This window comes from Scomber scombrus, chromosome 15, assembly GCF_963691925.1.
Source record: "Scomber scombrus chromosome 15, fScoSco1.1, whole genome shotgun sequence".
NCBI lineage: Eukaryota > Metazoa > Chordata > Actinopteri > Scombriformes > Scombridae > Scomber > Scomber scombrus.
In genome coordinates, this window is record NC_084984.1 from 19,864,420 (window position 1) to 19,936,349 (window position 71,930).

At 38.2% G+C, this 71,930-nt stretch overlaps 4 protein-coding genes across 6 annotated transcripts; 2 read left to right on the forward strand and 2 right to left on the reverse strand.

Moving 5' to 3' along the window:
• Nucleotides 1-3,829: 3,829 nt before the first annotated feature.
• hdhd2 (haloacid dehalogenase-like hydrolase domain containing 2) lies at nt 3,830-8,853 on the forward strand. 2 transcript variants are annotated; one of them, XM_062434817.1, is made up of 9 exons: nt 3,830-3,898; nt 6,016-6,125; nt 6,301-6,403; nt 6,598-6,703; nt 7,120-7,204; nt 7,541-7,706; nt 7,906-7,956; nt 8,231-8,294; nt 8,475-8,853. In XM_062434817.1, the coding sequence occupies exons 2-9, from the start codon at nt 6,025-6,027 to the stop codon at nt 8,576-8,578; spliced, it is 780 nt and encodes a 259-aa protein (XP_062290801.1). In that variant the 5' UTR covers nt 3,830-3,898; nt 6,016-6,024; the 3' UTR covers nt 8,579-8,853. The 2 variants fall into 2 exon arrangements, with proteins under 2 accessions (XP_062290801.1, XP_062290802.1); XM_062434818.1 differs by having other exon boundaries at nt 3,836-3,850.
• A 418-nt stretch (nt 8,854-9,271) lies between these two features.
• Nucleotides 9,272-16,545, reverse strand: katnal2 (katanin p60 subunit A-like 2). Its single transcript, XM_062434882.1, has 16 exons — nt 16,492-16,545; nt 14,935-15,005; nt 14,664-14,830; nt 14,451-14,487; nt 14,139-14,229; nt 13,937-14,035; nt 13,709-13,756; nt 13,504-13,581; nt 12,987-13,085; nt 12,072-12,135; nt 11,855-11,973; nt 11,565-11,656; nt 11,007-11,117; nt 10,607-10,769; nt 9,535-9,637; nt 9,272-9,411 (listed from the first exon to the last, which is right to left on the reverse strand). Exons 1-16 carry the CDS (start codon nt 16,543-16,545, stop codon nt 9,272-9,274), a joined length of 1,536 nt encoding a protein of 511 aa, XP_062290866.1.
• A 2,114-nt stretch (nt 16,546-18,659) lies between these two features.
• Nucleotides 18,660-22,197, reverse strand: sigmar1 (sigma non-opioid intracellular receptor 1). Of its 2 annotated transcripts, XR_009927162.1 has the most exons (6): nt 21,993-22,197; nt 21,770-21,821; nt 21,014-21,162; nt 20,722-20,814; nt 19,548-20,598; nt 18,660-19,493 (listed from the first exon to the last, which is right to left on the reverse strand). XR_009927162.1 is itself a non-coding variant. In XM_062435239.1 (5 exons), the coding sequence occupies exons 1-5, from the start codon at nt 22,135-22,137 to the stop codon at nt 20,369-20,371; spliced, it is 669 nt and encodes a 222-aa protein (XP_062291223.1). In that variant the 5' UTR covers nt 22,138-22,197; the 3' UTR covers nt 18,660-20,368. The 2 variants fall into 2 exon arrangements, 1 of the variants encoding a protein (XP_062291223.1); XM_062435239.1 differs by having other exon boundaries at nt 18,660-20,598.
• A 369-nt stretch (nt 22,198-22,566) lies between these two features.
• On the forward strand, nt 22,567-59,458 carry galt (galactose-1-phosphate uridylyltransferase). The gene is made up of 11 exons (XM_062434645.1): nt 22,567-22,706; nt 23,582-23,751; nt 24,167-24,242; nt 24,682-24,730; nt 34,386-34,515; nt 35,590-35,646; nt 42,673-42,795; nt 47,227-47,359; nt 49,201-49,284; nt 58,409-58,563; nt 58,995-59,458. The coding sequence occupies exons 1-11, from the start codon at nt 22,670-22,672 to the stop codon at nt 59,052-59,054; spliced, it is 1,074 nt and encodes a 357-aa protein (XP_062290629.1). The 5' UTR covers nt 22,567-22,669; the 3' UTR covers nt 59,055-59,458.
• The last annotated feature ends 12,472 nt before the right edge of the window (nt 59,459-71,930 follow it).

The window sequence follows — 71,930 nt, forward strand, 5'->3', positions numbered from 1 at the left end:
AAAGAGAAATACATGGTATTACATACGATGTTTTTCAAAGCTTAAGTAGTCTTACGTGTGAATAAAAACATTAAAAATGCATATACACATACTGTATGTGGTCTTATTTAGCTCACTGCCAACTCATGTCTGCTTCCTCCTTTCTCTGTTTGTCCTCCCCCTCTCCTTTTCCATTACAATACCCCCCCCCCCCCCCCCCCCCACCCCCACCTCCTCTCTGTGTGTATATATGTGTCCTCTGTCCTTCCATCTCTCCTCCTCTTCTCTCTCTCTCTCTGTCTTCAGTGGGCTGGGGTGTTGAGCAGGGAGTTGGAGGTTTTGGAGATGATCCAGGAGTCAAAGCCCAGATCCTCAACCTCATCCGCTCTGTCCGGACTATCATGAGAGGTCAGGAAGCTTCTGAAATATTGATGCTTTCATCTGAGATCACAGAGAATGTGGAGTGAATATTATATTAAGTAGGGCTGCAGAGCCATTGAAATGCCTCCTCACATGCATATTTCATTTAACACAAAGCGGTTATACAATAACTAAAATCAGCTCACTTGTTGCTTCAATCAGGAAATGTCTAAGTAAAAACAGTAAACCAGAATAATCTGACCACATGTTTTCTTGCGTTGTTCTTACAGTGCTTTAATAATAGTGAACACAGCCTCCATCGTCCTGCTGTTGCTGTTTGGTTGATGCCAGCCGGCAGTTCACCAAGTGCCAAAATGAAGCCAGAGGATCAGACACATGTGGCAAGGAACAACTTCACACACACACACACACACACACCACACACACACACACACACACACACACACACACACTTTCATTGAGAGACTTTTGCCTTTGCTGGTTGTCAGCAGGCTAGGATCATCTTTCCACAATGGCTGGAAGGAGAACAGAATTTTAAAAGATCAATTTCTAAACTGTGGCTGTTCATCATGCAAACAAGAAGGAAAATTCAGCCACCACCTGACTCCAAAACTCCATGAAACCTCCCTATCAGTGACTGTATGAATGACTATTTTAACACCTCTAAGAGATAACTCTATGTTCATCCTATAATTTACTTTTGTCCTGCAGAGTGTGTCATTGCTTGTTGACCACATGATATGTCCAGACCAATTAAGGGGAACCATGTTTTATTGATTTCATCATATGTGTCATATATTTTATTTTACTGTTACCAAGGCAGAGCTGGGCAATATATCGATATTATATCATGATATGAGACTAGATATTGTCCTAGATTTTGGATTTCGCAATATAGTATTAAAGGATGAATAACAGTAAAGTGATGTCATTTTCTGTTCTAGCTGCTATATTATTCACCTTTACCCACTAAGTCATTATATTCACATTACTGATGATTATTTATCAAAAACCTCATTGTGTTAATATTTTGTGAAAGCACCAATAATCATCCCTACAATATTGTCCCAATATTGATATTGAGGTATATCCAGGTCAAAAAATATTGTGATATTTTATTTTGACAATATCGCCCGGCCCTATACCAATGAACAACTTGTTACTCTTGACTGTGACAGTGTTGTGAAATGTGTCTATTTATTGTCTCATTATAATGTTATCCAGGGATTTAGCAGCCATTTAGGACAGAAAAACATGCCTTAAGTGTTTTTTTAATCAGTATGTAGTATTTTAAGCTTTAGATAATTTCGCATTTTCAAATCAGGAACTTTTTGTAAGGCTGTTGTTTTTGTTTTTCTCTTTGTTCTTTTTTTCCCCGAAAATGTTTTAGTCTTAATTTGAAATATAGTGGTTTTCACCCACCGCCAAAAATCAAAAAAGTATAATAGAACTGTTACATTAGCTGTCAAAATGTGGAAAATATGACTTCCCATCATAATATATTAACACATTATTTGGGAAAGAGTGAGGAAACTGTTTTTTGATGTTTGCTTCCATTGGATTTTGGTTCAACATGTACTGTAAATTTAAAGGAAACATGACTCAACAACAATGTGCTGCAAATAGCAATGAGATGGTTTGTTGCCATGAAGTAAATGTATCAATAAACGTTTTTTATCATCTTAATCTTCTCTCTCTACGAGTGTGGTAACAGAGGAATAGACTACATTTGGTGAAGATTTTCTGGTGTTTTGTATTCATCTTTTCCACCTCTGCTCTGTGTGAATATTGACACAGTATCTCTCGGATCCGTGTGTATCCATCTATCCCTGCTCTGCTTCATTAATAATCCCCATATGTTCTGAATTATCATTTCCTCCCTATTTAAGCTCTGTAAACATTTTTATTATTAACAGTAGTTGTGATCCTAAATATGTGGGAGGGGGGAGTAAGAGGGGGTCAAAAGGGGGGGATCTGCTGGAATTAGAAGCATATGTTTATCAGGGGGATTTGCACAGTAAAGCCACGTTGATCTGTGAGTTTAGCTGCTGGTTCACAGTGAAATCTGTAAATGATCATAAGCGACTGTACATGAATATGTATCTGCACTATAGTTGTTTAGATGTTCAGTTTTCTATTTTTCAGCTACTCGTAAACCCAATCATTTTTGTTCAGTTGTTAAGGTTGTGTCAGGGGTTCTTATAGATTAAATCTACTGTATATAATGACCTGATCTACATGATGGAGTACAGATGGGTGTCAAATTAAGGAAAAACCAACATAAAGTGTCTTAGTACAGCTTTGGATCGCTATGTGCCACCTGAACAGCTTCAGTGCTTTTTGGCATTGATTCTACAGTCTGTGAACTCTACTGGAGGGATGAACACCATATTCTAAAAGATATTCCCTCATTTGGTGTTTTGATGATGATGGTGGTGGAAAGTGCTGTCTAACATTTTAGTCCAAAATCTCTCAGAGGTGTTTAATTGGGTTGAGATGTGGTGACTCTGAAGACCATAGCATATGATTCACATCATTTTCAAATGGAGTTGGATGCATTGTCATCCTGGAAGAGACCACTCCCATCAGGATAGAAATTTTTCATCATAGCATAAAGATGATCATACGGAGCAACTTTGTATTAATTTGCAATGACCTTTCCCTCTAAGGGGACAAGTGGACCCAAACTATGCCAGCAAAATGCCCCCCGCAGCACAAGAGAGCCATCGGATCCCCTAACTGTAGGGATCAAGTATTCAGACCTGCACGTTTCTTTTCTTTAAGTTGTTAAATTCAGGACCCAGACATGACATTAATGTCGTAAGGAGGGATTTTATTCTCCAGTATCATGTTTTCGTCAATCATTATCTGAGATAATGTGCATAATATTTATGTCAGCACAAACACAGAAAATTAATAAAAACAGTACTGTTATTCACTATGAAGAGGTAACACGAAAAGAGGATTTGATCTATGCTGTCTGGCATCGTGCAGACAGACGGTTTTTATCATTAATACCACCCACCATATTAAATCTATTTGAATGCCTGTAAAGACCCTCTAATGCGATATATCTGTTGGTTGGTAGTGGGATGGGACACATATGTTTTTTTATTATTGTAATGAGTGATTAAGTGGTTAAGGATAACCCTCTTAACTGATTATGGGGGGAAATTGGGAATGGGAGGGAGTAAAAATAAAGAAAATGAAGAAACTGAAATCAAAAAGAGAATGATTTTTTTTGTACCCCTTAAGAAATAGAGTGGGACACAATGTGAAGAATAATTCATAAAGTGAAGGAGTGGAGACAGTTGTTAAATTGTTTGAGCTGCAGGGGGCAGTAATAACCACCTAGAGAAAAAAACAAGCCCTTTTTACATCGACAAACAACAGGAGGGACGTACTCTCGCGATGCTAGGGTTGAGATATTAAAATGAATCTCGCGAGAACATTGCAAGTCGTCTCACCGGTTTATTCAACCCTGCTAAAGGTTAGCTGTGCAGCTTGCTGACTTTCTAAACATACAAACATTACTCAGGTATTGCGCCGTTTTTACAATTAAAACTGCAGTATGTTGTTACATACAGTGAATTCGCTTTATGTGCTGAAGTTAAAGTCACCAACTAACATTTTACAAGCGTTTACAGTGCGGCTGTTGCTCAGTAATACCAGTTTGAGAGATGTAGCCTGTTAATTAAAGGTACACATTTTTAAAACGTCACTACAAACACTGATAGCTACTAAATCAGTACAAACACACACACAATTATTAAACTGTTTACTTCAATCGTAGGCGAAAGAAAAAAGAGAAATATAATAGGAATATTATAGAAATTCAATGGGACATGAAAGTAAGACTGCCTGTAAAACAGAAGAAAAAGCCAGGTTAACCATATTGATATATCTCCTTGTTTCAATACTTTATTGAAGCTACATGGTGCTTACACTGCGTTAAATAGACCCTTGTTTGCGTTGACATTAAAGGACAGGTTCAAAGTTTTTCAAGTCAGATGCCCAGATAAATAGTGATATAGATGTTTCTTGCTGTAATACTAGTTTATAAGCTACTGGCTATTTAGAAGAGACATACATAATGTGCTTTCATTGTAAGTGGTGGATGCCAAAACCAACAGTCCTCCTCTGCAAAAATGTATTTAAATGTTAATCTGAAGCTAATATGAAGCTTCAGCCATCCATATCAGTAAAATCAAGTAGATTTGAACAGTCTTTTACGGAAGTCTCTGTTTTAGTTACTTTTCTTCCACCACAGGTCAACAAGGAAACACAAAGAGGGAATTTGATGCTACATATACTGTAAATGTGTCAGATATCCACTTGATATGACTAACTCAGACTGCTGAAGCCTCATATAATCTTCACATCAACATTTAAATGCATTTGTTGCAACTAAATGACTGTGTGGACACTGGCTCCCATCACTTACACTGTACGGACATTTGAAGAGGATTTTTTTAACAGCCAGTATGAACAGGAGAAATGTTTACAGCAAGGAAAACCTCTTTCACCTGACTGTTGTTTTAAGAAACATTTTGGGGTCAGTACTATATTAGAGAGTAAATTCAGATACTGATAAATCGATAATTTAATATATAGAGAATATCTACATTAATGCACATTTTATATTTGTAATAATCCCTTAAATGTGGTTATCAGACACTTGTGACAAAGATATGTAATGGGGGCACGATATTTGACATGTTAACAATAAACTTTATTGTATAAATTGACATTAGTGAACTGAAACAGTAAACCTTACTGGGAATGTTATAATTATAAATAACTACAAATAAAACAGAACTACAAAACCATATGTAAGTATATATTAAACTTAAATTAAGAAAAGTATAAAATATACATAAAATGTTGGCTATGTAACTTTAAAAAAGTATAATTAAATCACTTGAAAATTCATTTGAGAAGACTAAACACATGCTTAAACATGTATATAGAGAAATAAGCTCATTATCAGATTGGCTCTTCTCTGAAAGCACAATTTCCTGTTATTAGTTGAGCTAAGTACAAATAATAGATACATAACCTACAGGCTCTGTGTGTGTGTGTGTGTACTGTCACATTGATAACTACATGACAGAAATCCAAGCATGTCTAAATAATAGGGGATCAAGCAGTCAAATACCAATAGAACACAATCCCAAAATCTGAATTCCAGGCAGAGAACCATGAACTCTGCGGACAAACTGGTCAATAATCCTCTCAGTTTGTCCCAACGTAGGTTTGAACAACGAAGTAATCTGCTAAATTCTGCCACTACTGATGTAAATTATGATTATGAGCGTATAAGCTAAAAAAGAATAAATTATTATAAAAGAATAAGCTTTTTTTAAACCCAGCAAAGCTCCATTTACAGTGGACCTTGGTCTTATTTAGCTGTTTAAAAATCATAATCAGAGACTGTCGGCCAAGCAGCTTTTATCTAACAGCAGAGCTACACAGTGTCTCTTAGGACTGAAACCTGTTGAAAAGAACCGCAGTATATTATCTGACTGTTTTGTGCCTATTGAAAGTGAGCAAGGATCATTATTTTGTAGATTTTTATATTAGAGAATTTTTCTCTATAAAAACAAAACACACATATAAGCTACAAATCATGTTCACCATGTCCTTCTCTTGCAGGCCTCCAGAATGGCAGGCAGACGGACTCTGAAGGCCGTGCTCATCGACCTGAGTGGAACTCTACATATAGAAGACACAGCAGTACCTGGAGCGCAGGAAGCTCTCAACAGGTAGGAAACACACTCTGAACCAGGTAGAGGCTCCAAATGTCAAGTCAGGAAGAGTCTGAACTATGAGAGTCACAAAAGCCTCACAGACTGACACATATCTTCTAAAGGTATTGTTGTTATTTATCATACATCAGTATTAATTCTAAGTGTGACATCAAATTCCTGATGCTGTCAGGTTACGGCAGGCGTCTGTATCTGTGAAGTTCGTGACCAACACAACAAAGGAGAGTAAAAGGAACTTACTGGAACGACTGCAACGTCTCAACTTTGACCTCCAGGTGAAACACACCTCCTCTGTCTGTAAGTGTGTGTCTGTTTGTGTGGCTGGACATTATATTTTCATTGCTTCGTTCATTATAACAGGTAGCACCAAAAAGGTATATCTGGGGCCTTATTCTTTACTGTTTCATTTAAACAGAAAGGTAAGGTTATGTCTTGTTCAAAGCCATATTTGCTTAACTTCACTCTGCAGGAAAAAGAGATCTTCACGTCTCTGAGTGCAGCGAGGAGTCTGTTAGAGCAGAAGAAACACAGACCGTTACTGCTGGTGGAGGACAGCGCACTGGAGGACTTCACTGGTACAGAGCGGAGTGTGTGTGTGTGTGTGTGTGTGAGAGAGAGAGAGAGGGAGTTGGAGACCATATTTCAATTGAATTTGATTTGGATTTTTCTTCCATTCTGTTCCATTCCAGTCAGTCTTTTTTTCAGCAGCTTCAAAACCAACCGTGCCTCTGTCTCAGACTCCATTTCTTAGAGGTCATAGCCAATATCTCAATTTACGAATTAACCATTTACCCTTGAGTTGTAAATTGTCAAATAAAGTGGCAAACGCTGAAATTACCAGAGCACAAATTGTTTATGTATTCTAACCAACAGTGGAAATGGGCAAAATATTAAATGACTTAATAAAAGAATAATCACGTCAAAATAAAAATGTATTAATTGACTTATAATTGCAGGACAACTACTGTATCCATGTCTTTCCAATTTGCAGGCATTGACACGTCTGAGCCAAACGCTGTCGTCTTCGGACTCGCTCCTGATCACTTCAACTATCAAACTCTCAACAAGGCTTTCAGGTGATAAAAGAGAAAACCTGAGGAAGTTTATGCAGTAAAAAATGGTTGTGAGAGAAAACATGGGGGAAGATGTCTCATTGCTGTAACAGACAGTAGTTTTTCTGGCTGTTAGGAAAAATGAGAATGAACTAACTATACAATTTAAGTTTTGTTTAAACATTGCCTTATAAAGACCTTTAAAAATATTTTTTGATCAGTACAAATTGCAGAATTACTGATAAAACTGACCTCTTCCAATCAAACTCATACTGTTTGTCATATAAATATTGCAATAACTTTTTCTGCTTGTCATTTTTGATAAATACAGTGCAGTTAATCATGTCTGTTACTCCCCAGGATGATTCTGGATGGTGCTCCTCTCATTGCCATCCATAAGGCTCGGTACTATAAACGGAAGGATGGCTTGGCGCTTGGCCCTGGGCCGTTTGTAACGGGGCTTGAGTACGCCACAGACTGTAAAGCTGCTGTGGTGGGAAAGCCTGAAAAGACATTTTTCACACAGGTTAGAAATAAATGTGTTAACGTTTTTCCACTTTCATTTGAAGTAAGAAAACTGGTCTTTGTATTTATCACCAGTATTTAAATCATTAAAGAATATGTATTTTGGTTGGTATCATTGTGAAAATCTGTAAAAAGCTGCTGTTTGCTTTAATTAACATCTTAATGCAGCTTCTCTTTTTCACCTGTTTCCTTCCTTCCAGGCTCTTGCTGATTTAGGATGTAGCCCCAATGAAGCTGTCATGATAGGAGATGTAAGTATATTTTTATTTCTGATACATTAACAGCAATTAAATTCAGTTAATTTTCATCATTTAGCTGAGAGACTAAGCAGGCAACGGCTCATTGTCATACACCACAGCATGGAGAGTGCTGTTGTTGGGATTGTTGTTGGGATTCAAACCCAACCTTCACTCACGAGTCACTTAAACCCCAAATAAAATAAAACTTGATAAAGTAGAAATCTGTTAAATCTCTTATTTAAAGTCGGTCTGTGGTGTTTTGGGTGTGGTTGCTGTTTTCCTACAGGACGCCAGAGATGATGTGGGAGGAGCTCAGAACGCAGGAATGTTGGGCATTCTGGTAAAAACTGGTAAGTTAAACTCAAACCTCCAACAGCATCGATTCACAAATCAAGAATCGAAATCGCGAGGACAGTGAAGATTCACACCACTAGATCTGATGCCATTGGCTAGCTACTAAACTGACTATTAAGATAAGTTGTTATTTTTGTGCTTGATGACTATCTGTTTTCTCTTGTGTCATCTTTCAGGTAAATACAGAGAAGGAGACGAGAATAAAATCAACCCTCCTCCCCACCTGACATGTGACAGCTTTCCCAATGCTGTTGAACACATCCTGAAGAACCTGCTATAAGAAAGAAGCAGCAGCAGAATTTTTCACGTTTCATTCCCTCTCCATCTTGCACACAGAAAACACTCTCAAATCATCAACACTGTTAACCGTCCCTAACTAAATAATGCATTTAAACAAAAATGTCCAATAGAATGAGGGACTACTTTCTTTAAGTCCAGAACACTGAAAAGTGAAGCCTGTTTCTCAGAAACAACTGTCTGTTGCCACAGTGACAAATGTTTTGTGAAGATATTATCATGTATGAATATATGTTTAAATAAAAAAGCTGATAACTATTATCTAGTATTTTTGAGTCCTCATTATCATTGCACAGATTAACAAAATACAGAAAGACAGCAAAACAAATTGTAGCACTAGCTCAGAACACCAGTTTTCACGTACTTTGTTCAAGATGTTTGTATTTGTGAATGATGCGTGAGAAATGTTAAATGTTTACTGGTATGAGAATTAGTTGAAGTATCAAACATGCCCCAATAAATCATATAATAGTTACACAAACACACAAGTATGATTTTTTTTAAAGATTCTAAGTAATGCAAGTAATGAATTCCATCATGCTAATAGAATATGTTGATAAACACTCTTGCAACTTTTACTTGCTCCTGTTCATTTGTATACAGTAATACGTGTCTTATCCAGATATGATGTAGTGTTAGTGTGTCTCATGTTGAAACATCCCTGCATGTATGAGTATCAGACAGACTCATACTCTCTCTCCCAGGCTGAGTATCTCTCCAACAGGTTTCGGGCTGAGGGTTTCGTGTGTGCTAAGACTTCCAGGAAGTCTGCTGTTGTCACGGTTTCCAGCTGGATGGCAGGCATGTCAGTATCTCCTGTGGAGAAGAGTCACAGTGTGGCTGCAGTGTCTTATTCAGGGAGACAGAAAACATGGATATTGTGGGGGTCAATCCTGCCATGTGGATATATATCAAACCAGCAGTGTGTGTGTTTCCTACCATCCTGATGTGTTTCCAGAGCATCAAAGATCTTGCGAACTGGTCTCATGGCAGCCTCCTTACACACCAGTCTGATGTCAGAGCCGGAGTAACCCCCCATCTCCTAAAACAAGAGAATACATAAATGGCAGTGCATCATGATGGCTGATGAAACACATTTTTTTCATAACACTAAAACTGAGAAATGGGAAATAGATAACATGTTAGATTAAACATGCATATGCAAATAAAATAGAAAAATACATGAAAACCAAAGCAGAATAACTAAAACCGAGACAGTGCTCAATTAAAGGCTTCCATTAGTAACATAGTGAGCAATGCTGTGAGCCTCTGAGTGAGGTAGAAGAGAGCAGGTGAGTGGTTACACCTGTGTTGATTAAACAGGTGGCTGCACCTGTGGGGAATTTAGGAAAGATTAGAATTGAAAAGGAGCAGCTTAAGTGGGCGCTTAGCTCTCTGGAGAGCAGAGCTTGGTGGACATTACAGGGCAGAAGCCTAGCCAAGCAACTCATATTGTACTCATTGCTGGGGGGTGGCTGCTGTTTGCATACCGGTTATGGCTGCCGACAGTGAAGATAGGTAGCGAGCTGAAGGGTGAGGTTCCTGTGTGAGGCAGGGCTGCTGGGGTAAGGTAGTGCTGATCATAGGTAGTGGTGATCATAGGAGTGCTTTTATCTGCTCTCTACATTCTTACATCTGAGAAGAGGTTTATTATAGTAAGTTAAACTGCTCGCAATAAGCAAGGGAGCTAAGATGGACATCACACAAATTACACTCATGGTCCAGAACAGTTTAAAATATAAGTTCAATGAAGATCCCTTCATTATGTACTTTTTAGTGAGTGATGGGAGACAAAATCCAGTCTTCATTATGAGAAAAAAAATTGAGTTTATTTGAAGATAATGAGGACAGGTTTTGTCATTGTTTAGCAGGTTTAAAGGGGATCCTCTGATGGCCAGTATAAACAGGAGGAATGATTGTTAAATGCTCACCCTACAATTTCTTTAAGGCACACTTGAAAAATTGTTAACCTGTCCTTTAAATTATCTTAACAAGTCCTAATGTAACACACCTTAGCCAGAGTTTCATATTCCAGCTCAGTCCGTAGCTCCACCACTCCTGTGGAGCTAAGAGGAGGCAGCCAATGAGACATCATGGCTTGGCGAGCTGGTGAGAAAGGAAGACCAACCAGAATCCTCTTCTCTAACCTCCTCAGCATGGCATGATCCAGTTCCCTAAGAGAGGAGCAGGAACAATTACAAAAGTATTTAGGACTCACGAAAAAAAACTTGTTTATTCGATTTGTTTCACTGCAGATGTTCAGATGATATTGACATCTGATGTTGTTTTAGGAAATTACCCAAACCCAATGGATAAGAGAAATAAAGCGGGAGGGAGTAAAGTATTCATCTCCATTTCTAAATATCAATACCAACATGATGAAGTCTGCGTGTATGTGATGTGTATGTTACCAAGGCAGATTGGAGGCAGCCAGTACAAACACCAGGTCCTCTGATCTCGCCAGTCCGTCCATCTGGACCAGCAACTCTGTCTTCATCCTGCGACTGCCCTCGTGCTCTCCTCTGAAAACACACATCTGTCTGCTGTTCATCAACTTTCTAATCACCTCTGCATCCACATGAGGCATTCAAAGCGGCTTATACTAAGAACATAGTTACTTCGATATAAGGAAAACCTTGTGGGAGTCCAACCATGTCAGTCTTTTTAATTTGTTTTTGTTTCCATTTCATTAAAGCTTAAACAATAATTTAAATGATCTTGCTAGGATAGTAATTATTAATCATGTTTATTAGACATGATTATTTTTGGATCAAAACTAGATACTTTTGGACCCAGTGTCCTGGGTTAACAAATTATAGACATCTCAGAGTGAGTTATCCGTCTTACTCTATAGGACACTTTGGCCGGAGACATGGCTTTAGATGGACAGACACATTGTTGCTATTGTTGGGATTGAACCCCTAACTTTCAGCACATCTACATGTGCCGCACTTTGTGGTTCAGCTCACCCCATGCTGATTCCTCTCTGGCCCATCACTGACTCCAGCTCATCCAGGAAGATGGTGGATGGGGCGTGGTACCTGGCCAGCTCAAACAGGACCTACACACAGATATGAATCAAGGATACAAACTACATCTGACAGTGTCGAATGTTGTACAGGTGTATCCTCTTCTAAGTCCGTGTACATCTTCTAGTTTTGCATTCACAGATTATCAAAACTTTGTTTCTCTTGATACAAATGTATGGCAAGAGGGGTGGAAACCAAAAATATGAAATAGTAATAGTAAAATAACCTACCCTGACCAGTTTCTCAGAGTCTCCTCTCCACTTGCTGACTATGCTTGAGGCTGAGATGTTGAAGAAGGTCGTCTTACATTCTGTAGCCACAGCCTTGGCCAGCAGGGTCTTACCTGTACCTGTGTATGGGAGTGAAACAGGTCATGATGTATAGTGTATAGTGCAAAATATAGGACTTGTAAACCTGACAAAGGTTTAACAGCACAGGAGATCTTACCTGGGGGGCCGTAGAGCAGCAAGCCCTTCCACGGAGACAGGATGCCTGTAAACAGTTGGGGGTACTGTAAAGAGAATAAAAGGAAGGAGGACAAAATTGGGAGAGAAATGGGGGTAGAAACATGAAAACGAGACAAAACAAATCATAGTTCAATATGAGAATACTTTAAAAGTGTTTAAACATGATAAACTTCCTGCTACAAAACATGTATCTACAGGCCAATTAGAAGCTGAACTGTGCACAAAGGACACTGATGAGCCTGATGTGTGGCTGAGTCAGTGCTGCAAACACCACACAACGTTTATCAGCCTGAATTTTGGGTGGTGAATAGAAGCAAATCACCAAACTGACCTAGAGAATGAGTAATAATGGAGACAGAAGTTGGGGATTGTGGGAATGTGGAGGAAAGTTGTTATTCAATAAAACTGTCCGGCAGAATAGGGGATAGACACATCAGTCCTCATCTCCGTCTGTAAATGTCAAGAGGATGCAGACAACCTGATTTGTTGTCATCATATCCATGAGAAAGGTCTGGATGATGATGATTGAAGTGTGTGTGTTTTCTGTGTGTGTGCACGCTTTTCTCATGTTTTTTGTGTGTGCCAGCTTTTATTTGTTCATGCATTTCTGTATGCATCAGCGAAATTCGGTAAATCTGGCTGCATGCATACATTCTACATGGCATTGCACCTGCGTGTATGTGCACCTAATATATGTGTTCCTTCCTCTCTGCCTATCTATCAATCTATGTATGTGTGTTACCATATTATCCCAGATATAGATTTAATGTCAGCTTAACAGACTGGCCTGACCCCACTGCCCTCCTTCTCTTTAAGCCCTTTAAAGGAGATGTATTCAGAATCGAAGACGGGCGACCGGTGCTGAAATACCAGCGTGCTTGCGCAGCGGGCGCACCTTAATGGGATAGACGACGGCCTCTTTGACTAATCGCTTTGCGTCCTCCAGGCCGATGATGTCCTCCCACCGCACGTTGGGGCTGTGCAAATAGATGTCCTTTAGGGATGAACACACACACAAACACACAGAGTGAGGGATGCATGTGGAAGCTATCAGTCAGAAATGGACACGTGTCCTGGTGCGATTAGTGCGTAAATAGGTGTCCTTTAGAGTGAAACATCAGATAAGGGAAATAGATAGAACCTGCGCCTTCATTAATACAACATTTCATTCATTCACAACAAAGCCCTTCGCTGCTCTCTAGTGGACATATTTATCATCACATACATCACTTAAAGGATATTTGCATAAGTTTCTACATCATATTTTGTGCCACAAGTTCAGATAAAACCAGCTCTTCTACATATATTTTTGTGTGTGTGTGTGTGTGTGTGTGTGTGTGTGCGTGTGTGTGTGTGTGTGTGTGTGTGTGTGTGTGTGTGTGTGTGTGTGTGTGTGTGTGTGTGTGTAGTACCCTGCTGATGATTGTAGCCAGTTCTTTCATCTCACCACTCATTCCAGAAAAGCCACTAATAGGCTTCAGCAGCCTTTCCTGCAACACAACATAAAACCATTACTGTAGGTAGTGGTGTAAAACATTTAGCATGTTTTACACACTTTGGTTAAAGTGGTTGGTTTTATATTCCCTCAGTGTTGCTTAGAGGCTTCACTGTCGTTACCATATGGTCTGATTCACTGCCCGCTCCTCTGCCGTCAGTCATGGGGCCCTACGACAGACAATGAAACATTTTTTACACATCAAGGGAAACAGAGGCATAATGAGACAGCTGTAATTAACTAATGTACAATCATAGCAGACTATTTTCATTTGGATGCATCACATTCCTAATAACTCTGCATGAGGATTAATGTTTAAAATATAAATAAATAAAAAACTTCCCCAGTACCTTCTTGTTCATGACTGCCTCTCCAGCTGGTCCGTTCCTGATGGAGGAAACATTGAGCCCAAACTCTGATGACTCTGAAGGAACAGAGGAGCCATCCTCCTGGGAAATGAAACACAGACATCAAGTTGCAAGAATCATTGCTTTTAAATGTAATATACTGATTTGGGTTGTTCTATGTTTAATGCGGTATATTTGAATGTACGTTAGCAGCTGTCTTCCTGGTTGCGCCTCCAGAGTTCGGCCTCTGGGATGGGTTGATTTTGGGAAGAGGCTTCACAGCTGAACAGGGACTCCTGGGAGAGAAAAAGCGGCCGAGCAGAGAACAACAGGAGACATTTAAACTAACCCCCAACCACATTGGGCATTCTACATCAGGGTCAAGTCTATTTAATGCTTCTTTACTTGTTACCATGTTGTTCTTGTTATGTTTTTACTCTTTTTGATCATAGTGTGAGTGTACTGTATGTAGAGTGTTGTGCCCTGAACATGAAATAAGACACAGAGACACACTCACCTCTTTATTCCACTATTTCTTGCAGATCTGCTTTCGCCTTGACACAGAAAAACAACAACAAATGCAACAAAAAATATACTATAATCAATATTTTATAAATACATTGCAGTAATTCAGAACTTAGCAACAAATACAGTATATCCAACTCTGCGTGGTGTTCCTGCTCTCACAGTTTGGGATATTTTTATTTATTTATTTGGCTCAATTTATCACCTGGTTCTGCTGTTTTTCTGATGAGTTTGGGATACTTCTGAAACTTGACGTAGTGATAGCTCTCATACTCCATTAGTACCATCTCCAGATCGATGTTATCACACACCTCAAACTTCCTCACACCAGCGTTAGTCTCCTGGTCCAAGGCCACTGCTGCAGCTACGTAGCTGTTGCATGGACACACACGTGAACTCACACACACGCACGCACAGTGTAAAGATAAAAGAAGTTACACAACCCAGGTCAACCATGTCTGCTGTCTTGTACTGACCCTTGCCCCAGCAGGTGGTGGTAGATGAGGATGAGAAGGCTCTTCTTCCTCATCTCAGTCCTCAGCTCATCCTATTGCCCACCAAAAAATAGTCAGTACTGATGTAAAAATATTCAATTACAAGTAAAAGTAATGCGTGAAAAATATGAGTAAAATGTGGTTAAAGTATTACAGTAAGTAGTGGTTTGGTCCTGAATGATATATTATTATATATGACATCATTAAATTATTAATAGTGCAGCATCAGTGTTAGAGCAGCATGTTACTGTTGTAGCTGCTGGAGGTGGAGCTAGTTTACACTACTTTATATACAGTTAGCTAATTTAGTCCAGTGATTCCCAACCTAGGGGTCAGGCACTTCTCTAATCTTTGATTTTTTAAATTTTGGATCATTTGAATTATTAAAATGAAATCATGTGAGAAGTTTAAAGGGAAAAATCACTATTTGCTTGGGCTGTTAACAACTCAGACATCTGAAATGTGACCCCAACTACACACTGCTTTTTGTAAGATATCAAAAGCCAAAAAGTTTTCATCTTTAATAATGTGTTATAGTTTATTATTCCCCCCTGTAATGTAGTGGAGTGGAACTATGGAGTAAATGGAAATACTCAAGTACAAGTACAAGTAACTCCAAATTATATTTAAGTACAGAATGTGAGTAAATGTGGATACTTTTCACCACTGGTATGGTTAAATCAATATATGTACTATATTTCTTTTGATTATATGTGGAAAATGTGTCCCAGTAAGCCACGACAGTGTGACACTAATTTACATTCATTCATTCAATTAATTCAGAATGTTCCAGTTGAAAAGGCCTATCGATTTGCGTTTTTCTTGTACTTTTTTTTGTACTTTAGTTGAGTGAGTTTCTGGTCTGCTGCTGTGTTGTGAGCCATCCAGACCTCTCAGATCATTTGGGACAAGTCTGCTTTCTGAGTCAAAACTAAACATGGAGTAGCAACATTCAGTTTTAATGCTCCACATATCTGGAGGACTATTCGGTTTTCTGCTGCCTTTCATTGGATCAATTTGAGGCTTTTGATTCATACCTTACACTGCACTTTATGTTTTATGTAAAGCACTTTGAATTGCCCTGTTATTGAAATGTGCTACATATAAACAAACTTGCCTCGTAGGGATCAGTAATTACATCTGTTGGCTATGTAAAGGTCTAAAAATCTGATTTAAACTCTGGATTAAGAAGACAGATATATAGATAGCCAGTAGAGGGGGACAAATTACCACACATTACAACCAGCTGATTTGGTATCTAGGCAACCAGTGGACGCCGACTAAAAGCTAGCCTGGTTAGCTTGACCACTTGCGTTAAAGCGCTTAATTACTATTTGTGACAATTCATTTGAAAGTGGCATAAAATACACCGAGCTTACCTGAGCCAGGATACATGCAGGAGACACATAGTGTTAGTGCAGTAACACATTGTGCCATTAACGATGAGCACAGGCAGAAGTTTATCTCTCAAGCATCAGTGCCAACAATTATTCCTTAAATCAGAGAACACACTAGAAAACAAAAGACTCATTAACTCACCGCTTCCCGGGCCTGATGAGCAACTTTCATAGACTGATATGAGAGCTCCATCATGATTTAAAGAGATTTATGAGACACTTTTTGCTGCTCGTCAGTTGTTCTTGAAGCCTGCAGTTCCAGGTGTGGGGTCTTTTTGTGGGTTTTCCCCTCGGGGCTTGCCGTACACAGGGATGAATACAATACTGCCAAATACTGCCAATGACACAGAGCAAAAGTTACAAAAACATGTGTGTGGCTTATATATATATATATATATATATATATATATATACACACACATATATATATATATATATATATATATATATATATATACACACACATGTTTTTGTAACTGTATATATATATATATATATATATATATAAGCCACACACATGTTTTATATATGTTATATATATATATATATATATATATATATATAACATATATAAAACATGTGTGTGGCTTATATATACATATATTCAAATAAATGCGTTTTAACAAAATTCAAATTGTACATGTTCTTAAATGGTATAATGAATTAAATAAAATAGCACTCAAATCCCTAATTACAAAGTAAGACACTTTATTTGTTAAAGAAAATATGAGCATGAGATGAGATTATTTTTTGTTTTTGTCAAATAAAAATAAAAAGTATATGAAACCAGTAATTAAAACATTCTTAATACCCTGCAATTAAAATCACTATAACCTCAGTGGGTGTGTTGTATTTGGAAGGACATTACAGAATTACGACAGCTATAACAGTATGTAGCGCTCTTTGAGTGATAATATTTCACCTTTAGTTCCTTTTGCTTGCAAATATTGCTGTGATTTAACCTCAGCCTCATTCAAGGCTCACATGTTCTCCCTATTGAGATGCAAATGGTATTTTAAATCACATGTGATACAAAATATTTCCACTGGAGAGCAGGGAAGAGCTTTGATGTGAGTGGGCTGATGGTGTGTATTAATGAAGACCCAGGGGTTCTATCTGTTTCCATTATCTCATGTTTTATTGTAAAGGATACCTTTTTATGCTAGCCTAATTGCACAAGGGTGTGTGTGTGTGTGTGTGTGTGTGTGTGTGTGTGTGTGTGTGTGTGTGTGTGTGTGTGTCCATATCCTTTATCATATTTTCTACTTGGATCGCTACCTCTGTGTTTGTGTGTGTTGACTCCTAAATGACATCTATTTGCACAATTTCAACATGCGGTGGGAGGACATCATTGGCCTGGAGGACGCAAAGCGATTAGTCAAAGAGGCCGTTGTCTATCCCATTAAGGTGCGCCCGCTGCCCAAGCACGCTGGTATTTCAGCAACGGTCGCCTGTCTTCGATTCTGAATACATCTCCTTTAAAGGGCTTAAAGAGAAGGAGGGCAGTGGGGTCAGGCCATTCTGTTAGGCTGACATTAAATCTATATCTGGGATAATATGGTAACACACATACATAGATGGATAGATAGGCAGAGAGCAAGGAACATCACAGACTACACTTATATGTATAAACACAAATAAACAACAACCTACACTATGTGTGTAATGTACAGTATAACATTACACATGTGGACACTCTCGCCCTTTATGCACCATAGACACACACAAACACACATCCACATGAAATACACACACTTCTATCATCATCACTCAGACCTCAGCCTCATGGATACGATGACAACAAATCAGGTTGTCTGCATCCTTTTGACATTTACAGACAGAGATGAGGACTGATGTGTCTATCCTCTATTCTGCCAGCCTATTTTATTGAATAATACCATCTGTTCATACGCCACATACACACACCCGCAATCCCTGCGCTCATCTCGATATTTATTAACTCCCCTGAGTATGTAAGGTAATAGTTTTGTGAATTCACTCATCTTCTGTTTACCGGCTAAAATCGTCCCTTACGTTTATTCTGCAGGACAAAGGCATCTGTGATGGATTACATACTGGGGTAATAGCTCACTGCACTGCAATGCAATATATACTCTGACTATAGGTCTCTCTGAAGAATAAACTAGTCCTTAATCCAGCATAATTTACAGCACTATGGTGAACTATTAAAAAATGAATGGCTCCATAGTAGGAGTTGGCCTCTAAGATGAGCAGAGCTTTAACTTTGTGTTACTTGAGTCTAATTTGGATTCAGTGTGTATGTAAGGAAACAGGCTTGGGTCATTTTTATTCCAAAAACATTTATTTCTTTTGGCACTGTCAGTTTTCATCATTACCTTACAGTACATTGCACATCCACTCATCAATGTTCAAGTTACAGTATCATTTGCTTTTCCATCCAACCTGAGACCACATGATGCTGATGCTGCTTCATTTCAACCAAATAACTCCAGTTTTGGGTAGCTACAGTATGATTTCACCCCCACAGAAGCACTAATATGGTGCTTGACGGGTTCAAGCATCAATCTGAAAATAAGGCTTATATTTGATCTGAAAAGGTAGAAACTGGGGGCAACAGTGATTTGCTTTTAGAGTACAATTCAAAGTGTAATATTTTCAAAAGGCTTTGACTTTTCTACTGCTTCTGCTCAGTAGTTTATTACAGTATGGAGATGTGAACGATGAGACCCGCAGATAGTGTTGTTTAGATAGTGCAAAATTCCAGAGCCAAGTTGATAGTTGTAGTTACATTTAAAAAAATATTGTAACAAGTCTATTTCAACTCATAAAACTTTCCAAAATATGTCAGATACATTACATAATGTATTAGGATTAAATCCTAAAAATGTTGGGTTTTGAGGAGAGAAAAAAAAGGAGAAATCTGAAAATTGCTCCAATATCATTGTTTGAAATCAGCTGTTGCACGGTAGCTCTGGAGTCAACACACAATAAGACACAATCTATGATCATTTAAACATTGCTGCCTCTGAGCTGGCGAGGATCTGAGTACGACTCTCATTGGGGCAACATGGGACCTTCCTCACACCATCCTTGCACTTTTCTTCAAAATAATCTCTTTGATTGACAGATCGACTCTGAGCGAGTGCCAAAACACAACAGAGGCTTAATCTTTGGAGATAACACACTTCTTGGCTTTTTGGTGTCGGGTTCTGTGACATATGTTTTAAAGAGTCAGATATTCAGAAAAATGGATTAACACAAGACCCACATTCACTGAGAATCCACATGCATATAAATATGAGATGGGTATCTAGAAAATGCTGTTTGTTTTACAAGCCAAATTAAGCTTTGCACATTTTTTTTAAGAAGGACTCCTTGGTCTAGAGATGCAGGACAATCAATAACTAATTTGAACTTCAGCATTAAATTATATACATTTCACTGGTTGCTGAAAAAGTGCATACTCCACCTTGTTACAAACGTGTCTGTATTATTCACAGAACAATCTCAAATTTGGCAAGAGTAGTTTTAAGGTCTTTGAGACTATTTCTTTAAACTGGATCTTAAAAATATAATAGTTTGTATATTTTTAAACTTACAGTAAGATCTCACTGACTAGGGAGGCAGTAGCAGAGCTCTCAGAGGAATGATCATTGTGTAAAGGATACTAAGGAGGGACTTGAGGTGAGGGTTGATTCAGAATGACATGTTGCTGCATGTACAGCCTTAATTTCTTAAAAGTCAGTGGTTTAAAAAAAAGATTCACTGTTGTTGATGCAGTTTGATGTCAGGATGTCAGTTTGTGTTACAAGTCGGGGTGAAGTCAAACATTTAGTTTTTTGTATAGCCTTCATGGAGAGCCACACACTTGAATGTAGATGGAATCAACTCTACTGATGCTTGATTGTCTACAATTTCCGTTAAAAATGGTTGAACAGACTTTCCCCCCATGCTAGATGTAAGTGGTCAGGGGACAAAAAGGGGCTTCGGACGACATGGCAAACATTTGATTTTACTGTCCCTGTGCAGGCCGCGCCTCAGAAAACTCCGGCGTCTGCGAGTAGTGTACCAGCCTCGAGCAGCAGACATTTGACGTAAACTCGTACAGTGTAGAACATTGTAAGGAAGTCCTGGGTGCTGAACAGGGTGTCTGCCAGAGCGAAGCCCAGCGTGGAGGGGATGAAACCTCGGCCGTACTCCACCATCCACGTCCCGGCGCTCCACTGGACAGATGTAGCCTCGCCTACGCTGTGTACGATGGTGTCACCTGCAGGATACAAGCAGTCAGACATGGAAACTACTGAACTGGATTCGTACACATGAAGGAAAATGACATGACTTGTTCATATAAGTTCATAACATTGCAAATTAAAATGTGTTAAGGTGTTACCAGGGTAGTAAAGTTCACTCTTAGTTGTTCCCTCCTTCCACTGTCTGAAAGTGCCAGAGATGATAGTGTCTGAAATCTCAGCCCAGTAGCGACCTGACAGAAGGAAAGAGCAAACATGGTGTCAAAATTAGATGAGGTTTTCTTCATAGTTTGGTCACAAAAAGAAAATACATCACAAACTCCAAGAAAAAGGCTCCCAAGTATGTGAAAATATGTTTGCCCCAGAAAGAGGAAAGTGTGTATTGTCCATATTGCAAAAAGACTGACTTTTTTTAACCCCCTCCTTCCTCACCTGAGTGTCCTCCTGTGTCCACCGCGGTACCAAACAGCAGCAGGTACTCTGTGAGCGAAGCGTGGAGGAGACACATGGAGCCCATCCAGCCTCCAGCGTTCACAAACACCCACTGCAGGTCCTCGTCTGGCAGGATGTGGCCAGGATATCTATTAAAGTTGAGTTACACTATATTAGTCGGCTCTTAAACACACAGTACAGCTACTCATCTGATAATGATTCTATTTTTTAGTCTTTAACTAGTAGCACTGAAAACATTTGTTGTTCCTGGTTCCAGTCTCTCAAATGTGGGAATTGTTCACAATTTTGGTCACCTGAAATAGGTTCTGTCGGGCCACTACCCCATATAAAGGGCAGAAGGTGTTATTTGACACTGGAAAGCTTTTAAAGTGAATAAAATAAAATCTGCTGCCTCACAGCAAGCTTTCCTCCCTACTTTACCTCAGCTGACCACTGAATGGCCTTTTAACCTTCTCAGCTTCACTTAACTGGAATGTAACATCTCCTCAAGTTACCATAGAGTGAGCTAGACTGAAACCAGTCTGCAAGTGCTGAAATAGTTAGTTTGAAATCTGATAATTGACCTATTAAGTTAAAAAGAAAAAAACTCAATTCCTTGGTTGCAGTTGCTCAAACCAGTTAGTGAAAACAAATAACACACATAAACAGAATATTGGTTGGAGTCCTAAATGTGTACATGTCAGTCCAATGTTCAATGTTTTAATATGATCTGGTGTGAAATAGTGACATTGTTACCTCTTCCTGAGCTCCACCACCACTTTGGAGAAGGCCTGCTCATGGTCCTGTCCTGAGAATACACACATTAACAGCATGTTGAGTAAACATGAAAGGCAGGGAGTAGTAGCTGTTTAAGCTAACTGCATTAATATATTTATACTTTAAACAGCATTCCAGTTGAATTCAGGTTGCTCTACTCTTGACTTGCTTTGAGCTCCAAAGTCCTCATGACCAAACTCACCTGCGTACTGTTTGGCCAGTTTGGCGACGTCTTCTTTGTTGAAAACGTATTGCTTAGTGGCCATCCAGTGCCGCAGCAGCAGCACGGCCAGGACGGTGACTACGGAGAACAGGAACAGTCTTAAACTCGTTTTAATTAAAGACATGATGGAAACAAAAGCCAACAGACAGACACACAGCGACAGGTCTCAGGCTACATGTGTACACAGAGGCAGACAGGTTGCTTCAAAAGACTGACAGCTTCTTCCTGATCAGGTGGGGGCGGGATATGCTCGCTCGACCAATCATGGACTGAGTTGGTCGCGTAGGCAACACATCCCCCTGGTTGCCAGCATGTTATAAAAGCCCCCATTTAAAGAGTTTTGAGATTATTTTTTTATACAGTATTGTGGTCCCCTCCACATATATAAATACACTGTAATAAAATGCAATTAGTTGGTACATTTTTTGTAATTATTATTGGTTATTCCTGCCTTCATTTTGGGGCTTTTTTCTTTTGTCCACACACACGTGCTGATAGGTCACAAGAGCACGGCTGTGTTTCGCCGGTCAACAACAGGAAGTAGGCCGCGGAGTATTGTGGACGAGGTAGAATGAGCTAGCTGTCAACCAAAGTTCAGAAAGAGTTAATAATTCGATATATTAACACCACAGAAGTGGAAAACAGCGCTGAAGGCCATGAGTGTGAAAGAAGAAGTCAGCTTTGACCCGAAAGGTACGGAGCTTTTATCCAGGAGCTGTAGCTGTAGGAGAAAGTAAATCCAGACTCCATTTAAAATCTGATCATTTTATCTTAATGTTATCTTGCCTAACGCCAAAATCCACAATACCAGAATGTTTACAGATACATGGGACACATTATTGGACTCCTTATGGATACACTGCAGAGCAATATCAGCTTTTAAACCTGCTGTTTTACATTTTAACGCATCACAAGGAATGTCGACCAATTATTAAAACAGTACATTTATTAAACCAAAGTGATGCTTTGCTGATTTTTTTTACATGCCGATTTAATTAACAGGTCATACCCATTCATAAAATGTATTTTTTGATGTATTTTTACACTGAACCTGATTTATTCTGTAGAGGAACCGAAAGATTAACACATTTCTCAATGGAGTTCGGTCATATTGAATCTCCCTGTAAAGTGTAAACAGTGCTTGTGGTTGATAATTGTATGCTGAAAACAATATAAGTGATATTAATCCAGTCAGCCCTGTGCAGCGACATAATTTACTGAGGAAGCAGGCTTGTCAAGTCTTTATTCATGGTTTCATACAGAGTTTATTGCTCCACAGTCTCGTGACTTAGTTCCTGTTGCTTCTGCTTCAGGTTTGTGCTGGATTTGGTTACAATAACAATGAGTAGATTAGCAAACAGGCATCCCTATTTATAATCCAAAGATATCATCTGCGTCAGAATGTCAGTAGTTTCTTTTTGTGTGATCTCCTTTTGATAACTAATCTAATGTTTTTCACTCCATTCACTGAGCCTCCCCCTGAAACTGTTTGGCCTGCCTCCCACTTTGAAAACCTTTGTGTTATACTATTGTTTTGTCTGACTGCATGTCTCTCGTGTACCCCTCAGAGCACCAGCACCTGCGTTACAACCCTCTGAGAGACAGCTGGGTCCTGGTGTCGGCCCACCGCATGAAGAGACCCTGGGCTGGTCAGGTAGAAAAACCTCCAGAGGAACACGTAACCAGACACGACCCCTGCAATCCGCTCTGTCCTGGGAACACACGTGCAAATGGAGAGGTAAGAACAGGTAATACAGTAGATGGATGGATACATACAGTAGGTCTGTATTATGGGCAAGGGAGCAACATTTCCTTTATGGCATATATGAAGGGAGTCACAGATGTCACATCCAAACTTTTCTGAAGTTTAGAGGTTTCTCTGCTGTCACGCCCTATTGATCTCTTTCTGAAAGTGCCCTGTTCACACATAGTACAATCTGATGATCTATTGGCCACTCAGCATTTCCACTGTTGATCACATGCATTTGTAGATGCTGCGGACACTAAACATTACATTAAAAGCTTAATTAACCAAAACATTGTCAGACTTTGGGATTTTATTATAGAACGTATTTTTGCTAAATTTGGGGGAAAAAACTAACAATTTTTCACCCACTTTTGTCTACTCTATTTGTCTGTCTCTGTTTGTCCAGGTGAATCCAAACTATGACAGCACGTTTGTTTTTGATAATGACTTCCCTGCTCTTCAGCCAGATGCTCCAGATCCTGGTGAGTGTCATATCTGATGCTGTAAAAGTGTTAATAATAAAAAAAAACATTGGAGTTATTAAAGAAGATAAGCGTGGTTGCAATATGTTTGTATAAAGATTGTTGGGTTTTTTGCATACTGTGCTTTCTCTTCATTCTCCAGTTGTATAGATTTTTATGTTTGACAGAGTAATATATGTTTAATATATGTAATATATTATTCTTTTTAGCCATTAGCACACAAATGCAGTCTTTATACTTATTCAGTGTCCCAATCTTATATATTTTTTTATTTAAAAAAAAAAAAAAATTTCATAGCACAGTAGCAATGTGTTCATTCAGGGCTGATAGGTGGAGGTGGGTCAGAATACCCTGGTGCACATTTACAAAACAAATGAATTGTTTGAAAGCGCATCACATTATTAAAATTTTACTTTACATTTACCGTTGTCTTCCTCAGGCTCGGATCAACATACACTGTTCCAGTCTAAAGCTGCCAGGGGCGTCTGGTAAGAACAAAACTTGATGTTGCAGTCAGACAGTAACTATGTAAAAGTTTAATGTGTATTTGTATCTGTCTTATTTACTTGGATTGAAACTGAGTGTGTGTTATTTATTGAAAACATACCAAGAGACTGAGGCTGAAAGTTTACTCTAAATCTTTTATGGTACGTCAATCAGCAGCATTTATGTTTGATTAGTATCTACTCTGGCCCTTTATCAATAAGCAAAAACATGAGTTGTTATAATGAGGTAAATATTAAACACATACATCGTAAATGAATCTGTTGTTTAAAGGTTAGATTTCCTTTTTAATATTACATCTTAATCAGCATTCCTTTTAATAGTGATAATACATTAAAATCTATGACTTATTAAATCTAAACTGATGAGTGTAATCAGATCAGTTATGTTGGATCATCATCATCATACTCAACTGTTAGATGGAGCCAAGTGTTTTAATCACTGTGCTGCATTCCACCTGTTTTCATGACATCTTAAAGTGTGCAAAACAAAATCATAAATCTACACCAAGCTTGTATGATATATTTGTCCTCTGTGTAACCAGCAGATGGGGATGTTTCCTCACCACTTCATTTTATACACTGAGAGCCAGATGCTTGAATGCGTTAAAATGAAGTAGATTTCAGTAGAACTGCGATGATTAGTTGATTAATCGATTAGTCAGTTGAAAGAAAATGAATCAGCAACTATTTTGATGAGCGAATAGGAAAATGCCAAACATTTGCTGGTTGTAGCTTCTGAAATGTGTGTTATACATTGTAGTAAACTGAATATATTTTGATTTTGAACTGTTGATCAGACCAAACAGGATATTTGAAGACATCATGTTGAGCTCTAAGAAACTATTAGGCATTTTTCATTATTTTCTAATATTTTATAGACACACTAATTAGAGAAAATAATTGGCAGATTACTTGATAATTAAAATGATTGTTTGCATTTGTCAGAGTTTGTAGATTTTGAGATTACCCAACAGGATAGCTAATCCTTTCTTATTTCTCACTCACAGCACCATACACAGACACATAATTACAGCACCCGCAGAGAGATGAGTTGCACCAAGCCTTTGCAAATAACTTTGTAATTATATTGATCCCTGACGTCACAATGGTGATAAGTGATGATTCATGACTGCATTCATATACAGAATCTACTCACATTTCATATCATATGAGCAATATATGGTGTTCAGGCAATTTTTCTAACTTTAAAGATGTTCCTGAACAATCCTGCCATTTCAGGAATATCATACCAGTATGATTCTGCCTGACAGCACAGTTACACAACAACTGAATAATAGATTAAATCAAAACACTGTACTGTATGTGGTGGTTGAAAAGTGAGCTCGGGGTTGAAATCTCATATATTGGCAGAAGCAGAGTCTGTCAGTTATTACTCGCCACGCACACACTCTCATAGTAATGAAGAGCAGAAACAGTACGGATTGACTTGTTAGGATGTTTTTGAATTGACGTTAACTTTCCGGGTGTTTTTATCTTCCTTGCAGATTCAGTCTTTTTGTGTTTCAAGTGTGTGTTTCTCTTCTCGTGATGTAGTGGCTGCATTTTTTTAACACCTACTGCGCAGTACTGTTTTTGTTGAAGTGTGTTTCCAATCTGCTCATTCCACTCAGCGTTGAGGCTAAGATGGAGGAAATTGAACCAGAGCGTGTTGCCTTGCAGCAACATTCAGAGAGCCAATTAGAGTGCAAAATAAAAAAGTAGAAAGTGTGATTTTGGAGATTTGGGTCTCAGGAGACAAAAGAGATAGGATGATGGAAGAATTGGGAAATTCCTGATGACTTATGGCATCGCCTTTTCTCAGTTATACATGCAATCTCAGGAGAATGTTGCTGAATCCCAAAAGAAACAATTTGGTAACACTTTATTTTACAGGTCTGATTATTTCCTAATTTCATAGAAAGCAAATCATGTTTCCTGAAAACTACTTCATAATTTAGTACAATTTAGCACACTTCCAATAAATTAATAACATTTATTTTCCAGCATAATGGAAAAAGTGTTTTATTGAGTGCATAGCTGAACAAAATGTAAATGCATGTACTCACAGCACACATAGTTGTATATGAATAATTTGCTGTTGCCTTTAGGGGAAAAGAGAGACGGCTTTACCTATGCCGTTTCCCTGGCGTCACAGACTGTTCACACACTTGTGTTGGTTTCAGTAAATTTAGGTTAACATATAAATGAAGACAGAAGATAAACCAAAAATGACTTAGTTACTGGGATGAGGGTTATTACTCATTGTTCTGCACAGTCTCAACAAAAGTAGTTACTTGCTATATGTGTGTTTCCTTCCTCCACTTGATGGGTCATATTTGATACAGTATGAGCCACATTCTTGGCATTCAATGAATAAATGATAAAAATGCAAGATTGTGTGGACTTAAATTACAGACAAGCATACAATTCAACACTTTATTATTAGAAATATACTTTGGTTTAAATTGATTTCTCTTTTAAAAACTTGAATAAATGAAAACTATACTGTTTGAGTTTGAGTTTGAGTTTATTTTATTTCGATCAGCAAAAAAAATATATAAATAAAACCACAAAAAAGAAAGCAGTAACACATCCCTCTAACAACAGGGCTGCATGGCTGATCGAAAGGGTCAGGGCTGAAGCTACAAGCTTATTAATGCCCTAACCTTTAAACCATACATGTAAATATACGTATATACATTACCTATACATAAACAAACAACAAACATACACACATATACATACACCTACATGTACTACATGTACTCAGCAAATATCAAGCAAAATAAATATTTAACATTAATCCCAAAAATCATTCCCCACCGTCAAGACTGTATCTTTCCAAAATGAATTTTTTAAACTTATTTTTAAATTGCACCAGATTTTTCCTTTTTTTGATCTCATCAGTTGACTTGTTCCACAGCTTCACCCCACAGACAGATACACACATGCTTTTCAGAGTAGTGTGAACAATTGGTTGTTTAAAATTCCATCTCCCTCTTAGATCGTATCCCCCTTCTCTATCACTAAAGTTTTTTTGTATATGGCCAGGAAGTAATTTATGATGTGCTTTATACAGAATTTGTGCAGTTTTGAACTCTACTAGATCCCAAAATTTCAGTGTCTGTGATTTTATGAACATTGCATTGGTGTGATCATAATAACCTGCTTTGTTCACTATTCTTATTGCTCTCTTTTGCATATTGTATATTGGCTGTAGGTTGCTTCTGTAGGTGTTTCCCCATACTTCAACACAATAAGTCAGATATGGTAACACAAGTGTACAATACAGTGTTTGTAATGATTTATTATTTAATATATACCTTGTTTTGCCGAGAATCCCTACCAAGCGCATTAATTTAGACCTAATATATTTGATATGTGGTTTCCAGCTAAAGTTATGGTCGATAATTACTCCTAAAAATGTGCTCTCATTTACTCTTTCCAGTTTAACACTATCAATCATTAAATCAATCGAAGTATTCAGTTGTTTATTCGTATTCCCAAACACCATGAATTAGTTTTTTTTTATATTTAATGATAATTTATTTGCATCGAACCACAACTTTAGCTTCCCCAATTCTGCTGCGGCAGTCTCTAACAGCTGCTGAAGATTCTCACCTATACAAAAAATATTTGTATCATCAGCAAACATTACATATTTAAATATTTTGGAAAGATTGCATATGTCATTTATGTACAATATGAAAAGTTTTGGTCCCAAAATCGACCCCTGTGGTACCCCACAAGTGATACTTAAAAGAGACAATTTTGTATCCTGCACCTGCACAAACTGTTTTCTGTTTTCAATGTAACTTCTTAACCACTGTAGCCCTACCCCTCTGATCCCATACCTTTCCAGTTTTTGTATTAGGATATCATGATTAATTGTGTCGAACGCTTTTTTCAAATCGATAAAAACACCTACCGCATAATTCTTATTGTCAATTGAGCTCGTTAACTCTTCTACTAGATTCATTAAGGCCATGGAAGTTGATCTGTTCGATCTGAAGCCGTACTGATCATCTATAAGCAGCCCATGTTTTTCAATGAAGTTGTCCAACCTTGCGACAAAGAGTTTCTCCAGAATTTTAGAAAACTGGGAGAGCAGAGAAACTGGCCTATAGTTAGTAAAAATGTTTTTCTCTCCTGCTTTATATAGTGGTATCACTTTGGCAGTTTTCATATTACAGGGAAAGTCACCCAGGTTGAATGACAAATTGCAGATATAAGTTAAGGGATCTACAATAGTGTCTATTGTTAGCTTTATCAGAGTCATATCTAAACCGTTCCAGTCCAAAGATGTTTTGTTCTTAAACTTGTGAACAATATTAATAATTTCATTTGTATCTGTCTCTATCAAAAAGATTGTGGCTGGATTCCTATCTCCATTGAATTTTTCAGCACCTCCCCCTTGAGGAGGATGTATTTCCTTTGCCAATTGTGACCCCACATTCACAAAGAAATTGTTAAAGCCATCTACCAGATCATTTTTATCAGTGATTAATTTACCATTTTCTATAAAGTGATCAGGGAAGTTGAAACTGGGTTTATTATTTCTAATCATTGAATTTAATATATTCCATGTGCCCCTGGTATTGTCTTTATTATTTTCCAACACTTTATTATAATAATCCCTCCTACATTTCCTGAGAATACCAGTTAATTTATTTTTGTATCTTTTATATTTAATTTCCTTTTCTTTCGTTCTATGTTTTATGAATTCCCTGTATAGGGTGTTCTTTTTTTTTTTTTTTTACATGCATTCATCAATCCCTTTGTGATCCAAGGTTTATCAGAAGTTTTAGGTGTGTCCTTGCTTTGTTGCAATGGACAGCACCTATCGTATATGGATAAAAAGATGTTCAAAAAAGAGTCATATGCAGAGTCAACATCCATTTCTTCATATACGTTTCTCCAATCCTGTCTAAGCAGTTAAGATCTCAGTGCCTCAATATTATCCTTCGTTCTTACTCTCCTCTGTCTTGTTGCATTTTCTTTCTTAATCAGTTTATGTTTACAGTCAAAAATAACAAACACTGGCAGATGGTCACTGATATTGTTTATAAGTAATCCACTGATTATATTGTCCTCCAGGTTATTAGTAAATACATTGTCTATAATTGTGGCTGAATTGGATGCTATTCTACTTGGTTTGGTGATTATCGGATGAAGTCCCATACTATACATTGCAGCAATAAATTCATCAATTGATGATAGATTTTTCTGGTTTAATAGATCTATATTGTAATCGCCACAGATAAAAGTGTGTTTCTGCTCAGTGTTTGCAAACATGCTTTCCATCACTTCCTTGAACTTTTCCACACTAGAGCTGGGAGCTCTGTAAACACAGCTGACCATGATATTTTTCTTTTTCTCCATAATAATCTCAATAGAAATACATTCACATACATCATCAATAGCAGCAGTCATGTGGTTAATTATCCTATATTTTAATCTTTCATCCACGTACAGAGCTACTCCCCTCCCTTTTTGTTTGTTCTGTTCATGAAATTTAATACATACCCGTCCAGTTCAAAGTCTACCCCTTTCTCCAGGTTCAGCCAAGTTTCAGAGATTGCGACCGCACTGAAAGGTGTAGTAAATTGACCTAAATAATCTTTTATACTTTGAAAATTTGCGTAGAGACTTCTGCTATTAAAGTGTATGATCGACACTCCTTGTGTTTGATTGAATTTTTTATTAAATTGATCATCAGTATAGTAATTGCAATTAATCACCCTATTATAGAAATTACACTCTGGGTCAATGTCTGTGTTTAGGTCCTGCATATTTATTAAGAGAGATATGATCAACTATGAAATATAAATACATCCATCTTAAAATTGAACTATACTCCCACATACACACATCACGCACCCACACACGCACACGTCCATTTGCATCCGACTGACCAAATGATCCAATGTTCCAAGAAAAAAGAAGAAAAGAAAAGAACAAGTCCCTCCAAGGAAGAAATACATAGATAAATAAATAAATGACGTCTTCTGTCCAAAACTGTCTATATACTATACTGTCTAACGATAAACAAAAAGGCAATAAAATGGAATAGATGGAAAGAAAACACAATCAATAACCCCTATCACATATTTGATGGTAATTGTCAAACCTTTAATTAACTAATCACCAAACCAAAGTCTCTATATTCCCTATTGTGACACCAAACACCAAGAAACTTTAAAAATAGATTTTGAAACATGATTTAAATCACTCAGATAAAGCTAATAAAGCAGAGTCCACATATGCACAGGCATTTCTTTAATTTTAGTGTCACTAGCATGCTTTTAAGGAAATGTTGGAGACATTAAATTTAGGTACAGTTTTTTATCCATCATTTATTCATCATCATAATAGTTTAACAGTATTTGGTCAAACAAAATGATTTGATGCATCATGTTCAGTCAATGCTGCTACAGTAGAAAATACAGGCTTGTGACTTAAATGTATCCAAATACATAAATAAACATGAATTGGATATAGAGACATTGTTGTTGACATTTCTCTGGAACATTGTTTTAAAGTGAGTTTGGCTGTCTTAACACACACACACACACACACACACACACGCACACACACACTGCTGGAAACTCCTAATATACTCATAAACGATTCATAAATACGACCATTCAATTTTGCTCAGAGCGTAAACACCAAAGTCATGTTCAATAATTGCTCGTGTACTAGCTGCTTGGGCCCAAGAAGAGCCTGATCGAAATTTCATTTTTCCTGACTGTAACAGTCGAGGTGTTATCCCTGGGTACCTGAGGATAGGGAGAGAGCAAACATACACATGGATGTTATATTATCTCTCACACACACACACACACACACACACACTGAGGACATGAGTTGAGTACACACATCTCTAACCCCTATACAAAGTTGTTCAAATGTATTTACACCCTGAAACCATGTTGTTTTTTTTTCACTTGGTCCTGCTCACTTTTTGCTTGAACAGAATTCTGTTATAAATGTTCACATGTCATGGTGGATATCAGGAGTAAAGCTATGATGTTGTAGCTTCAAATCTGGCCCAAGACGTGTTGCATCTTATCAAATCAGTCAATCCCGATCATGCCTGTCTTTTGTGATCTTTCTAACTAATGTAGAAAAACATCATATCATTCTGTAGCACATATTTGCTCAGTAAATCACTTGTCCTTCCTTTTTTGTCATGGTTATGCCCCCTGGTTTTACATTATTTATATGAAATACCATTTCATCATTCACTTATGTAGCTGGAGACCTTATTTTGATACAGCAAATAAAATCTTGAATCGAGAAATAATGTGGTTTTCCATCATAGGCAGAGCAGACAGTCACACTGAGCCTGACAGCATCCTGCTACATAACACATGAGCCACAGACTCTGAATGACAAACATTATTATTGGGGAAAAGTGCACTGCTAATGCCAGTTGGAAGGCTAGGTAACTAATTAGCTGCTTAATATAAATGTAACTTTGGTCCAATTAGATGGTAATTTGGTCATTGGTCTTCAAAATGCCTGTTAGCGACACACTGTTTATCAATGAATTGTAGCTGCAACTGTTCAACCCCATTCTGTACAGTTTAACACTAGTAGCCTGCCAGCTAACGTCAGTCATACTGAGACCTTGACAAAAAGAAGCATTTATGATATTTCTTCATTCTAATAATGCAGAACAACGTGTTAATTTTATTTTCGACTGCAAAGAAGGATGATCAAATGTGATTTCAGTTGGACTTCTGTACCTTTGTTTGTAGTTTAAACCTTGACTGTTTTAATCCCAGTTGAGATAGTTAACTGTTGAAATGGCTGCAGTTTGAGCTCTAATGAGAAAATAACTGAGTCCCTGTTTAGATTTGTTCCTCTGGAGTTTTATTGAAAGCATCTTCACTTTATTTTCATTTTCCATTCAGCAACATTTGAATCTGATCTTCTGGGTCTATTTTTTGTCTGTTTGTTCACCATGTTGATGTATGCTTTTCTCCACAACATTGCACTAAGTATATATATAATCTTTTAAAACATTAACAAGAGTATTATTCCCACTTAAATCTGTGTTTCCACTGACAATTTGTGTTCACTTCTCATAAGTCCAGGAGAGGTAATTTTAGTATTCTAGTGCATCTTTTTGATTTGGCTGCCCTTCCAAAATGTAAACATTTTAAAAGCATTTCACAGGATGAAGATGATGATTTCATAAGGCAAAATGCAACCTATTAATTTAATCAGGGTTTGTATTGGAGCGTCATCACATTTGCTTGTGATTTGTGTATATGAGCAGAAACATTCATTTTAATCTTCAAGGAGCAATTTTTCAGGCTTGTTGTGTATTAAGTGTATCCATTTTTCATTTTTGGATCCAAAGTGCACCACCAACAAGAACTTCAATGAAAAATATGTCAAAGAAGATATGTAGCTTTTTTTTAAAGGTGGTCCACTTCCACCGGAGTGTTCAGCGCTTTGTGTTCAGCACTTTGCACCAGAGATATTAACAAACAGCCTTACAGATTATCACTTTTATTAACCAGGTCATTCCCAAATAGACCAAGGATCTTTTTTTACTTATTTGAAGGAAAACCCAGGCAAGACAGCAGCAACACGTGTATTACTTATTAATCAGACCCAGAAAAACAACAAAACATCATAATAAATAATAGACACAGACACTAAAAAATTAAAACCGTGACAGAACAAAGACAGTAACAAAAGTGAAGGTTTCAACACCTCAGATTAGTGAAAAGGGTGTTTGTGCTTTGCTGAGTGCCTCTTGTTTTTCCGCTCTATGCACTCTCTGCACCAGTTTTTGCAGGAGCACCTTGAGCGCTTCAAGCTGAAAAACTTCAGCTCAAAGCGGAAAAGTGCTTAACGTCATTTGCTATTTTTCCCGTTGTCCAATCGGATGTATTGAGAGACAGGCCCTCTGTGGTGGTGACGAACAAACCGGTCTGGGACAAAGTGGTGGCTGGTGGTATGACTTTACCAACTGTAGTTACCATGATCTTTTTAAATTGTAGGCTTCAACAAAAAAGGCAGTGTGGTTACGCCTCGCGTTCAAGCAAGTTATCTAATCTGGGCCTACTTTTCCACACTTTCTGGCAAAATGCCTCATCTTTTGCCAGTGTGTTGATGATCCAGTCTACCTTAAACATGTCCATCTTGAAATAAAAATCACAATGCTCACCTGGTTGCAAAAATTCAAAGGTGGACGAACAAGCACTGCGAGAACTTGTGGAGCATTTGCGTTCAAAACGAAAGACGAGATGACTTCATTTTGGCATGCGCACCCTCGTGCCAGGGAGACTGCGTTAAGCATAAACATAGCTTTAGACGCTACTGTCAAAATACTAAGGGGCAAAGAACTGAATCCACAATCGCTTCAAAATTAAAAACAAAACATAAAAAAGATGACATAGACGCATACATTTTTGAGTTTTAGCCAGCCACCATGGAGGTGCACCTCTATGGTTTTGAGTCTTGACAAAAACTGGATAAATGGGCATGATAATTGGTTCAGGCATTCATGTCTGCTTCAGGATGAATTGTAATAACGGGTGACTCCTGTATTGCCATCACGTAATTAATCTAACGTCTTAACCTGCCACCCTCTCTTTTTTCATCTCTCTCTCAGTAAGGTCATGTGTTTCCATCCTTGGTCTGACATCACCCTCCCACTCATGAAAAAAGAAGACATTGTCAAGGTGATTGACAAGTGGGCAGAGCTTGTTGAAGAGCTAGGAGCCACCTATCCTTGGGTTCAGGTATAAGATGCACAAACACATATATGCAGATGCAGTTATTGGTATTCATACATCATCATACATCATTAGATTTAATGTCTTCCTGGATATCTGAAAAATCTGATAGATGAACTTTTCACCTTGTGCTCCATTGTCACTGACCAGTAAATTATCTGCTCTTCCCAGTTTTATATTTAATTAGTATATTTAATTAGATATGTGTAAGATGTCAGTATTTATACAACTAGTAATTACATTCTTCCTATATTACACACTGGGAATATTATAGCAAAATGAAGATACTGTGTTTTTGTTGATGAATTTAGAGGTTAGAAGTTGTAATACATATTTGCTGCTTATGATATTGGGTAGAGTATATGGACAGAAGTATGCACTCACTGAATCTGGAGAAACACCTTTTTTTTGTGCAGTGTGTTGAATTTCTGCAAATACTATTGTACTCATGACCCTTATAAGCCATTACTGTGGAAGTTATAACTGCATAATCAGTTTTAGCAATCATGAACAAATCATTTTGCTACAGTTGCTGAATCCATCTTAAATCCAAAATGAAACTGATTCATATTATTGTAAGTATCCATCTGTTCCCTTAAAGATCAGCCTCTAAATTCTGTACACAGCACTTAATTACTTGAGATCCCTAAAAATTCTCTCCAAATAGACCAATGCATACACAGCCACAGAGGGGTTGAAACACTATTAATTACCAAAATCAGCACCATGGACAGCACCTTTCTCCCAGTTTACCCACTTAAGTGTTCCCTTTGAGACACTAGTGTTGTTGCCGTCCCTTTCATCAGTAAACAGTTACTTTGCTCAAGAGTCTTCAAGGGATGACATCTAGTGAACCATCAAAGAGCTATAATTTGTCACCGCAATATCTACTGTGGCCAAAAAGGTTGTGCAATGGCTGGGTAATTTTTGAAATAATAATTATATAAATGAGCGTGTCTCTTCCTCTATTTCTGTCTTCGCTTCATTTCAATTTTCTTGGCCTTAGATTTGTAGGTCCGCATACAAGCAAAAAAGCTCAGTTATGTTCTTGACTAACTTGGGTTTTGTTTTGTTTTTCAGATCTTTGAGAATAAAGGAGCTACGATGGGTTGTTCAAATCCACATCCTCACTGTCAGGTAGGAAATGGACACATATTGCACTGAACACATACTGCTTTGACTTACACCGACAGTGGTGCTTGAAAGTTTGTGAACCCTTTAGAATTTTCTCCATTTCTGCAGAAATTACCTAAAACATCACACAAATCCTAAAATGAGATAAAGGGAACCCAATTAAATTTTACTGAGGAAAATTATCCCATCTTACATATTTGTGTGAGGCAAAAGTGAACCTTGCTTTTGTTAACTGTAGGGGGTACTGTGACCCCCCTTTGCCACAATAACTTCAGCTAAACATTTCTGGTAACTGTTTATCAGCCCAGCACATCAGGTTGGAGGAATTATAGCCCATTCCTCCTAACAGAAGAGTCTCAACTCAGGTGGGTTGGCTGGCTTCCTTGCATGAATTGCTCCTTCCAAAACATTTCCTTTGGATTAAGGTCATGAGTTTGACTTGGCCATTCCAAAACATTAACTTTCTTCTGCTGCAACCATCCTTTGTGTTTAAGGTCATTGTCTTGCTGCAAGACCCACTTTCTGTTGAGCGTTTGTTCACAGATGGATACCTTGACATTTCCCTGTAGAATCTGCTGATATAACTCAGAATGCATAGTTCAATCTATGCTTGCAGGTTGTCCTGGTCCAGAGGCAGCAAACCAGGCTGAAGTGTTTGCACTTTGCAAAACATAACTCTTCTTATTCAAGACAATTTTTTGGTCTCATCCATTCACAGAACATTTTTCCAATCAACTTCTAGCTAATCCATGTGGTCTTTAGAAAATCAAAGATGGGCAGCAATGTTCTTTTTGGAGAAATGGCTTTCTGCTTGCAGCACAGCCATGCGCACCTTTGATGTTCAATGTTCTCCTGATGGTGGACACATGAACACTTATATTAGCCATTGCATGAGAGGCCTTTAGGTTCCTTGACGTTACCATGGGGTCTCTTGTCACCTCCTGGACTATAACACTTGTTGATTTTGGTCTGATATTTGTTGGTTGACTGCTGCTGGGGAGTGTAACAATGGTGTTGAATGTCCTCCTTTTGTCAGTCAACCGATTGAGTCCAAATTCTTTAGAAATGGTTTTGAATTCCTTTCCAGCCTGGTGAACATCAACAGGTCCTCTTCTAAGGTCCTCAGAAATCTCATTTGTTCAAGCTATGACACACTTCCATGAACGTGCGTTGTGAAGCTCAGACTTTGATGGTCAAGACTCAGATTTCTCTTCTTAAATAAGGCAGGGCTCACACCTCCCAGACTCACACCTCAGTGTCATCTCATTGAAACACCTAGCTCCAATTTCCCCTCAGTAAAATAACAATAATGATAACAATAACAATAACAATAATAATAATAATAATAATAATAATAATAATAATAATGAATTGCCACTCACAAATATGTAACATTGGATTATTTTCCTCAGTACATAAAGTGAATGTAAGATTTTTGTAATTTGTTTAATTGCTGTCTCTTTAGTGGTGACTTTGTAGTTTTAGGAATTGTGTGAAAGTCTGATCGCAAATTCTAAATTCTTTTAAGTACCACTGTATGCTCAAATACATAAACATTACAGCTTATTTGCTCTGTTTTGTCTGACTTTTGATGTGAGCCATTTTAACCAAGAACAAAGAAAACATACACACATCAACATACATACACTCACCATGTCTCCCAATCCTTCTGCTTTCAAAATGCAGCGTTAAAAAATAATCACTTTCATCACATATGCACAATACAATCTGAATCTGTCGCACTGGCCCAATTTGCACGTCTGAGCTGCTGTCGCTGAGTGAAGTTAAGATGTGTTAAGAAGAACTTAAAAGTTTTGAGCTTGACAAGTCTCAACATTGAAACTGGTAATTGACTCTTCATTCATAAATCTCCAGTGACTGCTTGTCACATTTTGTTTAAGTGCATGTTTGTGTGTTTGTTATTTCTTCCTTTATTGTTTGTTTTTTAAATGAATAGTCACACCTATATTACTGTTTGGTCATTTTCTTGTCTTGTGATGTTTGCCAATTTTATTGAGGTGATTCAGGCAAGACTAACGACTCAGAGAAGAGAGAAAAAGAGAGAAGCATTTCCTGTCAAACTGTCACCCTGACATGTAATGCTGAGGAAGAGCATAATCAGAAAGGAGAATGACAAAAACAGAAGGATGTATAGTTGGGGCAGACAGAGTGATATGTTGAATTTTAAACAGAGAGTTATGTCAGCTATCCAGGCAATGTAGGAAATAAATAAAGCTGCATGAAGAACCCAAAATGAAAAAACCACTGGACTGTAACCGATGGGAAGTCAGACAAACAAAGGAAGACAGGACCGTCAGAAACAAAAAGCAGGTGTTCAGTTTGAAAGTCCAGGCAGGAATTATGTCTTCAGCCTGCCTCAGTATGTACACTATGAGATGGCTCTCTGATTGGAACCGGGAGCCACTTTGAATGAAGCCATTATACCTAGTTAAATTATGAAGATAATGAACTAAGATGAGAATGCAGATGAGATTATTACTTGTAAAACAAATAAATTGCAGATAAAGACAAAAGAAATAAACAGATGAAAAGGCTGAAATCATGTAAGTATAACTAGAAAATACAGTATGTTCCCATGGCAGTAGAGTATCATATTTTCACATTACAAAAAAATATAGAAATATTAAATGGAGAAAAGTCACCCAAGTGTACACTCTCTAAGGCAAGGAGCCCACTAAAGGTCTGATTTGACAAAATACTACACCACCTCTCTGTTTGATCAATGAAACTTCAAATCAAGGAAAACCTCAGGCTTGTGAAGTAAAATAAATATTTTACACCCTACAGGATGAGGAGAAACAAAAGGGCTGAATCATGTGCTGTGAGGTTTTCTAAGGGTAGAATACAGAATATAAACACTAACAGCAGAGGGCAGTACGTAACCTCAGAATAACATGATTTGAACACACTGTTCCTTTGGTGAAGAGTGTTTGTTCTTTCAAAATGTTGCCTCAAAAAAGCAGAAAGTGATAGAAGTACTCCTAAAGAGAGAAACTCTCTGATTCAGATGTTTGAAAAATCACTGTTGTTATATATGTATTCAAGTGCAATCAAAATCTTTTCTGTACTTTTACCAGATCAAAAAAATAAATGTTTTGTATTCATGTGATCCAGTGTGAAAGACTTTCAATTGGATCCAAAATCAAACTTAGATCTGGGCTTTGATGGAACTTTTTTTAATTTAACTTTATTTTTTTAAGTTTTAGCAGTTTTGTCTCTTTTTTTGTTTCTTCTTTCCTGCAGTCCAGATTTCCCTTTCTAAAGACATAAAAGTCCAAAAAATGAGTGGTGTAAATGTTTGCCTGTGTAGTGTGTTGTGTGTGTGTGTGTGTGTCTGTATGTATGTGTCTGTGTACAACCCCTTCAGGCCAAAATGTAAGAAGCAAAGATCTAAAACTTTAAAGAATAACGAACAGCAAATGTTAATCATGGTCTGGAGGCAGCATTGCTTCTGATAACTTTGGTCTCAGAGGAACAAACTGTATGTATTTCTATGTAAGTGGAGGAAAGAAACTGTATGCCTCTGGAATAGTAATATTCTTTTATTTTATGTAGGTGTCCTAAACTATATAAAGTATTAATTCTGTGAAGTGCTCAGAAAGTGCAAAGTGTTACTGAGTTCACTTTTCTCCATAAGTGTGTATTTGAAGAACAACACTTGGACTGATTGTGTCATAATAGTTGAGAATGATACCTTTTTATTTGCAGATCTTGTCCTGTGCGAATAGGAGTATATCCTTTGGTTTTTCACTTGTGCATCATCTGCACTTTTCTCTGAGAATCAACAGTCTGCTGGAGATAGATCCGTGTATACAAAAACACAGGTGTACAAATAGACCCACAGCTACAGATGTTGGCAGGCGTGCAGATATAACCACACATGCCCGGAGGCATGCAGATGTAATATTTTCACATAATTTCACACACCAACCACATCTTTTTCCTTTTCTCTTTCAGACTGGTGCAGCCTTTAGCCATTATTCAAAAATGCCTAATATTAACATCATGCTCAGCTGGTTTGTACTCCCAGTACAGTCATTGTGTACAGAGTCATGCAAAGGCTCAGGGCAAAAATTCCAAGAAACATAAAAAATATGCAGCTGTTTTTTTTTTTTTTTTTTTAAGATCACTTTATTGCATTTGCTTTATTACGTATAAAATATTATTCATGAATCTAAACCCAGGATGATGAAGCCACATGTCACGTACCCTAGAGGCAAGACTAGCAGGGTATCCATAAAATGCCTCAAAACTAAGCTCCTGATAATCAAGAAGACCCTTTTTTTTTTTACATTTCACACATTAAGTTAATGCTACTTATTTTCTCTTGTTGTAAAGGGGTAAAAATGAGGAGCCTATTACAGTGTGAATCCTACACCGCATTCTGGATGAAAATGTGGAGGAGGAGTGTTAAATCAGAAAACAATTTGCTGTACAGCCTGAAGCAGAGCGGCGTTACATACAGAAACAGCAGAATGCCGAGGATTATTACTCTGTTCAGGCAATGGGATATTATAATTGAAAAACTACCACTTGTGACACAAATATGTGACTTTCTGTAAAACTGCACAGTTAAAAGCCTAAAATCTCTCAAAATACCCCATAAAAGCTATTGAACCTGAACAACATGCACAAATACTGAAAAGAAACCCTGTCAGCTTTGCAATGCAGCAATACTGTAGCTAATCAATATTCTTACTGTATGCTTTTTTGTAATGTAAATACTTCCTATTCAAAACCCCAGTAATGGTTTTCTCCGATTCTGGTTTGCCAGGCGGAGTCATTTGGCAGTCTTTGCCTTACAGTCATTTAAACACCATAAGGTACAAACATAAGTAATCAGAATGTGGGTTAGGGTGTTCACTTTTACTCTTAAATAGCTTTCTGATATGCAATAATAGTACATCATTAGGCAGTTTTTGAGGTGTGATAGAAAATGTTTTGCGGTGTTGTTTTTGAGCATGTGGATAAAAGTTTTCCGTGGAAGTTAACATTTGGTGGCATCAAACTTTTTGTTTTCTCCAGGGACTTTTTCAATTACAACTTAATACCAACGTGTCATTTTGAGCAAATACTGTATGGTACAGAATGGCAGCTGGTGGCTGATGAGAGGATGAGCGGTATGAACATTGTTTGTCCCAGTTTGATATCGAAACAGCTGCTTTAAACCTGTATATGCTTTTGTTTGTTTTGTTCTTTTAAGATGGGCAATTAATCACAATCAGGAAGCTAATTTTGTTGGTGGGCATGTGTGTCTGTATATGCGCACCTATTAACAGCATGTTAACTAGTATGTGTGCATCAGCTAAAATGTTATTGCAAATTTGTATTAGAAGTACTTTTTCCTCTCGTTTTCATATATTTTACATTGTATGTAATAACACCCTGCAAATATTGTTGCATATCATTAATTTCCAAACAGTATAAACTCATTTTCCTGAGAGTACAAACATCACATCTGTTTTTACTTTAGGTAATGTTACATTATTGTAGGATGGTGCACACCACAGAACAATATCATGACTCTATCACAAGTAAAAGCACAGATGTATGGTCAGAGTTCAGGTATTGGGTAGCAGGGATGAGGACCTGAATGAACACACAGGCAGGATTTCTTGATTTAAAGACACTTTACTGAGACGGAGATCAAATAAATGGTTTTACAGTTCGACAAGAGGTGGGAAGCGAGTGAGTGCTGGCAAGCAAGTCTAAAAGGACAGGTCATAGACCGGCAGTAGGTCATAATATGTATGTCTGATAACAGAAAGGTGACTTGCAAAGGGTGGAAAACTCTGAAGGAATCGGCAGAAAAGTGCAGGAGCAAAGAGAACTGAGAGGTAGTAAAGCTGAAGAGGGAGACAGGGAGGCAGAGCAGGTGTCGCTATGACAGACATGGGTCCTGTTTCCTAGACATTAAACCCAGGCTTAGACTACTTTTAATATGAAACTTTAATTTCATTTTTTATTGAGGACATATCGTGTCAAGGTCCTGAAAGCTTGGTTTCAATGTTTAAAGATCCCCAGGACATAATGTAAGATGCATAAAAGTACTCTGCATTGACTTATAATTTGTGTCTGATATGGTTTTTCCTCATAAATTCCTTCCTTAGAAATCCTTGAAACGACACATGCTCCTTCTCCTTCATTAAAAATCCAGACTCTACTAATATGCAAAAATGATTCATTTCAAAAGTGTAACAAAAGTGTCATAAAATATCACCTACTTAAGTTTAAAATCTGTTCTTGGTATATGTGCACTGAATGCTTCAAGTTTCTATATAAGACTTATGAAAGTTCTATACTGGACCACAGTTGGCTGCAAAATTGTTGTGATGTCACAAATCTTGCTTGTAGTCACTGAGAAACAGAGAAACCTTTCTCCAGCCATCGAGTGTCAAACTCTGCACATGCATCATTCTGCACAGTGAAGCTCAAACATCCAACTGAAGTAACAAGAAGAAAAACATATTTTTGACTGGAGGGGGACTTGTAAGAATTTAAAGTGTAAGCACAGACATAACAAAAAAACTGCAGACAATTTCTCAGGTTAAAATAACCAAAAACTGTTCTGACCCCGGCAGAAAATGTTGTGTTCATGTACTGCAGGACCCTGAAGTTCACAGTAAGAAGCTGATAGAGAGGCCTTTGTTGCCTGGTTTAATGGAACCCGACTGAGTGTGTTCACTGTGATGAAGTACCTATCTCAATCACAGTCTCAGTCTCTTCAAGCTGATTTTCTCACTGTTGAAATAAATGAAAGCCAGTGGCTGTCAGGTAAAACCCATTGATCAAGTGATACTGATGAATAACCCCATTAAATGTGGTCATGTGGAGTCATGGCAGCAGGATAAAGCAGACTGGTCGCTTTAATTTTCTAAACATGGTGTCCTACACGCAGACACATACACGCAAACCTACATACATACTGTAATTATATGGTCTCTAGATTCATATCATGTTTGATCATCATCTGTCTCCATCTTCTTCTTGCTTCCTCTGACATCATAGGTGTGGGCCAGCAACTTCCTGCCTAATGAGCCGGCTCTGTCGGACCGCTGTCAGAGAGAGTACTATCAGAAACACGAAGAACCGCTGCTGCTGCAATACGCCAAGCAAGAGGCTGAGAAAAAGGTACGGCTAACACACAAGTAAACACAAAGCACATTTCAAGCCTAATTTTACTAGAACACTTTTAAATCATAGTTTACTTTTCCTCTAGTCTCAGTTTTGGCTGTCATACATTTCCCAGAATACCCTGCAACAGTCTGTCAAAGGAGCTTTTGAACAGGAAGAGAAAACAGACAATGAGAGGTGTGCAGTTTATTATTAATGTCAGGGATTTTAAGTATGTGCTGGAAATTAAAATGAAATACAGCTTTGAAGAGCCAGTTATGGTTTGATTTTCTAAAATGATTAGATTTAAAATTAATACAGAAGCAGTGGCAAACACTTGGATTTCTTATTAAATAGCCTGGGAAATGCATCACGCAGAGATATGCCACAAATCTAACATCCCAGGCAATAGACAGAGAAAATCGAACCATTATACATGGCTTAAAAGACATGTTTGATTAAATTAAGTGCTTTAGAATTGTGCCATGGATTACCTCCACTAAAAATTTGAATTTGATGATTATGAGCAATTTCATAAATGTTAATGGAAACACCAGTCATTATAGCTAACTGCGTGATAATGGCTTACAATAATCATCAGGGTAATTCTTTTTTTTTTTTTTAAGTTTCTAAATATATAGTGTATGCATCACAGAGGCATCTTTTTTTTTTCTCTCTACGACCATCCTCATTACTACTTCTCCCTTCATCCATCTACTTTCACCCTCCCCACACACACTTTTCTATTACTTCATCTTTCTCTTTTTTTCCCCATCAGTATCTTCTGCCTGTCTTTCAGTCAGTGAGGCGTGTGATTGGACGGCAGACATGCTCATTAGCATAATGCTGTGACATCCATCTTCAACCTGCATGGACATTAGGAAGACTAACTTAATGTGTGTGTATGTGTGTGTTTTAGTGATTCTCCACTCATGTGTGTAAAGCATTCGCAGCTGTAACCAACCGAGACACTTTAGGCATTAAGCATGTTGGCAAACGTCTTATTAGTAAGCAGACACTTGGTGGAAATAGTGAACAAACTGTCTACAGAATTATACTTGACAGAGCCGTGACTTTTTTACCTCACTACTTCAAGCTGTAGCATACTAATGCTAGATTATTATTTAATATGCTTAATCACAGGTTATATTCACAGCTAAAACCCGTCTTGAAACAGGCTCCACTGATGTTTATCCAGTGATAAGGCAGTCAAATGTGCTGCCAGTTTAACTTGCCCCAATGAGATTAACTGGCAGCACCTTATATCCTTCTTCCTTCCCTCTCTCTTAGGCTTCCACCTGCAAGTCTGAGTTTAAGTGGTAATTAACAGACCTTCCCATGTTTCTTGTGCTGGTGTGATCCAGTGTTGTGCGTGTGGAATGCATAAATAGAAAGCAGAGCCAATACATTTTATTATTTCATTGAAAGAAACAGAAATATGCTTCAATTTTCTACATTTTCTTCATCCAGATTATTCAGTGATTGTTCAGATTGCTTATAAGGATGCATGATGCTGTCTTGACCAAATAAATGCAGAAATCACACTTTCTCTGCCTTCACTTTTCAAAGTTGATTAGCCACTTCACACATGAGGCTGAAATCCACTCGGGTTCAGTTTCGATAGGAGCATTTTACTCCTCTTGAATTAAAGCAGATTCTTTTTAAGTATCTAAAAGAGAAATTATTTATTTATCTTCGAGAACAGCGGGAGAATGGACTTGAGGATAAAGTATGACATTAACTGAAATTTGCTGAAGTAGGATTACAGATGAGGAGTGAGGAGTAGGAGGAGAAAGGAGGTAAAAACGTGTGTGAAGACAGAAATAGAGACACAAACTGAGAGAGAGAAAGAGATGTGCAGGTAGGAAGGAAACGAGGAGTCAGTCACTGATTCATTCAGGGAATGAGCTGATACCTGTCCTACTGGGAGCGTGTGTGTGTGTGTGTGTAAGAGGTGATAACATTAAGGTTTCGAGAAAAGCAGAGTAGACACTTGAAACTCTTAGACAGCCGCTCATGGGGGCTGACCTTTATAAAATCAGAGTGGAAGCAGATGTGTGTGTGAGCGTTTGAAAGCATGCCTTAAACTACTTGTTCTTATCCATTTTGTGTGTGTGTGTGTGTGTGTGTGTGTGTTTGTGTGTGTGTGTGTGTGTGTGTGTGTGTGTGTGTGTGTGTGTGTGTGTGTGTGTGTGTGTGTGTGTGTGTGTGTGTGTGTGTGTGTGTGTGTGTGTGTGTGTGTGTGTGTGTGTGTGTGTGTGTGTGTGTGTGTGTGTGTGTGTGTGTGTGTGTGTGTGTGTGTGTGTGTGTGTGTGTGTGTGTGTGTGTGTGTGTGTGTCTCTCTTTTTGCTCCTGTCTCTCTGACCCGAGGTTAGGACCGTAAATTGGCACAGTGCAGTGTTTGGAGGAGTTTGAATTGGGGTTCGGGTCCCAGGTGACACTCTCGACTTTGAAACAAAAACTTTCTAAGCTAATTGAATAAAACTCTTTGGGATTTGCGTTCTGTAAGGTTTCCATTTTAGGACATCCTTCACTTCTTCTCCCCCCCCTCTCTCTCTTTCTCTGTCTCTCTTTCTCTCTTTCTTCAGTCCACGCCGCCACCTCAATCTTCCCTCTCCGTCCTGGTACCTATTCACTTATTTTTCTATCTTCATTCTGCTCCTATATAATCCTGTTAGAGGGAGAGTGCAGTGGAAAAGAAGTGTGAGCAGGGGCTGAGAAGGAACATTGAAGATGAGGAAAAAAAGGCTGGAAATCGTGACCAGAAAAAAAATAGTAGGAAGAATATAGTTAGAGAGTAAGAAGTGTGAAATCAGCATTTTTAAGTTGAAGTATGGCTCCTTTCAATAATGGATAACCACTTAAGATTTTGATTATAATCGTTCCACTAATACATTACAAATATTATAGATGCACATGATGATGCATTTCAGTTCATTAAGAGAACAGAACTCTGTTAGAATAGTCTGTGTTTTCCTTCACAGTTATTAAACACCACAGTATTCCCTGTAGATACTGTAATTATGCACTAATGCCTTGCTGGACAAGTTCGTGCAAACCTGTGGGAAGCTAACGATGCCCTAACACTCTCTAGCTTGGTGTCTGATTACTGATAATCAGGGTTTAGTAGAGACTTATCTTTAACCCTAGATTACATTGCAAATTAAATATGTAAAATTAAATAACATTTAAAAAAATCTGTTGATGTGGTGGATGATTGGAATGTGAGGAGGAACCTGTAGGATGAATATGTAAAATCAGTGTAGGGGGTTGCATATTGATTCCAGGAATTACCACAATATACAGTATATTTAAGGCTCAGCTTTTCTGCCTTTGCTTATATGGCGCTATGCTAAAATTACATGTACCAATAACAGTGATGGAGCTATGATTGGTCACAGTAAAAGCAGAAGAAGCTAGTAGGAGAGTCAGAGTGGGCAATGCTTAAAAGGCTGCAATCATATAGGGTTTTTGTCCAAACTTGTTTTTTCTGCTGCTCACACTCACACACTGATGCCAGAAAGCTTCCATGCAAGGTGCTGGCGCAACCGGGAGCAATTTGTGGTTCAGTATCTTGCCCAAGGACACTTTGATATGCGGACAGGATGAGTCAGGGATTGAACCACCAACCTCCTGAGCCACACCTGCCCAGATTATTTCATCAGGCAGTCGAGAGGTCTAATCAGGCAGGTGGTTTAAAATGACCTGTGTGGGTTTACCATGAGTATGTTTAACTTGACGTAACTGTGCTCAGGCTAGTTAAGGAACCCCTTGACCCTGGTTTGTGTTGTGTTGGGTGGAATGATGGCCCTGGTGCCTGCACCATGTATCTGTGCTGCTGTTTATTTTAGGCCCACAATGGGCTCTGTGACCAACAAACAATGTTATATTGCACTGTATCCACTCATTGAAACCTATTTACTCCATTTGTGTGGAGAATCTCAAACAAATCTCTCATGATCCGGTAAGGTCGCACAGCTAGCAGCAGCATTTCCTGACTGAGAGGGCACCTACAAGCTACTTTTAGCTGATTGTTTCTGGTTTTATGGCACATTTATTGTGTGGTTCAGTCTCAGCTCACTCACTTCTTATGTTTTCAGCAGCAGCAGGTAGCTCTTTTCAGGAAGCATGCGCCATAGTAACAACATCCACCCATGCCCTCTTCTAATGTCCAACTTTAACGTGTAAAGTTGAAATTGTCCAAAAAAAATATCAATGCAGTTCAACCCTCCCTGCCTATTAAAAATGTTCCACCTGATAGGCATCACTTTGTCAAACTGGTGAACATGCAGTGGCCATTGGATTTGTGTTAATTTGCATGATTACAATGTTGAGGTGATTTTGAACAATGTTTTCCTTTTATCTGCACCAAAATCTAACACTTCACAGGCACAGTTTCACTTCACCCTGCACATCCAAAAAACATCAGATATGTGTCTCTCCTCTCAGGTCCGTGTGGTGGTGGAGAGTTCTGATTGGTTGGCGGTCGTTCCATACTGGGCAACGTGGCCCTACCAGTTACTGCTGTTGCCACGACGACATGTCCTCAGAATCAATGACCTGAACGCAGAGGAGAGGGCGGGTGAGTGTGTTTGTGAAGATTCCAACAGAGTGAGTGACAGAGAGAGCGATAAGGTAATTTAAAGAGGGGGGGGGGGGCTCAGAGGGGAGCCTGCAGGTTCAATTCCCACCCACAGCCCCTCCTGTTTGTCATCTTCCATGTTGCAGTCACAGCATGGTCAGGCTTGGAGGAAACCTTTTATTTAAGATATAATCTTTCAGGTTGTAGGGTGGAGTTTATGGTGCTGAAATTCAGTTTTTAAATGTTAGTAATTGTTAATTAGTGAGCTAACACTATGCCAATTAAATGTAGTACATTGATGTTTATGGTGACTACATGTCATTTCCCCTTCAGCCCTCCCAGTAATAGAGTTTATTAAAAAAAAAAAACCTTCAGCAATAGTTGAATCAGTTGTTTAATTAATGCAGTTCCCTTCCTTTCTAACATCATCATTTTTAAATGACTCTGGCAGATGTTGTTGTCAGAGAACAGATTCTGGTAAGATCTTGGGGATCAGGTACCCCCTCATAGACAAACATTGCAGCATCTGTAAATTAACCGAAGGCTCATTTGGAGGAATTATGCTGCCGTCTCTCAGCTGGTGGAGGAAGAGTCTGTTTAGCTGATTGAGTTTGTTTAATATAGTTATGAATCTCAAGGCACATAAACAAGAGATAGGCCGTGTCGTCTGAGTCACAGAAAACTGAACATCGACAGGGAGAAGCTTCATCACAAAATAACAAATCAAAATCATCTCCTGCAATTAGCTGATTCCAGCAATTGTGGTAATTGTGGTCCAATGAACTTCTGATTTGATGCTTGGAGTCACATTCAACTGTTTTAAATTCACTGCTTTATGCCTGTAGTTTTCCTGCTGCCATTAGAACAACAGGTAGATGTGGCGATACTAGTTTCTGATGTACAAATGTTAATGATTATTCACTGAATCCTCATTGAATATTTTATCAATCAATATGGTATTAACAGAGTTGGCCCAAAAGTATTTTTATATCACTGAGACATTGTTCCTCACAGTGTTTTTAGCTCTATTTCAACGCATACTTGTTTTCCAAATGACAAAAGTGGCACAGTGAAAGCTGCCGGTTACGTTTGCGACTTGTTGGATGTGTGAATGCAGCTTCTCATCAATCCACTTTACTGTTATTGATTTTTCTTTTACCATTTGTCCCTGGTTATACTATGAACTGACCTGCCAATAGAAAAGCACAAAAAGAAGTTTATGTGTACATGTGCCCTGCATGTTATGCTCTACAATAAAGACAATTTAATTATTGTATTTAGTCTAGTGTAATCTGAATTTTTTTTTTTTCAAGTGATTTTATTTGATATATGACATAAATCATTGTCATGTGTTTTTTAAAATATATAATTCGAATAACCGATATGGTACTCAATTAAAAATTCCCAGTTAATTTGGATTGTGCTGCAAAAACATCACATATCAGGTATGATTCAATAAAGGAACATACATTTTATTCTTAATAAGCTTTTAGTAATTAGCCCATTATTATTAATAATGGCCTTTGATTGGTATTTTCCAGTGCTCTCTAATAGGGCAGAGCTTGAATGTAATAAAGATACTTTTATGTATTTTTTATGTAACTATACACTCAGTTTTTTGTCTTTCTGTTCCGTTCTGTTCTTTCTGTTCACAGCTTATTTAGTCTTTTTTTTTCAGTTGCTATTTATCCATTTTTACGCTTACAATAGCCTCTCTTCAGCTTCACTCTCTCACGTCATTCATAATTAAAAAACACACTCAAACAACTCTTTCTCCTACCCACCTTCCTCATGCTTGCTCACGTTATTCCCTCTCCTCTGCCCGTCTCTCTGTTTATCAGGTTTGGCTGACATTATGAAGCGGCTGCTGACCAAGTATGACAATCTGTTTGAAGTCTCGTTTCCCTACTCCATGGGCTGGCACGGTAAGTCAAAAAGCGGGAGAGTGGGAGGGTTAAAAAGCTTTGGTATAAATGTGATAACCTGTTTGAAGTCTCTTCACGGGAGCGACAGAAGGGGCGAGGCACAGATGGTAGAAAAGATTTAAGATAATTTGAGTCTAAACGCATGACAATCTGCGGTTGGATCTGTGGATTGGAACACAAGGTTACTGCAACAAACTGGAGGCTGTTCACTTATCAGGTCAGCTATAAGCTAATTCACTTTGTGGGTGTGATATATAAACAAGCTCCACTGACAGTCGGTAGTCTGAAGGCTCGTCCGCGGCGTAAACTGCAAAATGAAATATGTGATGTTGAGTCTTTTCACAGTCGGGATTTTAAAGACTTCTGCTGTTGTATCAAATTAAGCAAGAATGACGAGAGATAAAGAAAGGAAGAGATGCATTAAAACGCTTTCACACCTCACCCAAAGTTCTTGTGACAGCCCCAACACCCCACAGATTTTTAAATCACTTCCACTTCTCCATGTGTCTCATATCCTGGCATCTATTCTGTTTCTCACACCACAAGCAACAGAAAAGAATCTCACCTCTCACATTTCCCTTCACACCTTCCTCACTCTATGTCGTCACACTGTGTGCTTTATTTGGAGAAAAAAAGGAAAAATGGGTTCTCCATACCTCCATTTTTTGTTTGCAGGCCACAAATTAGTCAGTGTTCTTCTTTCTCACAGATATAAATGTACATAAGCTCACATCACGCAGCAGCAACACCACATAGGGACATCCATTAGCCTGCCTAATGAGAAAGATGAACTGTATGTAAGTTAAGGCACGGCTTGTGTTCCCTACTCTTGTTTCGTTCCAGTCATCTCAGCAGTAAAACTCCCACTTACTACCACTTCAATGGACACTCGGTGTCAGACACATCAGCATATTTAACGTTTTTTGTCTTTTACGTCACTGGGGGAGGAAAACAGGGGTTCTCTCAGCTAAAGAGCACTCGTGGTGTAATTCCGAGCTTTTACCATCAGTTTAAAGTAGCATGGTGGTGACAGAAATCTGTATCATCTGGTCTGTTTAATAGCATGACGGGAGGGTCTTTTTTTGTGATGACAGGAGAAAAGCAACTGATTTTTTTAGATTGTTAAATTAGAGAGCAGAGTTGACTGTTTTTAGAGAGCTGCACTGACTGAAAAGGCAGCAGGAAATCGTAGCTTATTAAATATATAACAGCAGTATTTAAAGGCACTGAACACTTTCTTAATCAGCATCTTGTTGTGAGTAATTGACTCTTACAGTACATGAACACTACAGTTTTACTAATTTCAAATTTGAGACTTATATTTTTTCCTTTTTGTGTTTTTCTCACTGTTTTTTTATTTTTTTTATTTTTTTATAATAGATATGACTCAGTTAGAAACAGTGATGTCATCTACCTGCGTGCACCAATCAGGATTTAATAACAGTCGCCGGGTTGTTTGATCAAAACACACCCACGCAGTCCTAATGAGTTAAACAAGCATTAACTCTGTATTTTTATTCTTTTCTTGTGATTGTTGCTTATTAATTCATGAATTTTTAATGTTGCTCAGAAACACTAAACATTTGAATAGTCGGGGGCTTTAAACCCTAAGATTACACACGTGAATGCAAAATAATTGTTAAAAACCTGCATTAACAGATTTTCTTTTGGCCACTTGGGATGTAGCACAACAGGCTGTAAACATAACAATGAAAGACAGTACACAATGGGCTGCATTAGTATTCATTTGGAGTCGTGTTTATTTTCAGTCTTTTTAGCTCTATTAGGAGAAAATCTGTGGGGAGACTCTGGCAGTGAGAGTGAAAGTAAAAAATTATGTTGTGACCATGAAACCAAAACAATGAGTTGAAAAACACTAAGGTCCATCATACAGTTTAGGGGAACTTGATCATTCTCTGTGGCTTCTTCATTATGACACAAGATCTATTATTAACATTAAAAACCCATTGATCAGAGCAGTGTTAATAAAACCCATTACTTATCTTTTGCTATAGAGTTCAGATATAAAAGTTTCCCAGATTTGTCTGATGGACGTCACTCAGCCTCTACTGTTTAAAAAGAAGCTGTGACCATGTTGCTTGAGCTTGAGAAATAAATGGAACACTAGAAATGTGCCATCACATATTATTTTTAGCTTTACAGTATACTAATACAAAAATAAACAAGTTTATTCCGAGAGATGTTTTTTCAACCTTATCGCACTTATACACACGCGTCTATGCTGTACGCCACCAAATCATTCATTGTAATGCGCCTCTGTCTCCACGTGTGTTATCAGCCCTGTATCAAATGAACAATCATCTCTCCAAAGAGCAAGTCAGTCACATACACTGGCTTTTAGTGCTTCAAAGACATAATAGCTTATCTTGAGAGAATGTTATACAGTGATTGTAATGAGATTATAGTGTCAGCGTTTTCCTTTGAACCCACATCATTTAAAGAGAAAATCAGATCTTATAGGGCATCACTTGAGTGAACATAACTGATGGAGTGACTCAGCGAGAGGGAGGTTAATTGCTGGCAATAATTTCCATGACTGACTCTGGATTACATTTATTTTAGCATTGTAAGTGAAAGAGATACCTTCACTCTAAGCCACTTTCTGTGCTGTATGTATCATCTATGTTATACTGAAGTTTCCCATTTTACTGACCGTCCATGGGTCTGGAGCCTGCACCTGTTTTCCTGTTGCTCCCATTCATTTTGCATCACGGCAAAACACCACAGTCAGAGGAAATGAAAGAAGTAGTCACAAGTAAAGGCAAGTGAATAAGCAATGCAAACCTTCAACAATGCTGTCAAGTTTCTTTAGAGAATAAACTCTGCAATGAGGAAATTGCCATATTATTATTATTATTATTATTACAGAATAAGCTGAGTCATAAATACATTTGCATAGATTTCAGACAAGAAAATCCCCAAATAAATGTATTCTTAAAAGAACTTGCATCACAACCGCCCTGATGTGTGTATGAATCTTATTTCAAATACAGCCAGGCATGCTGTGAAAGAGCAGTTTGCACAAATATGGAAAAGTTTAAGCTTTGTAAAGGTGTTTTACAGTCTAGACAGCTGTTCCTCTTGTGAATCAAAAGCTCAGCTCAGGCTTCCCGGTTGATATTTATGTGTAGTGAAACAAACAGTGAGGAGGAAAAACCTGTCGTGAACGGCTGTCAGAGGAACACCTTGCAGCAGGGTTCAACCTGGAATGGAGGTTAGGAGAGCGCAGCGATGCGATGAGTGATGTGTGACAGAGAGGATAGCGGTGTCGGCACGGCTGAGCGCTCGGAGTGATCCTCGTGCAAGATAAAGGTTACAGGTTCAGTCCCTGCAGCAGCTACATCCTGCGGAGTTGTTTTAGAGGAAATAAATCTCACTGCTCACTGGCTGTACATCATTCTGAATAAATATGAAAAATTCAAAAGCACGTCAGATATGGAAATATATGCCACAGCATGGATGTGGATGCACTTTTGTATACAGAAAGTGCCGGTTTCTCTGATAGAAAATAAAATGATTTCTGTATTCAGAAAGTATGGAGTTATGTTTTGAATGAACTGAACTCAAGTTGGTGAGTTAAACACAAGATAAATGCCATCTGTCAGCAGAGAGACTATATCAACAAATCCCAACGAGCACCACCTGCAAGACAGATGGTCAACAGCAAAGCAGAAAAAACCCACTCAATAGTTTTGATGACCAAAAAAAAAAGAAAACAATGAAAATCAGTGAGGAAAATTTCACAGCTGGAGCCTGGATTTGTTTTCAAAAATATGAACTCTTTTCACATTCTATAATTTTGAATTATGGATTTTCTGTGATCTGTTTCATCTTTCATGAGCAGCCTCAGGCCAATGACTTGTGCACATGGACCTTATTAGACAGACTAACAATGAGAGTGAAATTAATCTTTAATTCAGCCCACAGCTCGGTTGTCAGGAAGTAACTAATCCCAACGTTAAATGTTTCAGTGAGACAGTTTCTGAAGGCATGAGTGCATCGTCTCTGATCTATTTCACAGTATTATCACTTATAGGTGCCCCTCAAATGCTGCTGTCAGTCTGTTGGCCAGCAGTAAGATGCTCAGAGCAAGGCAGCCCACTATAAAAAGGATAGATGATACACTCCCACCCAAGCTGCAGTGTAGAGAAAAGGGATGAAAGGACACAATCATCATCTCAGTCTCTTTAGAGAAAAAAAATTGTCAGATATGAAATCTTTGAAGTAAAATCGCAGCAACGCACGCTTTGGCTTTAATCTTGTAGTCTGTTTTATTTCTTACCATGGATGGAGATTAAAGCTCATGTTACAGTGATGCATTGAAGGTTATAAGCACATAGCCCAGCAGGTTCACCTATTCACATTTTCTGTTGCAAACACACGTTTCACTACAATCTCTTTCAAGTTCATGAGTCTAGTAATGAATTTTAAATCCCAGTTTACATTAAAACAAATGGAAAAAACCTTGCCAATGAGATAAATCATTTAGTGTCAAGTAAATATGTTGGTCTGATCTCTAGCATCAGGATTATGTCATTAGGAAGAAGAAGAAAAAAGACCCAGAAAAAAGTTTGTTGCGCTGGAACTGGAACTGACTGCCAATACCACCAAAAAATGGGGTAATATTAAACACATTTTCAGACTACATGTACCTAATTACCTGTCAAATGTTACAGTTTGGTTTATTAGCACCTTCGTGTTTCTGGTTAGTCAAAACAGTGAAGACAGCAGGGAAGAGGAAGGTGTAATGAGAGCGAGAGATGAAGGTGAGGATGCTGTAAGAAAAGATACAGAAAGAAATGCAGCAGCAAAGTTAATATTGGTTGGAGTTCAATTATTATGAACTGCGGGATCACGTGTTAAATGTAAACTTAATCAATTAGTTAGATAATTATTAAAGCATAGTTTGGTAAACAAGTTCCACAGATTGTCGAATTTAGAATTTTAGACTTTTCATTTTAAAATGATTAGAAATTTGTATTTTATTTAGATTTTTTAAAAAAGAGTGTAACTGTTTGTGTAAATGCAACAGACAGGTGGGAGGTGTTGACAATTGTCCGCTGTGCAGCAGGTCAAATCCATTTTCATTTTCAATTTGTTAGATGTTTTGAATTTTGGATTTGAATTTATTTGAATTAAATATCGCTTGCTTAAACGGAAAATCAGGTTACATTGTTTATATTGCTCTTTCATTTTCAATTTTCAATTTGAATATTGTCCACTGGACAGTGCGGTAACACTTTGAAAATTAAATGTTAAATAGCTTTTCCATTTTCATTTTATAAGTATGTGAGTATGAAAAGGAAAATTGGATTATTTCATTTTAATTTTTACTCAAATAACAAATACAAATAAAGAATGTTATGACGCTATCGTGGAATTACATTTTCATTTTCAAGTTTACACTTTCATTTTAATTTTGTCCCCTGTAGGCCTCCATAGTTTTCTGTTCTTTTTAATAGAATTAGAGCTGTTTTTATAATTAGACGCAGACAAACTTACAAGTCCAAAAATAATGGCGTTATTTTAACCTTATTAAGGGGGATTAAGCCGAAGAGAGTGCAGTGATTATAATGGATGTGCTCTTAGTGAGCTAGAAAGCACACTGTGTCTGTCACACATACTGCACACTCTGACAGCCCTAATTTTAGAAAAATTCTTATTCACATGCACACACACACACACATGCACCTGGCTCACATAATGAGTTGTGTTATCTCCCCATCTGTGTTTGTGCTTTATTTTAACTCGTTTAGAAACAACCAGCTTTTATTCAGGGCAAAGCTTATTAGCGGGAGTGTGGTGAGGGAGAAGTTGGTTGGATGGTGTTGAAGCCACCTGGGAAATCACGGATTAGATAAAGCTACTCGCTTATTCCCTCAGGAGGAAAACACAACACATTAAAAAAAGTATTAAGAGGCTGGATGAAGGACGAAGACACAGGACGGGCTACATACTTAAAGATCCCCAACAGACATGTTTTAAGACATATAAAAACCCCTCTGCTTGGAATAATGAATTGTATCATGTATGTATGGCACATTTTTTTTGACAACTTCAGTTAACTTGCTAAAAATCCTTCAAATGACATCTTCTCCTTCTACCTCATTAAAAATCCTGAATCTAATATAAAAATACTTTCATTTCAAAGGTTTAACCGCTGGAAACAACATGTCTGCTACTTCACCATAAAGTCTGTTCTCAGTGTGTGTGCACTGGAGGCTTCAGGGTCTCCACATCACACACTGCAAACTGTCGTGATGTCACAGATTCTGCTCGTAGGCTACACCACTTATAACTCAGATCATTTCGGTGAGCACGGAGAAACAAAACTTTCCACTTTCAGCAGATGAATGTCAAAAAAAAAAAGCCTTCAAGTGTCAAACTCTGCACATACATCATTCTGCAGAGTGAAGCTCAAATATCCAACTGAAGGAACAATAAGCAATAGAAATTTTGAGTGGAGTGGGACTTTAAGCAGCATGAATGCAACATCTTGGATATATGGAAGTTTCAGGAAATGTGTCAGATTAATAGATTCATGATTTCTCTCTGAATATGAATGAAACCAGTCACTTAATTGGTGTAAGATCTCTCAAATTATGCTATTAACACTGCCTGGGAGCCTGGACATAACATGCAGCATTGAGACTTCCCAACTCTTCCCACTCCCAAGAATGGTCAGAAAATGTTGGCAGTCAGTGTATAGAAAGCGTTATAATCATGCAGGAGAACCCCCCCCCCCCCCCCCCCCCCCCCCCCCCCCCCCCCCCACACACACACACACACACACACACACACACACACACATACACACACATTGACTCTGAATTCAACATACATACACTATATTTAACACACAGACATGTTAATTCTAAAATACACACACACGCACACCCAAAGACAATTTTAAACTGGGTAATTGTCTACTAATAGGAGCATCCGTCTCTGTTCATTCCTTATCCGGACTCCTCAGTCTTCTCTTTGTTCTTCTTTATTCTACTCGCAACCATTAGTTTCCTTTATGTCACCCCCCTGTCGTCTCTGTCTGTGTCTGATCGGCCCCTATTGTCAGGAAATGTCTTCAGGGATCTTTTTTTTCTTTTTAATTATTATTTCTTTTGTGTTTATGTAAGAGAGATTTGTCTTGTGTTTAACCTCCCTGATCACCTCATTACCTCCCACTAAGATCAGAAAGCAATGCAATGTAACAAAGAAGGTAATTAAATGTTAAATACAGTCACTAATCACCAGGAATGTGTCTTTGGTGATGCCTCTCTTTTGAGAAGCAGTGGTTTACAGACGTGCAATAATGCAATTTTTCATGCAGTTACGTACAAGTTTTGTCAATGGTAACAAATGAAAGGAAACATCTGAATAATATACATGATGAATGAAGATGCTTCCATTCAGAGTAAGAACAGCACTTAATGGTGACCAGATCTCAACAGCTATGTAAGATTTTAGTAAATTTCAACTCACTTTTCTCCTGCTGCTGCTGCTGCTGCTTCTAGATTATCTATACAATCTAAAGTCACAATGTTTTCTACAGTTCTATACAGTGTACAATGCTTTCTATCCTTAGACCTTCTATTTGCAAAAAAAGAAAGTACACAAACAAACAAACACAACAAAGTACAGGTAACAAGAGGAAATATACAATAAAGCATTTAACATTATTTTAAAAGTCTTCTGTGTTTCTCCTCTCAGAGTTAATATATTTTGACAGGTTTGAAATTTGCACCATTCTTCCTTTGGCCATTTATCAAATTTTCACCACCTAAACAGCACAAGGAGTTCAAGCTCAAGTTCGAGTTGAAGCCTAAACTCTGGCTGTCATTACCTAAAGTTTAATATGGTGCAATTATTTAAAATGGCAAATAAACACCTGCATCACCACCTGCAGCCTTGTCCAGTCATTCTTTTTTTTTTTACTAGACATCAATGGACACCTGCCAGCCAATCAAAACTTTTTTTTGATGTATTTTTTCCTCCAGTTGGTGTGATATAAAACAAACTAAATGAAAGAATAGATCCACTGAACCTCCACAAAAAGCACATCATTGTTACAAGATATCGGTTTCATTACACTTGTATGATTATTGCTCTATTGCCCACAAAGTCAACACTGGCTGCTTCTTTAATTTACCTTGTTAGGTAACTGATGGGTAGGGGTGGGGGGTGGGGGAGTGTCTGGTCTGCATCTTAAAAGAGCAAAAGGCTTTGTTCACGCTGTGTGGATGGCAGAGAGATAAATGGGCTCGTTGTGTTCTGGCTATGAATATTCTCAATTAGCCTTTAGCATTTCATTGTGCTGTGTGTGTGTGTGTGTGTGTGTGTGTGTGTGTGTGTGTGTGTGTGTGTGTGCATGTGTAGAGAGAGAAAAAGGACATTCTGCCATGTGTAGCTTTGGACAAAAGCTTAAATGAATGTCATTGTGATACACTAATTGTGTTAAATTTCAATACCCCCACCCCCTCAGTCACTCATTAAAAACATGTCCTACAGTTGAAAGTTTGAGCTTCACTGTGCAGAATGATATAGGTATGTGCAGAGTTTGAAGGTTATAACATGGTAAAAAAAAACATATCAGACACACATTATTATTCCAAGCAGAGTATTTTTGTGTGTTTTAATAAATGTCAGGAGGGGATCTTTAAACTAGACTATCAGGAAATGACAGGGTATTACCCACATGAACAGTTAACTAAATTAAACTAAGTTGCTAAATGTTGAAACATCCCTTTATCTGTGTCACTTATCTAACTGAAACTGACCTGAATTAATGTGACTCAACCACAAAAAAACTGTTGAAGTTAGCATCCAGACTCCTCTCTCCTCCTGTCGTTGTAAACTCAGCAGGAATTAAGTGTTAGCAGAGGGGGGTTTTTGCGGGGGGCTATGCAGATGTCAAGCTGGAACTTTAATGTGATGGTAGAGCTCACTCTGCATGATGATTGTTGCGGTCAAGCCCATAGACCCCTCATTTTATCTAGAGGATCAATCAGCCATCAGTGTGAATTAATCCTCCAATTGATCTCTATTTAACTATGAATAAAACTACCCCATGTCTCCAGACTAATTTCACCCTCTTTTTATTCAGGAGCCCCTACTGGGCCCCATTTAAGGGAAGATAACTCCCATTGGCAGCTGCATGCTCACTACTACCCTCCTCTGCTGCGATCAGCCACAGTGAAGAAGTTCATGGTGGGTTATGAGATGCTCGCCCAGGAGCAGAGAGACCTCACCCCTGAACAGGTGACTAATGTAACATGCACATGTCCAACTTAATACAATGCTGAGGTTAACGTGTATGGTCTGGAATCATACAGTATATACCGTAGATACTACAATGTTGTGTAATTATACCATGTAATTTTATTGTTCTTTCTGTACTGTCACTGCTTGTTTGTTTGTTTGTTTGTTTGGCGCATTTAGCCTGTGGAGATTACAGTTACATTTCATGCATCAAGTTTGATCAGGGGAAGATTCACAGTAATAACTTAAATAGATTAAACTTGTGAGCTGTTGTTTGTTTTTCTTTTTAGTGTTTTAAATCAGCAAGATTTGACATATGTAGTATTTATATTGATAATGCAAAACCAAGATTTTAGTGGATTCACTCTGTCCGTGCATCTGTCTTGAAAACTGTATACAAGCTTTGCATTGGTGTGTTTTTGTTTTGTTAGGCTGCCGAGAAGCTGCGGAATCTATCAGAAGAACATTATAAAGACAGACAGAACCAGTAGTAAAAAGAGGAAGAGAAAAAGAAGATGAATTAAATTAAAAGGGAAATCGACTTTCAATGGGTGAAGTGGAGGAGGAGAAGCTTCACCCAGTGTGCACAGCCCCAGAGACATTGTTGATGCATTGCTTTTGTTTTGGGCGAATAAGTGTGAAAATACAAATTCAAACTTGATGATATAAATATTTTTACTCTTTAAAAAAAACTGAATTCAATTTTATATCATATGAAGTTAGCTTCTGATTATGAAAACATCCAGCTGCCACATCATTGTGCCTTTTTCAACAGATGGATTAAACATATTCTTACCTGCTGAATATACCTTATGTTTATTTTTCTCCTATGTTTTCACATTTGTCTGTATGCAAAGCAGAAACTGGGCTCCTTCCTATGATTATGAAAGGCACTTCAAACTAAATGTGACATGAATCCCTACCCCCTATGTTTTCGAGAGATAATGAGAGAACATTATTATTTTCTTCCTCGCTGTCCCTTCTGGTGAATTTAAACAAACTTTGTTTGTTGTTCAGTAATGTTGGAAAGCTTTCAAGCTCAAAGCATTTCTTCCAACAACACAATGAGTTATTTGTGATTCAAATGGCTGTCTTTTTTTTCTTTAAATGTTTCCGAATGGGACGTAACCCTTGAATCGGTTAACTGTTTAATAGATTCCAGCCACAAAGGTGTGAGAAACTGTGCAATTCTCCATATTATATAGATAATAGATGCCACTTCTCCAGTTTGCATTATTATACTAAGTATTTTGCTGAATTAACTCTAAATTGACTGCATGGTATTCCTAATAGGCTGCTCCAACAGTGTTTTTGAGCATGAATCAGAGTTTTAAGGGCTTGAAACATATTGATAATGAAGTCAGAACATGTCTAGAGTAGTATGACAACGTATGCCCAATATAGGTAGTGTCCTGGGTTACATGTGTTGATTATTGAATGAGCCAGTGATTGGGACAAAGAGGTTTGGATCTTTCAGTACTTTGGACAGAGATAGTCTGGGGTGGATTACAAAACCACTGAGAGACATCACAGTGGTTATGTCTGGATGTTTCAGGACCATGGAGAGAGACAGGGAGAACGTGTACATTCAGGGTCAACATGAAAGAATAGATTCACATAAGTGCATCTTAATACTTCCATTACCATTTGTACAGTGAACGCATTATTGGTTGCTGTTATTGTTTTTCTTTTGTTGCTGTAATTAATGTAATTATTTCCTGGCTGCCTAAAACAATTTCAGTGTGAGTAATGGGGGACAAAATCTTCAGTCCTCACTCTCTGTAAAATGAAACTAACAGGAAGCTTTAGCAGCCTTGTCTTTTTAGTACAAAAATACCACTTTGTGCTTCAACAGCCCTTGTTTGGCAGAGATGGAGAACAGGTGGACAGTATGCAACACCAAACTGACACCAACAAAAGACGGCGCTGTTGAATTATCAGTTTGAATTATTGTTTAATAATGTGGATTTCATATTATATTTGCTAATTGCATTCACTTCTCTTGGGTGTGAACAAGCAATGCCCACCCCATTTACTTCATTCTAATTATTCAATAAACTTCGAAACATAAATATCATGTGTATAAAGGGAAATTTAATGAACACTCTGTTGTCACTAAGGGATCACTTAGAGCTCTTGTCCTGGTATAATACTACTACTACTACTACTCACAAGAGAGGGGATAGGACAAAGATCCAGTGAGCTAAAGGATTGATTTGGATTATGAGACTTATCACATATTCATAATATCCTCCAACTGTATTATATTAACTACTACAAGTGAAAACAAGTTAAACATGTACTTGTGCTGATTGTAAATGCAAATATAAATGGAAACTTACCTCTTGAAGTGTTACACAAGGTGCGTTCTCCCTATGACAACAGCAGATGGTAGTGTTGCTTAAAAAGTAAAGAGGCTGACCCGGATTTAGGCTGAGCATCTGACTGATTTAATCTATAGCAAACCCTTTCAATGCAACCTCCTCTTCTTTTTGCAAGTTGATAAAAAAAGCTTATATTCATTCCTGTAAGTATTTTCTCTCTGGAAAGGAGGTCACGGTCAGCTACAGAAAGTTCCCCCTATAGAGCAAATAGGTGCTCAGGCATAAATCCTCGATTTTTCAATGAAGGAGCAGATGTTAAGGATGTTGAAGGAAAAACATGTCAGAAATAATTTGTTTTTCCATCTTAAAACATGTCTAGAGGACATTTTTAATGTTAGTGTAGTTCTAAGAGGGTGGGAATGAGTCCTGACACTTTTGGGTAGGGTTGGGGACTAATATGAGCCCCAACTGCCTGTCACATGAGTCAGATGTTAAGGACTATATGGTATTTTCTTCCAAAGCATACCATACATCTCTTAACTTTTATACCTTACAGGCAGCCAGTGTTTTCAGTTCATTTCTGTACATGAAAAAATAATCTTGCAGAGACCAAAACTTGCCCACAGTGATCATCATGTCTGCTCTCATTTTTTTATCAAATAAATCCAAGGAGGGTTGAATCCAGGGCAACTGGACTTGGTTGAATATACTTGAAGACATTTAAAGACCAAGTCCAGTTGCCCTGGATTCCACCCTCCATGGATAAGCATGACCTGAATTACTGAGAATCTTCTTTTTGTCAAAGCCACATTATAGTTGTGTAGTAATGCACTGCAGCCTTTTCAGATGCATTCCCACATAACAATAAAGTACATTTCAGGTTTATTCAAGTTGATCTTGAAAACTAAACCAACTGGACTAGATGTACAAGAAACTGTGATTATTTAGTTTATACACCTTAGATTAGACAACAGTGGACAGAAGTTTGGACAAGGTTTTGGACAATTTGCATGCTGATTGATTCTTAAGCAACTGAAAATGTTCAGATAAAATTCAGATAAACCTTGTACCTGTTGATAGTTGTTTTATTAAAACTAACAAAAAGATAATGTTAATACAGATACTCTGATACTGAATAAAGGAACAAAAATGTCACAGTTTTTCAGAATCAGGTCCATATGACTCATTCTAGTGCCATTGAAAATGAAAGACAATGAAAGCAGGAGTGAAAGAAATAAATCCATGCAAAGAAGTTCAACAACACAACATGAAATTGCTGAAGAAAAGAATTACTGATGCACCTGTAGCCTCAAAGAATGAGCAACACTGTTATCAACCACATTTTACACAGAGCCAGAGAGGAGTAATGAGACTTATATGTTAAAAATGTTCAGTTAGTTTTACAACTAATATTTTAACAAAAAAAAAAACATCTCTACACGTCTGCCTCAGCGACTCGACAGAGAAACCCGTCGGCTTATGATGATCAGCTCCATGTACATTCCTAGGTTAGGCTTTCAGTTACGCACTTTTGTTTAGCCCATCGTCACAGATGAATATGGAGCTAAAGTGGTTTTGACTGCTTGTTTCTCAGAGTTGCATCATTTAGTCTGACCTCATCTCCTTCCTCCCTCCTTGAAGGGAAAACTCTGATCAAGAGCAACCGAGAGGCCTTTTTCAATCTGTGCCCTTGTCTGTACTTGTGTTCTTGTTCCAATTCAGGGTCCACATCCAGCCAAGTAAAGTTCAAATACCCAGATGTGCACTTGTTCCCATTTTATCAAGGATACATCTGGAGCTGACTGTGTGTATCCCAGAATGCATTTCGTACCAACCTTGAGGGTCGTGTCTAGACTGGATAGTGCCTAGTATGTCTAGTTAATGTCTGAACTGATCTGCAGTTCTTTGGTGATTTACCGCTGCATCTAATGTCTCCATAGCATTTGGATATATTTGGCATAATTCCTGTGCTGTCTTTGGGGCTCTATATGTACATTTCTATAAATGTATGTAATTGTATTAAATGAACAGATCAGTCTATATAAAATCTTATTTTTATCAAGCTACATAACAGTTTCAGTACTGACTGAATAACTATTTACTGTGCAAAGAAAGTGTTAGTGGAGCTTTGAGTTGAGATTATTTTGTCAAAGTGTAGTCTGCTAGTTGTGTTGAACCTGATCTGCTGCTGTCAGCAAGTACACTGCGGTTCCAATTGCAGAATGATTGTACTGCGTCCTCCGGTCCTCAGAAGTTTGTGCCCCCACTAGCAAGTATGCAAGTCCGGACATATCGTACTTGGTATTGAGAGAAGCCCTTTGACTCAATTCTGACTTCCCAGCCTCGCTTTCAGCATATGTTTTATTGAGTATCACTTTTATCAGACACAGAAACAGAGTCCGACTTGACTTCATTTTCTCAGCTGATTGTATTTTCTTTTTTAAAGGACCAGTCTATAGGATTTAGTGACACCTAGTAGTGACATTGCAGATTGCAACATAGTGGACTCTGTGGAAGAGGACCTGCTCCCTATGTAGATATAAAGAGTTCTTTCTAAGGTAGTGAAAACACAACAATTCATATTTTCAGATGATTATACACTGATAACATACTTCATTTCTGCCAATATTCCACCAATAGATCCCCCTACATCATACACACTGTTCCTTTAAGTTGTATTCCCATGCTACAACACATTTTGTGTCTAGCACTTTGCCTCGATGTGACAAGATACTGTAACAAATGAAAAGAGCACCAGTAAGTCTTCTGTAGCTCCATTTTGCATTTCTTTGCTTCGCACCCAAGAAAGTTATGTTAATGAATAAATTCATCTCCTTTACCAGTCACACTAGTGTTTTTGTCAGTGTGCCTTTTTTTATTCATTATGTTTTGACTATCTTGTGGAGTACAGACTAACTGATTGACAACACAATGCTGTTATTGTGTAAAAGAAGAAGCAGGCAATGTCATTGTTTATTAGAAAAAAAGATTTCCATCAGGCTTTATCGCGTCGACTTTTCAATCGATACATCAGCTATTCTCCTTCAGGCAAGCACAACTTTCTTGCTGTATTTTAGCTTTTTTATTTCTTTTCCTTTTTAAACAGTGGACAGACGTCAATGAACTTGCAGTGACACATATCAGCCGCACACACTTACCACTTACCAATTATTTATAATACTTATAGTCAAGTTCAATCTCTATATCTCTATAAATATTAATATTGTTTCCAGGTTTTGTTCAAATATACGGTAGAACAGTGACAATGTGCAGGTATAGTTTATGGACCGAGAGGTTCTTTGAGGACAGGGTGTGTGTGTGTGTGTGTGTGTGTGTGTGTGTGTGTGTGTGTGTGTGTGTGTGTGTGTGTGTGTGTGTGTGTGTGTGTGTGTGTGTGTGTGTGTATTGTGTATAGCCCTTTTTATGTACTGTGACAAACCTCATTCATTCAGGTCAATATTTATCCAGTCCTCCAGGCTCACTGTGGATCCTCTTCTCATCTATTTCATCACTCCTCTGAGACTCTCCCTGTGGATGTGTGTGTACTTATGTGTATTCAAGATATATACGTCCATCTGCTAACAGGCAGTGAGGAATGTGCATTTGTGTGTGTGTTTGCATCTTGTGTGTAATTGATGTGTATCTTCTAACTGCCAGAGGAAGGGAGGTAGTTTGGCTCCTTTGCCAAATTCTTATTGCACGTTTTTTCCAGCTCTGTTCAGATACGGTAGAGAATTGTTCTCCCAACGCAGCTAATGATGCCAAATGTGCTTCATGAAATCAGATTAGTATAAATTTGCATGTTCTCGTAACAACATCATGCGGTTTAGAAAAGTTACAGAAGTTATTGTAACATGCAGCAAATGATCACAGGGGATGGACACAACACCTGTACAAATGAATGCCCTCCAATACAAAACACTGTGGAGCTTATTAGGGTAATATTTTTCATTGACAGCTATATCAGAGAGCAGCTGATTTAATATACCTGCACACACATGGATGCACCAGATGCATTTGTGAAGCTTTTCCACTCACTTGCATATCCTAAACCCTTAAATCTCCTGAAAGTCAAGTCTTAAATATTTTTATTTTTTTACTATTTTAACAATGATGTAGACCTGCAAAGAAGGTAGTAGCATTTTAGAATGACAAATGCAGTGTATTCCATAAGCTGATGATTCAGCTACAGTGTGCCTTATTCAGAGCTAACTTAAAAACGTAAAGCGTTGTAGCATCATATTGGAAGGAATAAATACAATGTTGTCATGCTTTTCTGTCATTCTACAGTTATCCTGCCTTGTTTGCAATGTACAGGATTAAACGTGGTTTATACCTAAAACAGTCAAAGTCAAAGTGAGAAAAGAATCATCCGTAGTTTTGAATTCATAAGAGTTTCAAACCCTGATAATCGTATTCATCGGGGCTATGTGGTTGCTCTTTGTTGTGGTAAAAAAACCATATTGTTTTAAATTTGCATTATCTGTAATGTTTGTGTCAGACCCCATTACTTGTAGACCTAGCCTTTACAAGGAACACACACACACACACACACACACACACACACACACACACACACACACACACACCACTTAACATTCACCCTCTTCTGTTTGTTGAACTTCTGACTGGCCTTGGAGAGGGACATGGATGCAGGCAGGAGCTTACAGCTCAGTAGAGTCCAATTAGGGGGAGGCGTGAGCAAGGCTCTCTCCTACTAATCTGTCACCTCACTGGGTGCTGAAGATGAGAAAGAGGGAGGAGAGCGACAGAGAGGGTGACGAGAATGCAGGAGATACAGGGAGAAACGGAGGAGGGAGTAGCAGCGGGATGTGAGGACACCACAGAGAGGCTTCATTTGAAAGAAAACATCCACTCTCAACAAGCCACAGCCTCAAGAATTACCATAGTTGAATCATGGCCTCTCCGGCTCAATCTCAATAACAATTGAATTTATATAAGATTGTCTATCTCAGGAATACTGTATTGTATTGCATTATATTGAGGGTGTTCCTGCAGTTTGTTCCAGTTCATAGCCTGAGCACCTTTTTATGAGGCTCTGAACAGCACCCTCCCACCTGATCTGTGCATCCTTACTAGATCTACCATCCTCGCTTTGCACGTCACCACAGCTCTTACAATGTACCATAATAAAATGTTGCTATTGTTATCATGTTAGAAAACAAGGTCTACATCCAGCAAACACATTTGGAACATTAGCAATCATTTGGAGTCATGTTTCTGTAAGTTTGTTCATTCTCATTTTAGCTCTGGTTTCCTCCACTGTTTGCTGAGCATTTGGTTGACCAGAGCATAATCAGAAATTGGTCATATGACCAGAACAATCACCTAAAAGAGGCTAAAAATCACTGTAGAGCTGCAGAGTTGGGTGATAATTCATTGTGGGTTCATCACAAGTGGCCCATTTCACATTACATTTGATCCATTGATATGATCCATCCACAATGAAATACTGATTTTATTGAGCCTCAACTCATGTTTATTGTCATAATTGTATATTACTTGAATGGTGGCTTGTTGTTGCTTCAAAGCACAGTTACTGACTGACAATGCACAGTCTGTTCATAGCAAAGATTTCACACAGGGAATGATGTGTTTTCTGACTTTTTTCTGTGCTGTGAAATTTGATGCATTGAAACCAGAGCAAATTGATAACAGTAGATAAACTTTAACTTTTACAATGGCTGATAAGATGAACAACAGCCTTTAATTCCTCTGCAGTAGACACACAAAAGATGCAGAACTAACACAAAATGAGATAGAGAGAGAAATCGCTCAAAGATCACTCAAAGTGTTTTTGCTTTTGCAAGAAGCTTCATAGTGAAAACAAAATAAGGAATTCAAAGATGATAAAATGTATTTTGGACAGAATCCAATAGTTTGAATATGTCCAAAATTGGGCAACATTTGATATATTATTTGGATCTATCCCAATACAGTAATTTCTTTTTCTGAGACCCTGTACAGTATGTGATGGGCTGTCTCCTGACAATTTATCTATGTAGTGTGCTTCCAGCCAGCAGCTCCCTTAGCTCATCATGTATAAGTTATTTACAACATGCATCAAAAAAACGTAAGGTCATTTGTGGTCTGTAGTTTGTATTCTCATTACAGTGTACAAATGATTTATCTGTTAAAGGGGACCTATTATGCTTTTCCTTGTTTTCAGTCACATATTTAATTTTACAATGTTGGATGTTCATATTGAACATGGCCAAAGTGTCAAATCATGAGGTGAATGTATCTGGAAGCAATCCCTGTGAGCAAAAAAGCACCAGCTTCAGACTGCTCTGAACGCTCTCCAACGTCCAACGACTTTTCTGCTACTTTCAGCCTGAGCCAATGTTGGCTACTGACAAATTTCTTTATCAGGCCATTAGCTCCACACACAGCGGGATAGTTCACTGCTCTGCTCCACTAAAGTATAGCATTTTTCCACTGTATTTTGGGTAGAAGTATTGTTTTTAAACCTTAATGTTTGTTTTGGAGAGGAGGAGACCTCTGCAGATAATTGAGAGTGAGTAAAAACCTCCTGAACATTAGCATCAGCTCAACTTGCAGCCCTTCCAGACAGCCTGTTTCTGCCCAACATCGTCAGAGAAACACTGATTTTCAGGTCCATTAGAACTCTGATACAACGGCCCGTCGACAGGCTTCTGGAAAGCTGGCCAATCAAAACAGAGTGGGTTCATCTGCAGGGGTCCTTAAAGAAACAGGAGCTAAAACTTCCCGTAAAGAGACAGATGCTGAACTGAGGGGCTGCATAAAGACCCAGTTTAAGATAAATAAGGAGTTTTGTGAACTATGAATCATGCAAAGCTGCTATTGTGGTGTCCCAGAATAACAATTTGCAGCTAGAAATTAGCATAATAACTCCCCTTTAAGCTGAAAAGGCAACAAATAGCAGTACATTTGAAATAAAACTTTTTCTTACACACAAACACACACACACACACACACATACACACACACACACACACACACACACACACATTCAATTAAAATCGCCATACCAACCTCTGCCTTGGAGCTCAATTTTAAATCAGATCAGCAGCAGCAGAATTAAAACTAAGCTGAAAACTTCCACAGTTGGCTCTTGCAACTATGCAGTGCTGCTAAATAGATGTAAATAGAATTGTATTTTGTTGGTATGTTGGTTTGTTTTTTTCTTGACATGGGGGAGACTCTCTAGTGGGCAAAAAGTGATTATTGAAATGCAACCACGGCATGATTAATACACCACCACGACACTGCTGTTATCAAGTGAACTCTCTATAAACCCAACCAGTGTTCTATCAATTCATCTAAATTAACTTTGTAAAATCCAACTTTTTTGCATACATCATTCTCTTCTGTCAAAGTTTTTTCAGGCCAACCATGACTTCACTCTGCCTTGGAGCTCCATTTTAAATCAGACCAGCAGCAGACTTCAAACAAGGCTGAAAACTCTCACAGTTGGGTCCCAGAGCCGTGCGGGTGTAATGAAAACGAACAAAGAACAATGGTTTGCATGGCATGGGGAGACTCTAGTGTGACAAAAAGAACCCAACTCAAAACACCCACTTTGAAAACAAGACACACCCCAAAGGCAGTGTTATCATTTAAACTTTGCTATGTCATGAAAAAAAAACCCATGGTGTGAGCTTACTCCATTCTATACATTAGTGTCTGCTCAGTGTAAAGGAGCAATATGTAAATGAACAACAGAGGGCAGTCAGAGACGTTTAAATGGCAACAGTGATGCACAAGGCAGATTACAGGTATCATAAATAAGAATCTGTGTAATACTCAATCTGTGAAATGAATTCCTCCATTAGCGCTCTTGTCAGCATCTGCTAAAATGCTGACAAGAGAAAAAAGAATGTTTTACTGTGTTGGTGTGCAGGCAAGAGGCGCTGAATAAACGCTTTCTGGATAAATAAGATGTAGACACATTCTTTTGGAGGTGAGTGTGAATATCCCCCGATTCCATTATTTTATTGTATTCCACCAATAGTTTATTACATTTCAGAGCATATGGCTGGAGGTATTCATGACAATAAGCATTATTGAATATACACTCCATTCATTTCACACATTAGGATTAGTTTATTTACCATGAGGTGAACTACTTAGCCTGTGAAAACAATGTCTTGTGTGACAATGGTGGGAGAAAATAACCCTGGTGATGTCATTAGGGTGAACTGATGATGTTCAAATTCTTACCACAAAACCTGTGCTGCTTGGGAGTGTGCAGTTTGAAAGAGTATTTAGGCATGGATATGCTACAATCCATTGCAAGTCTGAAGTAGATAGTTCCAATTCGGTATTTTCAACCTTGAATCTAAATGTGTCCAAGTGTATCTGTTTGGGAAAATACCCACAACAAGCTAATGTTTGTATTGCAAGTCTCTGAACTTGAACTTCACAAGTTCAAATGAGGACCTTCAGATTAGCACACTTTAAACAAGTCAGAAGGAATAGGCTAGCACTGCATGCTTGTAAATAGTTATATCAAGCACAAATCAAGTGAAACTGAACTGTTTCGAGTACAATGTATTGCAGCATAATCCAAAGATGCTACTTGGTGCATTATAAGAAATGTAGGATCCAGTATATTTGGAGCTTCAGCCACACTAGAAAGAAAAGTTATCTCAGCATCTTTTAACCAGCAGATCTGTCAAACCACAGCTGGTAAAGTTACTGCTCAGAGACTGCATACACATGAGCTGACAGTTAAGTTGTTGTTGTTGTTGTTGTTGTTGTTGTTGTTGTTGTTGTTGTTGTTGTTGTTGTTTTGATTGTACATTTATTCATATTCTATTTTTAAATCTATGACGAGCAGAGTCTTTGGCTAGTTGCTCACACTGAAAAAAAACGCTCTACCCGACACACCGGGATTTATTTAACCTCATAAACCAAAACAGACTCACCTCCTCTCCCTGACTGTGATATTATCCATAATGCAAATTGAAATGATAAAATGAAAAGAAAATCTTTCTGATGAATGATGAAAGAACTACAGTCAACACAAATAAAAACTAATTTTAATTAAGCGGGGTATCAGAAAACATCTAAACTTGATTCTGGTTCAGTATAGGGGTGTGTCAGTCTGATAAAAGACTTGAGCGAAGGGTTGTCCCGAGCCTCCTGCAGGCAGTCTCCTTGCTCCTCGCTCTTCCGAACAACAACAATAAGGGAATTGATACATCCATCATGGTGGCAGACCGAAGCGATTTCCGAGTCACCCGAGGAGTGAGGAGACATGAAAATAGGTAATGAGAAGCACCTTCTGCTGCACCCATTGTGACCTGTCTCTTTTTTATTTGTCTCTCTGCTTTATGGAGGTACAATGGCAAGTTGCCGGAGTACCCCTTTAAGACTTTAACTAACTTTAACAGCTCTGAACACAGTGATAAGGACTCAAAAGCAAGACTCAATGAGGCAAAAGTAAAAGGAAGAAGTTATTTACTCAGTAAGAAGACAAAGGTCAGCAACAGGAAATCGGTCAACGAGGGCGAAAGGAACAGACAAGGAGCAGGCAGGGGGCGGTAACACGCTGCCAGATACCAGTAATGCTGGAACATTATGACTAGGCAGTACATAAGATGAAATGGCAAAGTGCTGAAGGAGAGGCGCTGGTATATGTGCTCGGGCATTAATGAGGGAATAGGAAGCAGTTGGAGGGGCAAAATAAACAGGGGTTACCACAGGACAGGATGAGGTGGCTGGATCTGGAATGACATCAGACTTAGTAAGAGAGAAAAATGGCATGAATGGAGCAATAGATATGTGTGACAAAGGTATTGTTGACAGAATGGTTACGCTTGTAAAAACTGGATTTTCAAAATCTAACATGGAATGACATCTTCTATAACATTATGCATACAGCAGATCTTACACAGTCTGCAGTAACTCTGAATAAACTCTCAGTCAAACAACACAAAGTTCATATCTCCTCCTCCTCTCACCCTCCTTTTTGTACTCTCTTACTTTCTCTTATCTTCATCCCTTTATCCCCCTCTTTGTTATTCTACTACAAATTTTCCATCTCCCTTGTTTATCTCCTCTTCTTTATTCTCTCCTTCCTCCTCCACCCGAAGGATAATTTATCTGTGTAATAGCTGACTGAGCAGCTATTGGTGTTATCGTAGGTTTTTTTTTTTTTTTTTTTACATTGACAAGAGAAACAGATACAATCGATAGCCCCACAGGGTAACGTAGGAGTTTCATAGCTACCACGATAATTAGCAAGCAGATGCATTTCAGAAGTTGTCTGGGTCTGTACTGCTCAGCTCAGACTCCCTTAACTCCACTTCATAAAACCGTAGAGAGGGATGTGGGATTATAATATTTATTAGTTTCTGTGAGATAAACAGGATAAACATGCAGCAATATCCTAAAATCTCCATACTCTCACTAGGGGGGGGGGGGGGGGGGGGGGGTATGTCTCCTTCCACCATCAGAATCAGATATTTGGGAAAAATGACATGAATGTTACTTAAGTAGATAATAAAACACACACACACGCACATCGAAGGGTTGCAAGTGATAACCTCAACTCTGGTCAAATCAAGATAGGAAAAGATTGAACGCTGTAGGACTTTTAGAATCTGCCTCCAGGTCTCAGCACAACAAGAAAAAAGGCAACAACAAACAGTCTTTTATCCTGCTCACTGAAGCGTTGTTAAACAAACGCTTGTTAACCTGAGCCGTCCACTGCTGTTACGTGGATGTTATCTCGCTGCCCACTCTGTGTTGTTTATTGTGCCATTTATTGTATCGTAGAATTTGTTTTATCATAGCGGCTCTCCAAAGCCAGAGGATGAAACCCAGTTTTACCCCATAGGGACAATCTGATTACAGTTTTAATTCCCAAATGTAAATCCATTTTGATTCTCTGGTGGAGTGTAATATGGAATGTTTGTGAAAGGCTTTGACCTTTTTTGCCTCTTATAAATGTAGGGATGTCCACTCTCTGTGTGCTGTTTCTAGATTTATGTACGGAGCGTGGCGATGCATATGTTTCAACCCACCGTTTCG

Bases quoted from the DNA above. Each gene is read 5' to 3' on its own strand.
- hdhd2 (XM_062434817.1), top strand. From the start codon at position 6,025: ATGGCAGGCAGACGGACTCTGAAGGCCGTGCTCATCGACCTGAGTGGA. The intron at 7,205-7,540 runs GTGATAAAAGAG...GTTACTCCCCAG, and splicing joins ACTCTCAACAAGGCTTTCAG to GATGATTCTGGATGGTGCTC. The intron at 7,707-7,905 runs GTTAGAAATAAA...CCTTCCTTCCAG, and splicing joins AAAAGACATTTTTCACACAG to GCTCTTGCTGATTTAGGATG.
- katnal2 (XM_062434882.1), bottom strand. From the start codon at position 16,545: ATGATGGAGCTCTCATATCAGTCTATGAAAGTTGCTCATCAGGCCCGG. The intron at 15,006-16,491 runs GTGAGTTAATGA...GGTGGGCAATAG, and splicing joins CTCATCAGGCCCGGGAAGCG to GATGAGCTGAGGACTGAGAT. The intron at 11,657-11,854 runs GTAGGTTATTTT...ATCTGTGTGTAG, and splicing joins ACTCTGAGAAACTGGTCAGG to GTCCTGTTTGAGCTGGCCAG.
- sigmar1 (XM_062435239.1), bottom strand. From the start codon at position 22,137: ATGTCTTTAATTAAAACGAGTTTAAGACTGTTCCTGTTCTCCGTAGTC. The intron at 20,815-21,013 runs GTGAGGAAGGAG...TCCTTCTGTCAG, and splicing joins GGACACAGGAGGACACTCAG to GTCGCTACTGGGCTGAGATT. The intron at 20,599-20,721 runs GTAACACCTTAA...TGTATCCTGCAG, and splicing joins GAGTGAACTTTACTACCCTG to GTGACACCATCGTACACAGC.
- galt (XM_062434645.1), top strand. From the start codon at position 22,670: ATGAGTGTGAAAGAAGAAGTCAGCTTTGACCCGAAAG. The intron at 23,752-24,166 runs GTAAGAACAGGT...CTGTTTGTCCAG, and splicing joins ACACACGTGCAAATGGAGAG to GTGAATCCAAACTATGACAG. The intron at 47,360-49,200 runs GTGAGTGTGTTT...TCTGTTTATCAG, and splicing joins GAACGCAGAGGAGAGGGCGG to GTTTGGCTGACATTATGAAG.